The sequence below is a fragment of the Labrus bergylta genome, chromosome 6 (assembly GCF_963930695.1).
Source record: "Labrus bergylta chromosome 6, fLabBer1.1, whole genome shotgun sequence".
Classification (NCBI taxonomy): domain Eukaryota; kingdom Metazoa; phylum Chordata; class Actinopteri; order Labriformes; family Labridae; genus Labrus; species Labrus bergylta.
Genome location: NC_089200.1, coordinates 3,788,456 through 3,859,516, shown reverse-complemented (window position 1 = coordinate 3,859,516; position 71,061 = coordinate 3,788,456). Strand labels below are relative to the sequence as shown.

The 71,061-nt window shown below is 42.4% G+C and overlaps 6 protein-coding genes and 1 long non-coding RNA gene across 7 annotated transcripts; all 7 read right to left on the bottom strand.

Moving 5' to 3' along the window:
* Positions 1-1,209: 1,209 nt before the first annotated feature.
* Positions 1,210-7,315, bottom strand: prpf38a (pre-mRNA processing factor 38A). Its single transcript, XM_020656092.3, has 10 exons — positions 7,112-7,315; positions 5,497-5,656; positions 4,782-4,903; positions 4,320-4,405; positions 4,108-4,218; positions 3,035-3,141; positions 2,906-2,932; positions 2,728-2,819; positions 1,824-1,872; positions 1,210-1,596 (listed from the first exon to the last, which is right to left on the bottom strand). The coding sequence occupies exons 1-10, from the start codon at positions 7,239-7,241 to the stop codon at positions 1,551-1,553; spliced, it is 930 nt and encodes a 309-aa protein (XP_020511748.1). The 5' UTR covers positions 7,242-7,315; the 3' UTR covers positions 1,210-1,550.
* Positions 7,316-11,294: 3,979 nt separating this feature from the next.
* LOC114921507 (uncharacterized) lies at positions 11,295-12,514 on the bottom strand. The gene is made up of 2 exons (XR_003809800.2): positions 12,472-12,514; positions 11,295-11,936 (listed from the first exon to the last, which is right to left on the bottom strand). It is a non-coding gene; the product is annotated as an uncharacterized lncRNA (long non-coding RNA).
* A 3,750-nt stretch (positions 12,515-16,264) lies between these two features.
* Positions 16,265-21,531, bottom strand: LOC110000739 (interferon-induced protein with tetratricopeptide repeats 1). The gene is made up of 2 exons (XM_020656089.3): positions 21,423-21,531; positions 16,265-18,373 (listed from the first exon to the last, which is right to left on the bottom strand). The coding sequence occupies exons 1-2, from the start codon at positions 21,425-21,427 to the stop codon at positions 17,089-17,091; spliced, it is 1,290 nt and encodes a 429-aa protein (XP_020511745.1). The 5' UTR covers positions 21,428-21,531; the 3' UTR covers positions 16,265-17,088.
* A 10,429-nt stretch (positions 21,532-31,960) lies between these two features.
* LOC110006161 (interferon-induced protein with tetratricopeptide repeats 1-like) lies at positions 31,961-38,176 on the bottom strand. Its single transcript, XM_065955574.1, has 2 exons — positions 36,845-38,176; positions 31,961-35,111 (listed from the first exon to the last, which is right to left on the bottom strand). Exons 1-2 carry the CDS (start codon positions 36,847-36,849, stop codon positions 33,818-33,820), a joined length of 1,299 nt encoding a protein of 432 aa, XP_065811646.1. The 5' UTR covers positions 36,850-38,176; the 3' UTR covers positions 31,961-33,817.
* Positions 38,177-39,975: 1,799 nt separating this feature from the next.
* Positions 39,976-56,391, bottom strand: LOC110000738 (interferon-induced protein with tetratricopeptide repeats 1-like). The gene is made up of 2 exons (XM_065955573.1): positions 56,275-56,391; positions 39,976-41,903 (listed from the first exon to the last, which is right to left on the bottom strand). The coding sequence occupies exons 1-2, from the start codon at positions 56,277-56,279 to the stop codon at positions 40,607-40,609; spliced, it is 1,302 nt and encodes a 433-aa protein (XP_065811645.1). The 5' UTR covers positions 56,280-56,391; the 3' UTR covers positions 39,976-40,606.
* Positions 52,797-54,149, bottom strand: LOC136179441 (interferon-induced protein with tetratricopeptide repeats 1-like). The gene is made up of 2 exons (XM_065956260.1): positions 54,144-54,149; positions 52,797-53,927 (listed from the first exon to the last, which is right to left on the bottom strand). Exons 1-2 carry the CDS (start codon positions 54,147-54,149, stop codon positions 52,797-52,799), a joined length of 1,137 nt encoding a protein of 378 aa, XP_065812332.1.
* A 13,035-nt stretch (positions 56,392-69,426) lies between the features above and the next one.
* Positions 69,427-70,800, bottom strand: LOC136179481 (interferon-induced protein with tetratricopeptide repeats 1-like). The gene has a single exon (XM_065956318.1). The coding sequence runs from the start codon at positions 70,798-70,800 to the stop codon at positions 69,427-69,429; it is 1,374 nt and encodes a 457-aa protein (XP_065812390.1).
* Between the last annotated feature and the right edge of the window lie 261 nt (positions 70,801-71,061).

Genomic DNA, 71,061 nt, shown 5'->3' with positions numbered 1-71,061 from the left:
CACAGAGATAATGTATTTCTACAAGTTTAGGTTTTTAAATTATTTTTATGGGGCTAATTTTTTGCTTTTTTTTTTTACCCATTCTGCATTGCTCTGCTCTCATTGATGGTCTTTTCAAGCCCCGCAACAACAGCAAAGACATCAGTGGTTCACTAGCTCCCCCTACTGCCAAAACTTAGTAATTGTTTGTAAGACCTGTAACTCATAGGTAAACGTTTTCAATATTGCAGTATTAAACATAATAATAATAATAATAGGATGAAGAGGTGAGTTTTGAGGGATTTCTTGAAGGAGGTGAGTGTAGGGGAGTCTCGGATGTTATTTGGGAGTGAGTTCCAGAAGGTGGGAGCGGCAATGGAGATCAAAAACAGTGATGAACATCCTTCTTTTTTTTTTTTAAAGATTCAATATTATTATCATTTTATTGTTTCCCTCTGAGTAGGGAGGCGATCCTCCCACAGCCTGACTCAGGTTAAGATCACTCTCTTGCTGGTGCTTAGTCATGCACTCAGCTCCACCCAGTGTAAGTGTTGTACATCAGCAGTTATGGGAAGTTGACTGGATGTATAGACTTGTTTGATGTCTCGTGTTTCTTGTAGCTAATGAGATTTTGGACACGTAAATAATACATTTTGGATAACACATTCTGGAACAACCAGACAAGTCGGGCCTTTGCTGACTTTTGTCGTAAAGGGGGAATCGGCCCAATTATCTTGTAGTGTGTAAACCCGCTTATGGTGCAGGGGTGTTTCCAGAGGGGTGGCCAGGGTAGGGGCTGCCCTTCAAATCTGATTGGCCCTTCCCAGGTGCCACCCCAAAATCCCAAATCTATGATTGGCTATTTGGCTTATCAGAGGCGGGACTTTTGTAAAAATAAAAATATTGCCATTTTTTTTTGGTAGCCTTCCCCAGATCTGTACCATGACACAATCCCGTCTCTGAGCTCTGCAGGCGGTTCCTTCGATCTCATGGATCGGTTCTTCCTCTGATACGTCGGCTGTGAGACCTTATGTAGACAGGTGTGGTCCTTTCAAAATCAAATGGACTCCAGGAAAGGTGGAGAAACATCTCAAAGATGATCAAGAGAAATGGGAGGCACCCGAGCTAAACTTCAAATGTTGTGTTTAACCCGACTGACACGGCGGATCATCAGTTGAAGTCATCCTCATCTTCCTCTGGAATTCAATAACAACTCCAAAAACACAAAACTAAAGAATCAGGGTCTTTATTTCTGGGCGTGACACTTTTTTTTTTTAAACGTACAGAAACACTTTTTACATCCACACATATCAAAAAGGTGTCGATGAGGGGCAGGAGGGTGTGAAGCCGGGGGGATTTTCTGAGCTTTTTCTCTCTCAGAAGGCGTCCTGCAGCACAGGGCGCGCAGGTTACAGATGGAGGGAGGGATTTAATCTGTACAGAAACCTGAAGGCTTTAGCTCGTTCTCAAAGCTTCAATATCTAATAATGTAAATTAACCTTCAAAATAAGATTAAAAAAAAAAAAAAAAATGTCTGACAGTCTGGAGGTGAAAAGATACAAAAACCAGAATCACTCGTTTCCTCTTCGACTCTTCTTGTGACTCTTTTTTGAGCTCCTAAGATGAAAAGAAACAAAATTATCAGAGAAATACACAAACAGAAAGCGGGAAAGTGTCTCATCCAGAAAACGCCCGTTATGCTAACGAAAGCTTCCACAGCAAAGACGGGTTTATTTACTTTAACCTCTACGGTTTACAAGTCGTAAGACACAGATCAAAATAAGAAAATACAAATTTGTATGAAAACTGGACAAAGTTCTTCCTGCTGAGTTTATCAGACTCACCTCTCCGGGGACTTTGAGTGACTCCGATGTCTGCGGCTTCTGTTGTGACCTGGGAAAAAAAAAAAGAAAAAAAAAAAGAAAAAGAGAACTCCTTCAGAATAAAAGCAACAAAAACCATCAACAGATCACCACATGTACAAGAAGGACTTTTATAAACATAATCAGAGCCAGTATTAGTGTTGTAGTCAAAACCACACTAACCGAGAACACGACATACCTGAGACCAGAGTGCTCCAAGACCGAGACAAGACCAAGACATTTAGGGATCAAGACCGAGACAAGACTAAGACATTTAGGGATCAAGACCGAGACAAGACCAAGACATTTAGGGATCGAGACCAAGACAAGACTAAGACATTTAGGGATCAAGACCGAGACAAGACCAAGACCAAGGCAGGACGAGACCGAGACAAGACCAAGACATTTAGGGATCAAGACCGAGACAAGACCAAGACATTTAGGGATCAAGACCGAGACAAGACCGAGACATTTAGGGATCAAGACCGAGACAAGACCAAGACATTTAGGGATCAAGACCGAGACAAGACCGAGACATTTAGGGATCGAGACCAAGACAAGACCAAGACCAAGGCAGGACGAGACCGAGACAAGACTAAGACATTAAGGGATTGAGACAGAGACAAGACCAAGGCGGGCCAAGACAAGACTGAGACATTTGGGGGTCGATATTGAGACCGCTCTCAGCCAGGAAGTAGCACTGTGCAAAATTATGCGGAGCTCAATTTACTGGTGGAAGGGCAGAAACTCAAGTCTCCCCTTCTTCTCCAAACTAGCAGATGGATCAGGCTGCCACCTTCTGGTAGAGGTTTTAACTTCAACCCATGAATACGGCTTCGAATATTATCTGAGTCTAATAAAAGAACCTGAAATCTGGTCCCCGTACCTGGAGATTTGGAGCGGTGGCGTCTTTCTCTGGAACGACTGCGATGGCGGCGGGGGCTCTTGCTGCGATGGCGGTCTCTCCGTGGCGACGGGCTGACAACACACGGCAAAATAAATCAACGTGCATGATTTAAGAATGTTACATTTGACGGTAAAGAAGGTTTTTCAGGGGAACATACCTTCGCCTCTTTGGAGATCTGCTCCTCCTGAGGGGGAAAGAAGAACCACAAAGGACGGTTTGAGATATGAGTTCATGATGACATCAACACGCTTCCCTCAGTAAACCTGAGTATAAGAGAAACACCAACCGTCTGGGTGAGCGGCTGCGTCTGTAGCGAGGTGATGGAGAGCGACGGGGTCTGTCGTTGTCTCGATAACTGCGTCTGTGAGGTTCGGGGGTCTGGAGTCTCTCCGGCTGCAGGAGGGGAAAAAGAAACAGAACAAACATTTAAAAAAACGTCCATCAACTAGTTTACAAACATTTACAGATCATTCAGAGGAACATCTTTCAAACTTCAGGATTTGTATACCCTAACAATCATCGCTCCCTTGTTCGAACAGAACTCAACAAGTACAGATGAGGGATTATACCGTACTGAGATAATACGATGCATGTGGTATAAAACCGTATAAAACCTTATAAACACGTGTTTTATTCTGAAAATAAACTGGATGTTTTAATGATGTTTCTGTGTCTGACTTCCTGTCCTGCTCTGTGGTAAATTGATTTGATTTGATTTCATATCAAACCTTTATTTATTCTCAAAAAGACACTGAGATTTCCCTCGTTTCTAATGACGTCGAGATTACAAGCACAGTAAAACAAGCAAAAACACAACAAACACTCAGAATCAGTGACAAAAACCACTGAGATCATTTAAAACAGTTACAATTTGAAACAAAGTTGTTCGAAATCAAATTCCTAAACTCTGGAAGAGAGGGAAGAACTCTGATCCTTAGAGTTTGCTGGAGGGCGTTCAAAAAATTTGGGGCATCAAAAGAAAATGCAGATTTACCGAGTTCAGTAAAAGCTTGAGGGACTTTAAGAACGAGCCAATCAGAAGAACGGGTCATGTAGGCACCCGTATTCCACTCTAACAGGTCTGTGATGCAAGGTGGAAGTTTTCCAATAAGAGCCTTAAAGATATATAAAAACCAATGTTTGTAGCGCCTCTCTTCAAGAGAAGGCCAACCGGCCCTCTTGTGTTTAGCGGGCATGTCACAGTGATGCACCGTGCTTCAGCATCCAGCTAAAATCTAAGTTTTGTGTATCTGCTGCAGAACACTGCGGACTGACAGAGCTGAGACGCAGCACAGCGGAAGCACACAACGGGCTGAACACACGTCTGGTGGAATAAGCAAAGCAGTTTTCTGATTTCACCTTCTCCTCTTCCTCGTCTTCTTCCTCACTGGTCTCCACTTCATCCAGATCCTCCTCCAGAGCGCTGATCCGAGTGTCTAACATCTCAGCCTCCTCCAGGACGTGTCTCTTCTGCAGAACAAAAACACACACACACACACACACCTCAGTGATGAATATCTAAACTTAAAAACACGGTGTGTGTGTTTATTGTAGAAACGGTTCAGACATACCTGAAGCCTGGGCAGAATGATGTCACACATCCTCTCTGCATGAAGCAGCTCGTCGACAAACTCATCCACGTGCATCAACTCAAACTCTAAAACCACAGAGAGAGGAATGAAAGGAGATTTGAGGGATTTCATTTTCAGTTCACAACAAGATCAGCATCTTTGAACACGGACTGGACCTTAATGTGAAGAACCAAACTACAGAAACAAGACGGACAAAAACAATTAGTAAAAGGTCTTGAGCTTGTATATTTCTGTTCTCGTCTTCGGACTACTCAAAGCGCAGGTCACACGCTGATGGCATAACATGACGTATGTACAAGAGGTCACCGTGCTCAAGCTCGGTTGGGCCTGGAGATATGCGAGTGCAGGCCAGCGGGGGACTCAATTATGTGTGGGGGCAGCTGGGCCGAGTGTTAGTGCGCCCTTACTTTCGGGGAAACAGACTAAAAGTTTCAAACTCACCTCCGTTTCTGTTCTGAGTCTTGATTTTCCTGTAGTCGTTGTACAGCGGCTCCAGGTATTTGTAGCAGTCCACTGCAGTGCCCGTTAACCTCATGTACATCGCGCCAAGTAAACGAACATATCTGACAAAAAACAAACATAAAACAATGAGAGAGGGACGATTAACGAAATATCCACAGCCTGCCCAGTAGAGATGAGAGGACAGCAGAATTTTAAACTTTGACATATAAGTAAAAATCTAACGATATTGATTACTGTTTAGATACCACTAGAAGTCTAAGGCACCCAGTATTGAGTCATTTCTTGTTTTTTTATTTCTACACATCAGGGTTCTCCTGATGCGCGAAAAGACAACGGAGTCACAGAGATGGTAGAGGTGGCGTGCAGACAGTCTATGGTCGTGCAGCGATTACAGGGAGTAAAGGTCACCACCCCCACCCACTGGCCCCTCCCACTGGATCCAGGTGAATTCTCCTGATTATATCCTGCTGAGTTCTCACATCAGCTCACTCTGACTTTCTGCAGAATAAACACGAGGAGGCTGGAGGAGAAACTCCAGGTGAAGAGAGAAACATTCAGATGTTTGTGTTCACACATGCAACGAGTTTTGTGAACGCAACAGGATATAATCAGGAGTGTGAACAAGGCTTATGTCATTTTCATCCTTTGTTATGTTTGCTGTGTTGGTTTACATCCTCAGTAGGTTCAGACTCACTTGAAATCCTCATTTTTGATGAACTCGACAATGATGTCTTTTTCTGGTTGAATCTGCAGCATCTTCAGGGAGAGACAGAGGAAAGGAGCGGGCTTGATGTTTCCACCGTAAACTCCACCCACATACTTCAGCTCCATGGCTTTGTCGACCACCAGCTCAGCTGTGGACGACACAACAGGATAGACGTTTCATTCAGAAAGAAACCGGCTGTGAAAGAAAAGAGGGCAGAAAATACCTACTGCTGCTACTAAATTGGATTATATCATTACACAGTTAGGTGTTTACTTTCTAAACTTTAGTTGTTTATGCAGATTAAATGGTCTTCAACCTTCCTAAAAGAGCACATGTCACTCTGCTGTTCATCTCCTTACACTGGCTCCCAGTTACTGCTCACATCAAATTTAAAACTCTGCTGCTCGCTTACAAAACAGACACAAAAACGTCTCCTCCTTATTTTAACTCTCTGATCCAGGTCTACACTCCCTCCCCCCCCAACACTCTGCCAATACGCTGACTAGACTCTTCTCCTCTGTCGCCCCCCGGTGGTGGAATGAACTTCCAAACTCCATGTGATCTGCAGAGTCCCTCTGCACCTTTAAGAAAAAGCTAAAGACCCAGCTCTTTCATGAATACCTACTAACTTAATGATGATGGTCTCCATATTATTGATGATGATGATGGTAATGACGATGGTTTTTGTTTGATAAGGACGACTTATAAGATGGTTTCTATACTGATTAGAGCTCTCAAGAACTGCCCTCAATGTTGTGCTTTGCCTCTGGTCACTTCCTGTCAGCACCTGTGTGTCCAATCAGACTCAAAGCTGATCGTTTGCTCTTACTCACATTGTTCCCTTTTTTCTAGATCCTTGCTTGTGTTGTTCTTACTCTCTGATGTACGTCGCTTTGGATAAAAGCGTCTGTTAAGTGAATTGTAGAAACTGTAAATGGTCAAAAGGTTCTTGGAATTGCAAGTTAACAACTTTGATAATTGGACGTTGAATGTTTGTATCCTGGAGGACACTTCGCCCAGAAAGAGAGTAAAACAGAGTCACTCACATTTAAACATTTGTTTTAAAGGTTTTTAAGGCTGTAAGTCAACATGTTGGGATGGTTACAAATCAGATATTTACTTTCTAATTGTTTTTTATTCAAACAAATTAATTCTTTACTACTGTTTACAGCTTATGTGGATAACTACCTTTCAGTGTTTTCACTTCTTTTTTAATGCAAATCATGATTGAAAGTTAAAACATTGTTTGTAAAATGTTGTGAAAGTTGGTACAGTAAAAAAAAGGGGAAATGTTGAATTTATGCTCTAACTTGGAGACGTATCCTGGGAGATCCAGACTCCAAAATCAGTTTTATTTTAAACCAGCAATAAAAACATTTCCATAATATTTACAGATTTCTGCCCATTTAAAGGTTAAAATGTAGTCATTATAATAATATTATTATACAGACCTTACAGAAAGATATGAGGAAAGTGATTTTAATATGAACTGATGTAATTTAAATAGAGAAAACAGTTTTATTTCAGTAATCAGTAAAACCTTCAGGATGCTAACGTTAGCTCTGAACGCTAACATTAGCTCGTTAGCTAACGTGTTACTAACCGGTCAGACCGAAGCACTCCTCCTTCCAGTATTTAGATTCATAGATCCGAGTTCGGATGATTTTCTCCACCAGATACTGCGGGTTGGTCCCGTGTATACTGTTCGCATCTTTTACGGTTCTGTTCGCCATCGACAAGAGAAAATATTCACTGGATTAGCATCAAACGATGGCAGCAGCAGCAGGAGCCACTAGCGGAAGTACGAAGATTTACATCCGGGTCGTTTCCCCCCCCCCAACTTCTAAAAGCGTAATCTCCAACGCGTCCTACAGGGGGCGCTGCTCCTCAACTATCTTTTTCATTTTTATTTTTTATTTTTTATTTAACAAATCAAAATAGTTAAATCTGAAATTAAAAAAGAAGAATGGATAAATAAAAATGGGCCGAATCTTTTGTCAGAATAGAAGTGCCCTCAAAATATTATTGTATTTAATATATTCAATTTTGATTCATTTCAAGCTATAACATCATCTTTGTTGTTTGTTTTCAGGTCAGTTTTGTTGATATGTTTACTTATTTTTTCGTCGGTTAAACACCAACAGTTTAAATGCCTGTTTGTTAATTGAAAATGCAAAAATAAAGAGGAAAAAAATATCGAAAATTATGTAAATAACTGATGTACTGCTTTGGTACTTAGTTCTGTTTATTTCAACGTATTTATATTTTATTTTATTCCATATATTTCTACAATTCTATATTTCGCATTTTGTTCATTTTTTAATGATGTGTTTTGTTGATTAATGTCTTGTAAAAGATGCTCAGATTTTATAACAATATTTTAATTCCTGCTTTTTATTCAAGATTCAACATTTTGTTTTTGTATTTAATTGTTTTAGTTGGGTCAATGAATAAAATACACTTAGATAAATAAAAATAAAATAAATTAATCGGGTGATTAAATCTGATAAACGCGTGAATTTGAAATAACCGTTGATAGTGTAGAAAACTGTTATTTACAGTCGACGGTTATAACCAGGACGGTAGGTGGCGTTAACACCTTTCATGTCGGTTTGCAGCCCGCCATTAAAGATAACGAAATGCCTCTTAATGTGCCTTTTTATTAAAAATGTGTATTTTTTTTTAAAAACACAACCTTTATTTAATCAGAGGACCAGAGCTCTTATTTCATTCTGAATAACGTTAATGTTGTGACTTGTTTTACCTTCTCATAATCTGGCCACCCCCTTAATATAATGGTAGGGGAAACACAGTATTTCTATAGTTTGGTCACTTCCTCATAGAGCCACTGGGGGGCAGCGGAGCAGCATTACTGTAACAATAAATACATGAAAAGAGAAGTGAAACTTAACTACATTACTCTCTGACCTAATATGTAAAAAAACTTTTCAACCCTGCTGTATTGTTTGAATTATCAAATAATCAGACAGTTTTTAATCAGCTTGGAAGTTTAATAAGAACTACCAGAATCCCCCCCCCAAGGAAAAAAATGTAGGGATGGATTAGAAGTATAAAGTGGAATAAGTTAAGTACAAAAAACTCTAAATTTAGCTTCTTTATGCTTTCTGCTACTCGCAAGTAAACTATCTATACATTTTATAGGTTTTTCCCAGAATTCCACTTTCTAACAATTTGTACAGCCAGAAAGAATATTTAAGTGTACTGTGTGTCTCTCCACCCTGCATATCTCTAACTGAGACCTGCCTTCATCTGTCAAAATTTGCAGCAACACAAGGCTAGTAACGGGAACAAGACCTTGAATTGAGATGGGCTTTTATTTGAAGTTTTACAGTTCATCAAATAGGGACCGTTGCCTTGCTTTGTGCACACGCTGCTGTCTTGGTCAAAAGTTGATCTTCAGTTGAAATAATTGCATCATTTTTGAGTGATTTGAATATTGTTCTTTGTTATTACAAGTTCTGTTTTTATGGCTGAGGCTGTGTTTGGTTTAGAGGACACATTTCACAGCTGGAACAGAAATGTAAGACTGTGAAAACTCTGTGTTTTGTCTCTTTTTCTTAATTTGACACTTTCTTTATGTGAGGCAACTCCAGAGGACCTTTCTGTTTCTTTTTCTCTGCTCTTCAAAAGACTTTTTAAAAATCTATGCTTTACATTTCATGACAATTTAGAGCATCAGTAACAGATTAGTTTAGTTTCAAGCTGCTTCTAATCATCATCATGTTCTGATCGTATTTAATCTGTCAAACCGCTTTTCATGCATTGACATCTCTTTCCTTATCCATCATTTGATCTTTGAGTGCAAGCTTCACAGCGAATACGCACAATGAAAAATGATTAGAGGGATTTAGATTTCCACTCTGCTGAGAGGCAGGTTGAACTCCTCTGATCGAAGTTTGTCTCTATGCTAAAGGTGAGATAAGGTCGAGGCTTTGTGATGATCGCTGATGTCTCAGTATCTTCAGGAGACACACACACTAATGTCCATGACTAGGATGCCCCCACACTCTCTGCCAGACACACACACACACACACACACACACACACACACACACAGAGTCTGGCAGCAGCAGATGAATACACAAAGGTTGTCAAGTGGATCACATGCATATATGTCTGATGTCGGAGTATGAGAGGACACAGGAGGAGGAATTAAAAAGCACACAAACACAACGTGAACTCCTATTTCTCGAGGGGGCTGAATCAAACTTTTAAAGATTACTTTGTGGTTTTCTTGGTTTTTAAAGAGATACATTATTCACTGGATGTAATTAAAATCAGATCCCAGACTCATAATGAACAGTGACGATATGATCTGTGCCAAAGAGTTCAAAGTAAATACTTTGTGCCTGTGCATATGCTCAACAACACAAACATACTCTGCGTACATCAGACTGCACAAGAGCTGCTGATGTTATTGAAGAGATTGAGCTGCCCTCTAGTGGTTGTGTTTAGGAGACAGTCAGTAAACAGAACAGAATGATTAAATGTGCATGTGTTAATACTTTGATGAAGGAGGGGGGAAGTGGAAAATAGAAATGTAAAGAGACATAAAAACATGACTTGCCTGTTTTCTCATTGTTCAAAAATGGCCGATCAGTTTTTTGTTTCACTTGTTTCTTCTTTGAGACTTTTCAGTGATGCTAAATACAACATGTTTTCCTTACTGTATTATTGAAAGTAATTAGAGACCGCTCCAAATGTCCTTAAAATCCACGCCATGACATGTTATGATACAATATTAGCAGGCCCGGTTCATACATTTAAAATAAGGGTGCAATGCAAACGTCTGCACCCTCAATTGAATGGACGCAACAAAAAAAAAAAAAAAGATAGGTTTTATTTTAAAAGCAATAATTAATGAAAACTTACAAATGACAACAATGACTCAGATCGCGTTTACTACATCCATGGTCGGATGGTCATGACAGGTGCACATGACCTGTCTGTTCAGCTGGGACCACATGATGGACTCATAACACCTACACTACTTTTCCTTTGCTGTTGCCGATCACTGTAGCTGCACCCCCTTTAATCTCAGATACACTCTAAGTCATTTTGTTCTAAGCGGGAATGGAAATGAGGCCTGAGATATCTATAATAATAATACTTTAATTGTAGGGCACTTTTCAAGACAGATGCACAAAGTGCTTTGCAGAATATGACCTGATCTTAATAAGATTTGTCCTCTAGAAGATGCAAATTAAGGTGAATTTTTTTTTGTTAAGTCTTAGTTTGATTCAAAACTAATACATGAGCATGAAGCACAAAATTGGAACTCAAAGTGTTTATTTTTTAATGTAAAAGTAAAATAAAAAAAGATGTTGTCTCTAAAATTAATAAATAATCCGTATTAATAATTGTGATCTCAGTAGTCATAATCATTTTGGCAGTAATTGTGCAGCCCTATTTTATAACCTAATTCAAGGTGATTGCAGAAATTCGATCATTACAACAACACAGAGGCATGGAGAAAACAAAAGCAACCTTTACAAAGCAGGACATCATAAATTCACGTGCAATAAAAAAAACAGTGCATGCATATATAAGTGAGTTTGGTTGACTGACACAGGACATGAATTATAAAATCTGCTGTTTTAACAGATTACATCAAATCTAAAAGTCAGCTAGATGAGTAAAAGTGTTTCTCAGTTGGCGATGGATACAAAGATAACCCTCCTACAGCCCAAAATCAGTGTGGTGCAGTGTATCAACTGGAGCTCTACTGAATATAAGCACAACAACAAAAAAATAAATCAAAGAGGTAGGCATCAAAGGTTTATTGGAACATCTTCAACTGTGACAAGTGAATCTTCATAGTCATTGTTTAACATCTGTATTTTCATGCCTGAGAGAAAAGGTCTCCTGGGAGAGAGAGAGTTGAGAAGATCAGAGTTTATGTGCATGTGTTGCTTTGAGATAAACATTCAACCTTTTTTTCCCCAGGCACAACGTCAACCTCTCTCTTTTAAATGCCTCGTTAGGACCATCTTCTTTACCTTTACTGCCTGTGATGGCGAAAAACACTCATTCAAGCAGCGAGTGAACAAGCAGAGCAAAAAGATTGTTCTCTTCAATTTTCAATCTGAGACCAGGAGTTTCAGGCTCTCAGGCTCTCTGAGGAAGCCTGAAATCTATTCCTTATATTCCAACTCCCTTTCTTCTCTGTCTGTGCAAAGTCACAATACTTTTTTTATTTGCACACACCAAGATCAAGATTATACAAATATTAAAAGGTGTGTCAGGAGAGTGGAAGTCAACAGGCTTATACAAAGGGACCCTTTCATAATAGATACAATTTAAAAATATACAATAATAATTTTAGTGTGATATCGTCCACTCGTTAAGAGCGAAGTAGTCAGCCTCTCTCTCTCACTGATGCACCTTTAAGAAGAGTGTGGAGTCACCTGTTGCAGGTAAAACAAAAAGGCATAATTTCTACAGGTTATCGTTTTTAATCATAGAACCAACCAACTTAAGTTCTTTAACCTTTAATAGTAGATCAGATCAAACAGCACTTCCAAACATTTACAAATGTTTTTACTTTAAATACTGTGCTGGCTTGTTGGTAAAAACATTTCCACCCAAGAGTGTGCAAAAACCAGTTGTCTTTCTTTTGCTGCATTTACCATTTATCTCAGCATTTTCAGATGCAATAAACTTAAATTCAAAAACTTAAATCAAATAATTTACACATTTAATGAGGTGATCTTACTGGTAAAACACACACTTCAAAAAAAGATCTGTGAGACAATGTCCAAATATTTCTCGGCAGCTTTCAGAAAACTTCCAGCCTCAGTGTAGTGCTTACACAGCTTTACAAAGTCTTTTTCTCAGTCCATGGACCCTTGAAGGGGACTGTTCACATCAAAGTATAAATTAACTTAAAGCAAACACACAGTCTTGATTTAGTTCAGTCATTTTGATCTTATCCATAATTACCTCTGTTTGTAAAGTTTCCCATGTGGTCCCATGCAGCTAAAAGAGGTTAGTCCAGCACTTCCTGGGTATTTATCAGATTGATGATGTCATCGCTGACATCACTGGGGCAGACCATCTGAAAGGGTTTTTATTTCTGAGAAATGTTTTCTTTCTAATAGTTTCTTTCATGTTTAAGTTACTGGTAGAATGTAATTTAATAATTTAAAGTTCATTTAGTTGAGTTAATGATCTGAGGTTAGTTTAAGGGTTTATTTAGATGTATTTGCTTTAAGAGAAAAGTGTAAACCCACTGTTTGAGTTGTGCTGCACCTAGCGGCGGCCATTTTGTTAATGATGCCGTCTATAAAGCCAGGTGGCGTGTGTTCTTGCTTCAGGAGAGGTGAGTATGTGCTGCCTTTAATATGGGCCTTAGTGTTATTTAATCATGACTTAAGTTGCCTTATTTACATTGAACTTTTGTTCTTTTGTTAAGTTAACACGTGTTGGTTTAATCACTGAAAATAAATACTCACCTCTTGGAAAAACGTCATCTGTTGAGTTGCTTTTCTACCACCTTTCTAGACACTTGTGCTAACTACTTTACAAACATTAAGATTGACATTTCTTTCCATGTATCCAACTCCGTGAAATGGCGATGTGGCGCGATGTTGAGCTTCTCACGAACAAGGACACGAACACTGTCTGTTTCAAAATCTTCACTGCCACTGAGGTAATGCATATCAATATTTACATGACTTGTAGTGAGACTTTATGGGGCACAATTTCCCTCTGAGTTTCAAAAAATACTTCTGTAGTACAATACAAATGTTTTATTTACTTTTTTTTACTTCTACATACTCTATTAATCCTCCTGTGAAATTGTGAGACATGCTTCTCACACGGATAGGACAGAAGTTTTCCAGGAGAATCCTGGGAGAACAAATTTTGTTGAATATGACATTGTTGTTGGAGAAAGTGCTTCTGTGAGAAGATTAAATTACAGGATCCCTGAGGGCCTGTCGGTCTCACTGAAGAGGGAGGTTGACCTGATGCTGTCCCTGGGGAACATCGTGTGGTGTAACCCAGTGATGCTCGTACCAAAGAAGGATGGACGCATAAAGTTCCTCATTGATGTCACTTACCTGAATAATTTTTTTTTATTTGATTACTATCCAACACCAAGAATTGATGAACTGCTTGAAAGGCTAGGAAAGCCTTTCAAGCAGTTCACCATGGGGCCCTTTCCAGTTCACAGTAATGCCATTTGGGTTGCAGGGTGCTCCAGCAACTTTCCAGAGACTCATGGACCAGGTACTTGGTGATTTCTCTGGTTTTGCTGCAGAATATCTGGGTGACATTGTCATTTACCGTAACACGTGGCAGGAACACCTGGACCACCTGCAAGCTGTCTTGGATTGCCTTCATTCTTGCGGGCTGACTGTCAACCCATCGAAGTTCGTCTTTGCTGCTGCAGAGACAGAGTATCTGGGCCATGTCATCGGCAATGGGGTTGTACGCACTCAGGTCAACAAAACCCAGGCCATAGAGTCCTGTCCCCTGCCACAAACAACGAAGCAGCTCCGACCCTTTTTTGGGCTATCCGGCTTCTATCACCGCTTCATACCCCATTTCTCCAACAGGGCTGCTCTTCTCACAGATTTGACTAGATCCTGGATTCCCAATCAGATCGTTGGTTGACGGCCTGCCAGAACAACCCTCCCCCCCACTGTAACTTTTGCTGCTTTGCTAAAGTGCTCATGATGGATAGGCCAGATCTTTGTAATACAGCAATAATTAAGGTATTTTACCTGCTTTTTGTAAAGTGTCTCGCGATAACACTTATGAGTTGACGCTATACAAATAAAAATGTATTGATTGACAGAGGAGGCATTGGCAGCTTTCAGTAATATCCAGCAATCACACACACACACACACACACACACACACAGACTCCAAAATAAACAGGCAGGAGAATAATGTATAACTCAAAAGAAGAAGATACGTGTTTTGGGGAAATTCACATGCTGTCAATATCAACCTGTTACACTGACAGAGTATGAGGTTTTTGTTTTTCAACATCGGTTTTCCTTTTATTCCAAGATTCAGCCCAAAACTTCAATTCACCATCAATGATGAGCCGGAGCCCGGAGTGGGGCGGAGTCAGTACAGGAATGCAGCATATAGACAATGTGTGTTATGGAAAATCAACAGGAGAGATACAACAAATCACAATATACATGGGTAACACTTTACAATAAGGTACACACATTTTGCATACTTACTGGGAGACGAATGGGAAACTAACCACTAGATATAATCCAGAGTGCATATGTGAAAACGGCTCTAGGTAACTATTAGTTAACAGGTAGATTTGTGTGGTTTATCCAGCTTTCATTATCCGTTAAATAATAATTCACTACTCTACAACATGTGATGAAGAAGTACTCAATATCTACCCAGTACTGAGTGGTTTTCTAATGGTTACTTGAAACTTTAATCACGTTATTTTTGCATTTCAGCATGAGCATACAAAATAAAAGTTTGGGTTTGGTGCTACATTACACAAATTTCCTACCAACATAACTTGAACTGCTCTTCTGCTGTTGCTCGTTTGGAGCGACAAGTGGTTCATCCATGCCATGATTGATGGTTAGTTTTTCACTGTGCCAAGACACACATGATCAGAACATGTGCTGCTGTGAAATGTTCTTATTCTTCCTGACACAGTAAGTGTATAAAAGGCTCAGACAGTAGGTGGCCTTCCTGTTAATTGCTCACGCTCCTCCTGCATGTTGATGACGTAAGCATCTCAAGCTTTTTGCTTCTGCCTTTTCCTTTTCAGTCGCTACATAACACATGACTGTTGACTCTGTTTGAACTGTCTGTATTGTTTAAAAATGATTGTATATGTATAATGGCTGAATAAAATACTCATACATACAGGATCAGTTTGCCAGCGTGCGTGTGTTCAGAGAGGAGAGCGGCAGATTATAAATTCACCGTACTCTGCAACATGATGATGAATCAGTTTATGGACGCCGTCTTGTAGTACTCTTAGTTTACCAGCAGTTGGGGCCTGTGCTACTTGTAAACCCAGGAAGTAAAGTGTATGTGAAGTCGTTAATCTGTCTAAAGAGCTAATTTCTTCCATTTATGTTTGTTGAACTCAAATATTTCTGCCAAATAACTTACTCTAATAATTATAAGGAATATATTATGTTAGAAATGAGTTTTTGTTTTCTAATTAATCTTTGTGCTGAATGTGAACATTGTTATTCATGTCATGTTTGTGGCCCTGTATAAACCAGCTCTCTCAGAACGCGCCGTTTTAGTGTGTGTGTCACTTTAAATGAAATGAACCGAACTGAGTTTTCCCAGTAGACATCACTCCTCTGTAGTGAGAATAAAAATGGCGGATCTGCGCAAAAGTTTTGTTCTAGGCTGGGGGTGGAGTCCATGGGTGGAGCTATCAGTGGAGTTGAGAGGATTTTTAAAAACCAGAATCCCACTGTGACATCACAAGGAGAGCACATTTGAAACGGAGCATTTTTCTCTGTGTTGTAAAATTTATGCAGAACTCAAACAAAGGCCTGGATGGGTTTATTTCACATTTTGTGGGTCAGTAGAGACTCAGGTTACCCAAATATATGTTCAAAAACACTGAAGAAGTGGATTTTTCATAATATGTCCCCTTCAGGATTTTAAAAATCGTTTAGTGTGATAGGCTTTAGCAGAATTAGGACGCTTATGATCTCCTCCCGATAGTTTAGAACTGAAGAAGGTGAAATCACTGAAACAAACAACTTCAAGACGATTTCTTGGTGTGCATACTGTTCATTTATTGGTATGAAGCTTAAACACAGCTTGAGCAAACAGGAGCATCTTAATATATAATTTTCAGGTCACACAGCAAATACATTTTCACATGAACAATGAGGACTTTAAATTTCCAAAGCGAAGCACATTCTTATAAAATCCATTAATTCTAAAAACTGAAAATACAGCATTGAAAAAACACAACAGAAGCAAAATACCTGATAATCACAATTCACACATTTCTTCATTAAATATTCACCATGACGACCGTGTTTAACAGAGGACGTCACACCTACCAGGAGCTAGGGAGTAAGATTTAAAGGTCACATATCCTCCTCCTCTTCAAACAGTTTAAAAAAGTCTCAGAGCTTCCAAAAACATGTGTGAAGTTTCTTGTTCTAAATTCACTCTGGATGCAAGGGGCTACTGCCCTTTGTGATGTCATGAAGGGAACTCTGTCCTGAATTAGTAAGTCGTTCCTGACTCTCTCCCTCTCTCTCCTCTGTTTCTAACTCTATCCACTGTCCTATCTCTAAATAAACACATAAAAGCCCAAAAATAAAAATAAAGAAGAAAATAATTAAGATAAACCTTCCTTTAACTTATTTCAAATAGTTTTGAATGACAGGAAATTAGTTTTTTGTTAGTTTTCATACTTATTTTTTGGACACTCTGGCAGAATTGGCCCCCTCCTGTTATTCATTCTTCTTCAGGATTCTGTTGCTCTTTATTACCACGTGTGAAAGCAAAACGCCTTCGTAGAAATTAGGTTTTTTTTTTTGCTTGGACAAAATTGTTCCCCCTAAATTTGCCTCCCTATCTTTACTGCCTTGGCTCTTGCAGGTTTCTGAGAAACTCCTCAATTTCTCTGTCTTTATTCCTCTCCAGGGTTCCGATGCTTTTCTTACGGAAGTAGGATTTTTCTGGTATTGCTGCTGCCTTCATGTGATACTGTGTCGACCTGTGGTAGGCTTTTCGATCACAGGCTAAGTAATTTGCATATTTGTTGTAAAGCATCTGTTTGTCTGAAGGTTCTGGTGGTTCATTTTTGAGCAGTTTCTGAAATATCTGCTCAGCTTTGGCCTTGCTGTGACGTGACTTTGCATAGATAGCTGCGAGATCTGTTTCGTTTTTGAGTGAAGAGTGAGGGTAAAGAGAGAGCAGCTCCTCGTGGAGAGCGATTGCTCTGTCCATCATGCTTTGTTCTGGATCAGGGTAATTTCTGCTTTTATAAACTATCTTCGATCTGTAGCAGAACGCAACTAATCTTTTCAGATAACGCACATCTGGATGTTCTTTCAGAACTTTCTCTGCCAAATCAATAGCGTCATCAACTGATATGTATTTTATGTAAAGGTGTAGTAAGGCCCACATGCCACTGTTATTGCAGCACAGAGTGCTCACATTTCCAGCCAACTCACGGACTTCATCTCGAATGTTTTCTCCTTCATCAGCAAGTTGCTCAAGGTAGAGCACAGCGAGGTACAAGTTCTCTGGATCCCGTTCCTTGGCTTGTCTCATTTTCTCCAAGAGGTCAGGGTCCAGCCTTGTGTCACTGAAGTTTTGGGCGTTCTTTAACCATATGACATAGCTGGTGTTCCAATCCACCATGTCCGGCTGCATCCTGGCAGCTTTCTCGTAGTAATCAACAACCAGCTTCTTATCCTCTCCGAAGAACATCAGGGTCCAGGCCGTTTCAGCGTAGATCTCTGGATGGAGGTCGTCCTGGGATGGAGATGGGTATTTTTCCATCAGGGCATCAACCTTTGACAGGTAAGCCTGACTCTCCTCTAGATCTCCCAGGTGGTGGTGCAGCCAGGCCAGGTTCCCGTAGTTCACCACTAACCAAGGACCCTCATCTGCGTCTCTCAGCTTGTTGAGGGTCTCTGCAGCCTTCTGAAACAAACTCTTAGCCTCTTCATTTAACCCCAGCTTATACTGAATGAACCCCCACAGGTTGTAACTGTGGCCCAACCATCGATTTCCATCCTCGGTGCGGATGTCTTCCACCTTGTCCCTGAGAAGTAATAGTATTGACCTTTTGCGGTCCAGGTCCCAGGTGAAGTGGCACTGCAGGGACTCCAGTGTGGTTTGACTCTGAGCAGCACTGATGGAGAATAAAAAAACAAACATTTAAACACATCAGCAGCTAGTTTTTTTTGCTTTGAAGTGTGCTATGTTTGGATGTTTACTGTTCATCTCCCATGAAGAAAATAAGATGTTTTAAAGAAGCAATATGTAACTCAGACACCTAGTGTTTAAATGAGTACTGCAGTTAAAATTCTAAACATTGTATGGTCACAAATTAGATGACACTTTGGGTGGCTTTCCCTCCCTAAAGCAACGCCCATACGTAATAATCACCTTTTTATACCAGCTAGGATTGACCCACGATTTACATCTTTGGAGAGGAATGGCCTGCGCTGTCTGGGTGACTTCGAACAATTACGTTCTGCATTCAATTTAAATAGCGCCGACCTTTTTCGATATTTTCAGCTCCGTGATGTTGCTAGGACCCACTCACCGGCATTCCCTCAAGTTCCAAACCCTAGTGGCATTGATCTGGCACTCAAGGCAAGAGCCTTGCCCAAAGGTCAGGTTTCCTACCTTTATGACCTCCTGTTCACAACTAACGAGTCTGCGGTAAATAAGATCAAGGCTGATTGGGAAATCGAATTACAAACCAACCTTTCTGAGGATTTCTGGAAAAATCTCTTGGGTCTGTTAATTCATCTAACACTAACACCTCCAGTCTGGTTAAGAAGGCTCATCAATGCCTCTTTTTCCTGAGGACACTGAAGAGACACCACCTGTCTTCAGCTGTACTGGTGAACTTCTACCGCTGTGTGATCGAGAGCATCCTGAAACTGCTCTGTCACAGACCGTAAGGCGCTACAGCGGGTGGTAAAAACCGCCCAGCGTACCAAAAGGTGTCCACTTCCTGCCATTGAGGACGTCCAAAGAAAACGCTTTTCCCCGAATTTGCGGCGAGCTCACAGCATCCTTAAAGACTCCTCCCACCCTGCCCACAGACTGTTTACCCTCCTGCCCTCCGGTAGGCGCTTAAAAGCCTCCGGACCAGAACCAGCAGACTGATCATTTAGTCTATGGCGCTGCGCGAGTTGCGACTAGCAGTAGTGGTCTGTCTTTATTCGTCTGTTTTCTGATGTCGTCAGTGTATAATCGACCAGAAACAACCTGATTTATATCTCACTGCTCGTCGCACACTTCTGGGTATGGAGTTTTCATTCTTAATCATCACATGGACTTTGTTGACTGTGGCTCAGTGTTTGTTTGATCCCTGCCACTCGCATACGGGCCGGATTCAGTATTCTCGGGGATTTCTACTGGATCTAAAGTATCGACAGCAGCCACTGTCGCACCTAATTACCGAAGACTGTTTAACAGTGGATATCTCCGGTCATCGTGATGATTTTAACAAAAAGAACAACAAAGGGAAAGTACGGAAACGAGGGAGACGGGGTGGTGTCCGAGAGAGGCTCAAGCGTCTGAATCTCCACCGTATACCCCTCTCCTCGATGCTGCTCTGTAATGCCCAATCCATCAGAAACAAGATCGACGAGATCTCATTCATCTGGAGAAATTCAGAGACTCGTGCATCATGGCTTTCACCGAGACCTGGCTTACCTCTTCGGACTTGGACACGGATCTAACTCTCTGCGGTTTTGGGACATCGGTGAGGCTTGACAGAAACGTTAACGTCACAGGGAAATCCCAAGGGGGAGGTGTTTGCCTCTATGTAAATCAGCGGTGGTGCAAGAACATCACTGTCAGAGAGACTGTGTGCACTGAGGACATTGAACTGCTGCCCGTATCTGTGCGCCCCTTCTATCTCCCCCGCGAATTTCCCCAAATATTTGTTACTGTCGTGTACATACATCCAAAAGCCAACGCAAGGAATGCAGTAAATACTATTCACAAAGTTACACAAAAACTACAGTCCCTCTCTCCTGATGCACCTTGTTTCATCCTTGGCGATTTCAATCACTGTAACTTGAAATCATTGAGCAACTTTCACCAGTATATTTCTTGCCCCACTAGACTGAACAAAACTATTGACCTGTGTTATGGTTTAGTCAAAGGTGCATATAAGTCGGTTTCCCTGCCCTCTCTTGACTCTTCTGATCACAACACCATCCTTCTTACCCCCATCTACAAACCTCTCCTTAAAAGAGTAAAGTAATCACAAGGACAGTGGAGCTGTGGACTGAAAGTGCTATTGAGGAACTCAAGGGAGCGCTTGAAAGCACAGACTGGGATGTTTTTAATGATGAGTCTGCTGATCTTAATGAGAGGGTTGAGGTGATCCCCTCTTATATTCTTTATCTTAAAGACTCCATCATCCCCACAAAACATGTTAAAGTTAAAGTTTTGTTTCCAAATAGTAAACCCTGGCTAAATAAAGCAGTGAAGGATGCACTGCACAGGAAACATGACACGTTTCTGCATGGTGGGGTTGTTGAGATAGCAGAAGCGAAGAAAGAGGCCAGACATGAAATCAAGAGGGCTAAGCTCCAATATAAGAATAGGGTGGAGGACAGATTTTATAGTAATGACCTAAAGGCAGTGTGGGATGGCATGAAAACCATGACTTGCCAGGACAACAAGAAAAATGAGTGGATTAACATGGACGGTTTTAAATCACAGACAGAGCTTGCATATGCACTGAATGATTTTTATCTACGTTTTAATGATGAATATGATTTTACGTATGTGCGTGGTGACTTGTTCAACATGTTGAGTGATGGTGCTGCCACCTCTCAGGCCCCTTCTGACGCTAGTATAAGTGTTCATTCTGTCAGATCCATGTTTAAAAAATGTAACATTAGGAAAACCCCTGCAATCTGCAAAAAGGGCCTCCAGAGACTCTACTTTCTGCGCAGAATTAACACTTTTAATGTGGACAAGACACTGATGGTTTTATTCTACCGATCTTTTATAGAGTCAATTTTAACCTTTTGTTTTATCTCATGGTATGGTAACCTTTCTGTTCAGAACAAAAATCATCTTTCCAGTATTGTCAATACAGCCAGTAAAATAATCGGCGCTCAGCAGCTTTCATTGTCAGAAATCTGGAATAGACAAGTTGTTAGAAAAGCAAAGTCTAAACATTCGTATGCAAGTCAGATACTCACCTCATCTTTCTGCTGTTTCTTCCTCTCAGTCGTTTTCTGAAGATGACTTAGTCGAGCAGATGTCTTGATGTTGCTCTGTGGTTACAGTCGCTCCAGCTTCAGCTCTCTAGTGTGGATGGCGTGATGATGTGCAGCAGCAGCTTTAAATGTCTGTGATAGAGGCGTGGCACTTTCCTTACCAGCAGGATGTTATGAGTTTCATTTCTTAAGAATTGAAACTGAAAGCCTCAATATGTTGCAGGGCTCTCAAGTGTGTGTGTGTGTGTGTGTGTGTGTGTGTGTGTGTGTGTGTGTGTGTGTGTGTGTGTGTGTGTGTGTGTGTGTGTGTGTGTGTGTGTGTGTGTGTGTGTGTGTGTGTGTGTGCGTGCGTGCGTGCGTGCGTGCGTGCGTGTGTGTGTGATTACGTTTAGTGTTGTTCATTGTAAGTGTTAGTGGCAGGTTTGGAGGCCTTCAGCACAGGGGGTTGGTGGCTCCCATTTGAAACACTGTGGTTCCAGGCCAGCCATTTTGACTGTCATGATTGGCGAAAGTGTTCCATTCAGTGCCAAGCTGTTTCTTGTTTTGGTCTTGTTGAGGCCGACCATGGAGAAAACCCTCTCTGCATCCGCATTTGAGTGTGGGAGCACTAAAACTAATGCTGCTGTCTTAGATAGCCTCCCAAACTGGCTCAAACCGGTCACCTTTGAAAAAAGGAACCAACTATTACTCAAATGTTTTGCTTTTATTATGTCAATTAATTATGTGTATGTCAGGTGGTGCCAAATATTTCTTGCCTTGCTCTTGGCTGAGGACATACTCCCCCAAAACTCCTCAACATTAAAGGTGGTGGGATCTTGGGGCATGGGGATCTCCATGAGTTGATACTCCAGGAACTCCTCACTCACCTTGTCCTGTTCCTGTGGCCCATGGAAAGGAAGTAGTTCCTGAAATCTAAAAAGAGCACCTTGTGTAAAGAACTGATTAAGATACCGTGGGAGAAAAAACAGGATTTGTTTTGTGACCATCATTAAACTAAACAATTTATTCAGTAGATTGAAACTCTGGAAAATGTGGAAACCCTTGCCTGTCAACAAAATAAAGGACATCTTCCACCCCACACTCAGCACTCTGCTGCACATCCAGGAATTTAGCATGCTTCAGAAAGGCCTCCTTCAGGGGGAGTTTGTTGATGCTGTACTCCACAGCCCTGATCAGAAACGCCAGTGCTGCCTGCTGCAATAGCTGCACCTCCTGAGGTGTGATGTCTCCAGCCTCAAGGAGCCTTTTGAGGGTAGCTCTGGTGGTGAAGCCAACATTCAGCTTTTCTCCTATCAGAGAGAGAAAAGAAAGAGATAAAGCACATTAAGTACAGATAGTTTAAACAATATCTATGGGTTTTACCCATAGACTACATATACATTTTATGCCCTTTCCATCACATCAGAGATCTCACTCAACTCATAACAACAATCTTCACAAAAAAAGTGTATTTTTGGACAATGAGCATACAGGTTTATCTCCTTACGAGACTTGAAAGCATTACCTGGCAGTTGGTTTAGTGTCATTGTAGAGGATGTCATGGACTTGTCGGCCCTGTAGTGCTATCGGCTTCATGAACCTTGCACACAGTTTCAAGATGAACTTCGTCATCTGCAAAATTGTAGTTCATAAAAGATTTCCATGTATTACTCGAAAAAGGACATATCAGCCAATGAAAAAATAGGCAGACATACTGGGCAGCAGGATAGCCCAACCTTTCCATTTTACCTCTCCATGGAGCAGGAAGATGGAGGACTTTTCTCTCTGGAGTAGAAGGTTCAGTGTGGAGAACATTGGCAGCGTTGCTTGAAAGAAGAGGAGATAGACTTCTGTCAGGGGGTTGGAAAATGCATCCACCAGGCTTAACCATCGCACTGAAATGTGCAGCAGCATTTCCATGTACTCGCTCCCATGGAAGTCACAAAATTCTGTAAAATATATATGACATCAATAGCAAACAAATAGAAAATGTCTGCATTTTGTTGTATAACACTAGAGCTGGTTGAATCACAAACCTGCTAGGTAACCTTTACGGTTGGTGCTGCTCTTAAACCAGTACCCAACATCCACAGTCAGATCCTCTGGATCAAATCCGGATATCTGCAAAACATGAAATCAAAGATTTATTACAACCATTTTCCCTCAGCAGTTGAGTTTAGAGCTGTTTCTTTGGTTCGATGTCCCTTTCCTTCTACATGCCTGCTTACGTCCCTCATGCCTTGATGGGCACAGGAGTTCTCTTGCCTGCAGATAGAGCACCAGTAGTAGGAGCTGGTAGTTCCCATTGTGAAGAATGGCCATTGGGTTGACCATTCAAGGAACACCTATAGGTGGCCGCTCCACATACTCCTCTCTTTTTCCCTTTTTCCAGTGGCTTCTCCACTGTCTACTCTATGGTGTCCTCCACCATCTCTTTCACTGACTCTTCCCCTACTGACACCCTAGCTGTCTCCTCCACTGCCTCCTCCTTCATTTCTTCCACTGCCTCCTCCACAGTCTCCTCCACTGCCTCATCTACTGCCTCCACTATTGCCTTCTCCACAGTCTCCTCCTCTGACCTGGCAGCCTTTTTAGGGAGCTGACCCTTCAGAGCGAAGCATGGAAGAATGCTCATTTGCCTCTTCCCTGACATCTTTGAAACAGACAAAGTTATTATTAATACTATGCATGGCCAGGATATAAAATATAATGAAATATTATGATTAAAAGTGGCCGACTGACTAAAATTGACTTTGCATTTGACATTTCATTTTCTGTATCTGCACAAAAATGGTCCAGCCTATTTCAAAATATGACTAGGTCAGGGCCCGTATTCACAAAGAATCTTTAGGCACATGAGTGACTTACAAAAACATCCAAATTGCAAGGGAATAATTGTGCTTCTGTTTCAATAGCCCACGTCAGCAACAACAATTAGATAGCCTTAAATGAAATTACTTTTATGCAAAGTGTCAGCGTACGAATGCATGTAGAAGTAGCTTACTGCAAAGATGGACATACTGGATCAATCCGACGGTCTAGTGCAGGGGTAGACAACACGTGACCCTTTAACTCTATTCTAGTGGCTCCCTGGCTTTGTTGAAAAATGGAAATCAATAAAACATTTTTATATATAATTTATTCAGTCATCAAGCTTCAAGCTATACTTGAAGCATAGCATATGGGCTATATGTGTCTGTATAGCCTAGTCTGCATTTTCATGATGACAATTGAAAATACAGTACAGCCAACATGAGTAGGCCTATATGCCGAGAATGACATACAATGGCCGGTTAATAAAGACAGAAATGTGTCAACTATTTGTGTTTAAATGTTTCCAACATCGTTGCGGCCCCAAACTTGATTTTTTTATTTATTATTTCTGGTCAAAAAATGTCATTTTAGACCCCTGGTCTAGTGTATTCTGTTCATTTCATTGAAGCCACTCGTCTGTAGGCCTAACAGCTGCTGCTTCACACCACTGATGTGCACCGACACTGACCTGTCACTCATCGACCTGTCACTCATCGACCTGTCACTCATCGACCCGTCACTCATCGACCTGTCACTCATCAGCCCATCACGGAGCGAAGTGAATGAGAGCAAGCTTGTGCACGAGCCCATCTTAAGTTGGTATTAATTATCCTTGCTAGAAGTTGGTCTCAGCGGCTTTGTGAATTACTTACTTAAGAAAAAACTCCTACATAAAAATTTTTAGTGTAGTTTAGAAGTACTCTTAGAGGTGTAACAGATTACTGTGTTTGTTATATGTACTGTATATCTCATTCGCTTTTACAGTGAGGTGTCCCTAGAGAGTTACCGTAGCTGCTGTAAAGCAGTTGTTGTTGTTGTTGTTATCCTGTTTGCGGTACACAGGTTTGTGTGTAATAAAGTGGAAGCCGTAGATAAAGAAGCTCTCCGCCTATGTGCCGTTTATTGTTTTCTCATTAAGTGTATCCGGTCCGACGAACCCAGAAAGCTCCGTTACATTGGTGGCAGCGGTGGTTCTTTCTGTCGGTTACCGGTTAATCTTTGTTTTGCCGTGCCATCTACGTTCACGCTGCCGTTCATTAGCTTAGCTTCCTCAGTATAGCTAGCCCGCTAACCTGTTGAGCAGCGTAACGTTACTAAGTAGCGGACATGTGGTGCGGTTATGACGACCCTTTGAAACCCGGCACAGGGAGAATTACCGGCAGTTCGCCCGGCAGAGATGTTTGTGTTGACCTGCCTACTCCTTTCGCCGGCGACGGAAACCAGAGTTTTCTTGGCTGGGTGAGACAGTTGGAGGTGGCGGTCAGAGCGGCCCTGGGCTGCGGCAGCGACTATAATGATGAGCTGGTGGCCATCCTCCCCACCCGACTGTGCAAATCGGCGTTTCTGCTGTGGGACAGCCTTCCTGAAGCAGTTAAGTCGGACTATGCTGCTGTTGAAGAGAGACTGGGGATAGCTTTTGGGCAGAGACAGTATATGGACCGCTTCAGAGCTAACTTATCTGCTCGAGCATGAGCTCCCGGGGAGACCTTGGAGTTGTATGCAGCTGATGTGAGCCGGCTCGTCGCGGAGGCGTTCCCGGATTATGGGGCCGTTGCACGGATAGAGGAGAAGTTTCGTCGCTTCCTTGCTGGCCTGGATCCGGTGCTGAAAGCCAAGTGTCTTGAGCAGGGTGCTATGGATTTGGAGGAAGCTTTGACCATTGCGAAGCGTTGGGAAAATGCCAGAGAGGCTCTGCAGAGAGAATGTGTGAGTACCTATCTGGTCACCCAGCTACCTGTAGGAACTTCAACTGTGCAGTCTGTGTCAGTGACGGATAATCTGCAGAGAGCTGTAAATAAATTGACAGATGAGATGTGTTTCATGAGGATGGAAATGAGATTTGTGATGAAAATCAAAGACTGAGAGCTGGGAAATAAGATAGACGAGAGCAATTGTTCCGCTCACCTTCAAGGGGACGCTGCAGCTGCACCTGTGGTGAGTGGGGATGCCAGTCAAACTTTAGACCGCCCCACTTCTTATGTAAGGGGGGTGGTTGAAGGAACTGAGGTGGCTGTGCTGGTGGACTCTGGGGCCACTGTGTCGTTGATCAGTGAGAGCATTCGCATGTCTGTCCCTGCCCTGCGGAGCACGCCCCTGAGGAAGAATTACATTGACTCTCGTGCAGTGAATGAACAAATCCTGGATACGCTTGTACCTGGCTGCTGTAATGTGTCCCGAGCTGATGTGGTGACCATTCCCCGCTTGAGCGAAGCCTTGGTGCCAGGCAACGTCCGTTACCCCACGGGGGCCAGCGTTCCCACTGCAGACCTTGGCGGCTATTTGGAGCCCAACATTCCTGAGATGACTGGACTGGTGGTAGCTCACACAGTGACCAGGGTGAAAGATGGTGTGACTGTGGCTCGTGTCCTCAAGCCCACTGGTAGAGCTTTTGAGCTTAAACAGGGTCTTCACTTGGATGAATTCTACCCCAGTTCAGGAGACTGATGTGACACCACTTGTTCCCCCCTGTAACTGAGTGATGTTGATGACAGCCTCGACGCCCTCTCCGGCTCTGGCCGTGGCTTGTACCAATGGAGGGCCATGCCGATGGGTCCGACTAATTCACCGGCCACCTTCCAGCGCATGATGGAGCTGATCCTCAGAGGTCTGCCATGGCACATCTGCATAGTGTATCTGGATGATATATTAATATACAGTCGCACATTCATTGACCACCTCGCCAACCTGGAGGAGGTCTTGACCAGGATAAAGTCTGCGGGCCTGAAGCTAAATCCTGGCAAGTGCCACTTTGCCAGGGATCACATGGTGTTCCTGGGCCATGTGGTGTCCAGACAGGGCCTCCAACCTGATCCCTGGAACACCGAAAAGGTGAGCTCCTGGTCAACTCCCCGCTCTCCTTCTGAGGTTAGAGCTTTTGTGGGTCTCTGTTCATATTACAGGCAATTTGTGAAGAATTTGTCACAATTTGCAGCCCCACTTAACCGCTTTGCTGGGAAAATTTTGCCTTTTGAATGGACTGCTGAGTGTGAGACGGCTTTCACATATCTTAAATGGGTGCTCACATCTTCTCCAGTGGTCACATTGCCCAGCTTTGCACTCCCGTTCAAAGTCTAAACGGATGCATCTAAGGACTCTGTTGGGGCGGTGTTGGCACAGGATGTGGACGGCTTGGAAAGGGTCATTGTCTATGCCAGCCAGGCTCTCACGCATGCACAGAAGCGCTGGTCCACCTTTGAAGCTGTGGGAGCTGTGGGCCGTGGTGTGGGCTGTGCATGAGTTTAGCCATTATGTGGGACTGTCTGCCTTTACAATTGTGACTGATCATCGCCCATTGCTGAGGCTCAGGCACATGGCCATTGATAATAACCCCACAGGACGGAGGGGTCGCTGGGTGCTGGAGTTGGACCCTTTCAACTGGACCATTATGCACAAGGACGGCCCTAGCAATAAAAATGCGGACGCTCTTTCCCGCAGGCCCGTTTCCCCTGGCTCTGTTGGGGCGACAACAGACCGTGGTATGCATGGTTGGGAGGCGCGTGTCCCTGCTGATGTGCTTGTGCCTGGTGTTGTTTCAGACTCTCGGGGGGCTGGATCTCTGCCATGGTATGTGTCATCCATGGTGGATGGACTGAAGGCTGCTTTCTCAGTCGCCAGGCTCAATGCTGCAGAGGCTCATGAGAGGAAAAAACTGTATTATGACGCTGATGTTTGCCACCGTGCCTATGAGGCGGGAGAGATGGTGTGGTTGAATAATCCCACTGAGAGCCGCACGAAGCTGGCACCACATTGGAAGGGCCCATACCGGGTCATGGAGGCGTTGGCGTCTGGAGGTGAGGCTGCACTGACTTACCGCATCAGCAACCCTCTGGACTCTCTGGAGAGGACTCAGGTGGTTCACCATGACAGGCTGAAACGTTATACTTTACCAGTGCCTACAGGGACTGTTCCCCTTCTACCCTTAAAGTAACTCCTCTTTTGGGGGTTTCGCCACTCCCGTTGTCGCCGCAAATGGTTGAGCAACAATTGGCTGGGGGTGTGGACATCAGTCTGTATGGGGAGTTTTCAGGGCCTGAACTAGTGCAGTCACGCAGGGGGCGTGTCCTGCGACCACCTTCACGTCTTCAGGATTTTGTGAGGTTCTGAGTTTGATGCTTGGTGTTTGTTTCCCTCTTTCTGGGATGTTTTTTCTTTCATGTATTTTTGCTGTTCATGTTAAGTACATTTGGGTGACAACTGTGATACAGAGGGGTTTTTTTCATGCTCAGGTTAAATTCTGCTAGGGGACTGTTTTGAGAGGTTTCCTGTTGTCTCATGGGTGCCTGTGCCAATGTTTTATGTGAAACGGGGACGTTTCAAGTTGAGGGGGGGACGTATGTAACAGATTGTTGTGTTTGTTATATGTACTGTATATCTCACTCGCTTTTAGAGTGAGGTGTCCCGAGAGAGTTACCGTAGCTGCCATAAAGCAGTTGTTATTGTTGTTATCCTGTTACACTGGTACACAGGTGTGTGTGTGTAATAAAGTGGAAGCCGTGGATAAAGAAGCTCCCCGCCTATGTGCCGTTTATTGTTTTCTTATTAAGTGTATCCGGTCCAACGAACCCAGAAAGCTCGGTTACAGAGGTAAGAGAAAAGCTTTGTGAATACGGGTCCTGATCTAGGACTAAAAAACAGTTGTCAGAATAGCTGCTGAAATTAACAAGAATTCAACTGGCTGTCTAGTTCACACACTCTGGTCAAACTGTTAGCTAATATTACTGATTACCAGCTGACTGGACACAATATTCCCCAACATACAGAAATCAAATGATGAGATGACTTACTGTATTAATACCATATGGTCCTCTTCTCCATAGACTGTAAATATAACGGTCCTCTCCCACGTCGATCAGTCTGTACTTCAGCGAGCGTCTGAATCAAAGTGCGAGCGTCTTCTTTGTAACCAGAATGTAGCGTTGTTGTAGCGGGAATATCTAAATCTTACCCGGATACAGCAATGCTATTTATTGATTGGTTGATGGGGTAGCCATATATATATATATTTTTTTTTGATTAACTGGTGCGTGGCAAGCTCCTTCTGATCTCTATGGGAAACCCGCTTGATTCATATCTGTTCCACTGTTAAAAAAAATAGCGGCGCAATTTGGTGGGCGTTATCCTGGTAATTTATGCGTGAGAAATACAAGGTGTGGCGTGTGAGCGTGTGAACAGTTTGAAATGTGTGTCTCTCACTCCCAATGCGTGAGATTTAGAGCATTGAAGGTTGTCAGTTTTGATGCGCTTTGGCGCCATCAGGAGGTCTCTGAGTGCAACTGCAGTGTCATAAAAACGGTCACGCCTCCCCCTCTGACACCACGTGCATTTGTTGACAAACAAAGGGTGAGGAAGCCGGCAGAGACGCTGTGAGAAGATGAGGAACCGCGCAGACTCAAAAGGTACAGTAATATTACCAGATTTTGATGGAGCCTGAGTGTCTGCAGCCCGTTGTCTAGTTTGTTTATTCAACTGTTACCATGACAACTATAGGTCGTGGATAAATGGCTACATAGATCGGTTTGTAAGGTTACAAACAATTTGGAGACAAAAGTAAAGCTGCTAAACGTGAGACAATGATGACGTCACTGGTAATGATGCAGCTCGGAGTGACTATGGGGTTTCCTATTGCGCGAGACGCTAGCTTAACATTCAGTACATTAGCCGTTAACATTCACGACTAATGAATAACTTTATGAATATTATTCAAAACTCCGCAGAACTGATGCGGGATGAATCGAATATGATCAGTAACTGAAAACCACAGTTTGATTTCATCTAAACAACTAAAAAAATACTTTAAAATGTGTTTATCGACGGAGTGTGAATCATCATTAACCTTCCTCCGACCAAGCTGTCAACGGCTCTGACCACATTCCTGATGTCATCACACACACTGTGGTAATTCTAGAGTCTCTTGGGGATTATTCCTCTTCATTTTACTTTGTTGACTTTCAGAAACAGATTTTGGTTTTCAAAGCAAAAATGTATGTGACACTTAGCAGGGCAACAACAGTGAGTGCTGTCAGATGGGGCCCCCTTAGGGAGGTTTCCTACTGTCATTTTGGGGCACTGCTTTGGTTTACATTTGTGAGCCCTGAGGGGCCCCTACTGGTCTGGGGCACACACACACAGACTCCAAAATAAACAGGCAGGAGAATAATGTATAACTCAAAAGAAGATATAAAATGAAAAACAAGTGTTTTGGGGAAAGTCTTATGCTGTCAATATCAACCTGTTGCACTGACAGAGTATGAGGTTTTTGTTTTTCAACATCGGTTTTCCTTTTATTCCAGGATTCAGCCCAAAACTTCAATTCACCATCAATGATGAGCCGGAGCCCGGAGTGGGGCGGAGTCAGTACAGGAATGCAGCATATAGACAATGTGTGTTATGGAAAATCAACAGGAGAGATACAACAAGTCACAATATACATGGGTAACACTTTACAATAAGGTACACACATTTTGCATACTTACTCGGAGACGAATGGGAAACTAACCACTAGATATAATCCAGAGTGTATATGTGAAAACGGCTCAAGGTAACCATTAGTTAACAAGTAGATTTGTGTGGTTTATCCAGCTTTCATTATCCGTTAAATAATAATTCACTACTCTACAACATGTGATGAAGAAGTACTCAATATCTACCCAGTACTGAGTGGTTTTCTAATGGTTACTTGAAACTTTAATCACATTATTTTTGCATTTCAGCATGAGCATACAAAATAAAAGTTTGGGTTTGGTGCTACATTACACAAATTTCCTACCAACATAACTTGAACTGCTCTTCTGCTGTTGCTCGTTTGGAGCGACAAGTGGTTCATCCATGCCATGATTGATGGTTAGTCTTTCACTGTGCCAAGACACACATGATCAGAACATGTGCTGCTGTGAAATGTTCTTATTCTTCCTGACACAATAAGTGTATAAAAGGCTCAGACCGTAGGTGGCCTTCCTGTTAATTGCTCACGCTCCTCCTGCGTGTTGATGACGTAAGCATCTCAAGCTTTTTGCTTCTGCCTTTTCCTTTTCAGTCGCTACATAACACATGACTGTTGACTCTGTTTGAACTGTCTGTATTGTTTAAAAATGATTGTATATGTATAATGGCTGAATAAAATACTCATACATACAGGATCAGTTTACCAGCATGCGTGTGTTCGGAGAGGAGAGCGGCAGATTAGATCATAAATTCACCGTACTCTGCAACATGATGATGAATCAGTTTATGGACGCCATCTTGTAATACTCTTAGTTCACCAGCAGTTGGGGCCTGTGCTACTTGTAAACCCAGGCAGTAAAGTGTATGTGAAGTTGTTAATCTGTGTAAAGAGTTAATTTCTTCCATTTATGTTCATTGAACTCAAATATTTCTGCCAAATAACTTACTCTAATAATTGTCAGACGCTTATGATCTGACGAGGCTTAAATTTCTAGCTCCGTCCTCCTGATAGTTTAGAACTGAAGAAGGTGAAACCACTGAAACGAAAAACTTCAAGACGATTTCTTGGTGTGCACACTGTTCATTTATTGGTATGAAGCTTAAACACAGCTTGAGCAAACAGGAGCATCTTAATATATAATTTTCATGTCACAGAAAATACATTTTCACATGAACAATGAGGACTTTAAATTTCTGAAGCGAAGCACATTCATATAAAATCCATTAATTCTAAAATCTGAAAATACAGCATTGAAAAAACACAACAGAAGCAAAATACATGATAATCACAATTCACACATTTCTTCATTAAGTATTCACCATGACGACCGTGTTTTACAGAGGACGTCACACCTACCAGGAGCTAGGGTGTAAGATTTAAAGGTCACATAGTCTCCTCCTCTTCAACCAGTTAAAAAAATTCTCAGAACTTCCAAAAACATGTGTGAAGTTTCTTGTTCTGAATCCACTCTGATCCTGTATTTGATCATGCCTATAAACCCCTCTATTTCAGCCCTGCTCAGAACAGACTGTTTCTGTGTCTGTACCTTTAAATATGTAAATGAGCTGTGTCCGACCACGCCCTGTCTCTGGAAGGGCTTGGGTGTACTTGGTCTTTCTCGCTCCATGTCCTATTGTTTACGGTGAGAAGGCAGACTCAGAGGGCAGAACAAACACCTAGCTGTGGGAGTGTCACCCACCTGGGGGAGGGGCTACTGCCCTTTATGATGTCATGAAGGGAACTCCGTCCTGAATTAGTAAGTCATTCCCAACTCTCTCGCTCTCTCTCTCTCCCCTGTTTCTAACTCTATTTACTGTCCTATCTCTAAATAAACGCATAAAAGCCCAAAAATAAAAAATAATTAAGAAAATATATATATATATTTTTTTTAACCAGGAAAAAGTCTCATTGAGATTAAAAATCTCTTTTACAAGAGCATCCTGGCCAAGACAGGCAGCAGCACAATTACAGGATTTCAGACATAAAACACTTAACAACAATGAACATAAATACAGGAATCACAAAAAGAACCAGTTCACCAGAATCTGTCATAAGTCATGAGCAACAAAGCGATCAAAAAGGACAATACGAGTTCGTTAAAACATCTACAGTCAGATATTTCTGCCTCCAGATCATTAAGACCACCTTTAAAAACATTCAAGGAAACCAGCTCCCGAAGATTTAAAGTATCTTGCAACCGATTCCAAGAAGAGGGAGCAGCATACTTGAACGCCCTTTTTCCTAATTCCGTACGGGCTTTAGGGATGGTAAGAAGGTGAAGATGGTAACTTCCATTACTTTATATGTAGCTCTGTAGGTAGGATGGAAGCAGACCGAGAATAACCTTATAAATAAAAATATGCCAGTGATTTAGTCTACGTGCAGACAAGGCAGTCCAACCAACCCGAGCATACAAGGAGCAGTGGTGAGTAAGGGCTTTTAGATTGGTGATAAACCTCAGTGCCCCATGGTAGACAGTATCCAACGCATGTAGGCTTTGCCAGGATGCGTGCATGTAAAGAGCATCGCCATAGTTTAGCACTGACATAAAAATGGCAGCAACAAGTGTTTTTTTGGCCTTAAATGAAAAGCAAGACTTAATTCTAAAATAAAATCCTAATTTTAACTTGAGTTTTTTTTAACCTATTGTTGAATGTGAGACTTAAAAGAGAAAATAATAAAAGTAAACCTTCCTTTAATTTATTTCAAATAGTTTTGTATGGCAAGAAATTAGTTTTTAGTTAGTTTTTATCCTTATTTTTTGGACGCCCTGGCAGAATTGGCCCCCTCCTGTTTTTCATTCTTCTCCAGGATTCTGTTGCTCTTTATTACCACGTGTGAAAGCAAAACGCCTTTGTAGAAATTATTATTATTATTTTTTTGCTTGGACAAAATTGTACCCCCTAAATTTGCCTCCCTATCTTTACTGCCTTGGCTCTTGCAGATTTCTGAGAAACTCCTCTATTTCTCTGCACATTATGCCTCGGTATTTAGTCTTCTCCAGGATTCTGATGCTGTTCTCACGGTTGAAGGATTTTTCTGGTATTGCTGCTGCCTTCATGTGATACTGTGTCGACCTGTGGGAGTCATTTAGATTAAAGTATAAATGATTTGCATATTTGTTGTATAGCATCTGTTTGTCTTCAGGTTCTGCAGGTTCATTTTTGAGCAGTTTCTGAAATATCTGCTCAGCTTTGGCCTTGCTGTGATGTGACTTTGCATAGATAGTTGCGAGGTCTGTTTCCTTTTTGAGTGAAGAGTGAGGGTAAAGAGAGAGCAGCTCCTCGTGGAGAGCGATTGCTCTGTCCATCATGCTTTGTTCTGGGGAACTACTGCTTTTATAAACGATCCTCCATCTGTAGCAGAACGCAACACATCTCTTCAGATAACACACATCTGGATGTTCTTTCAGAACTTTCTCTGCCAAATCAATGGCCTCATCAACTGATATGTATTTTATGTAAAGGTTTAGTAAGGCCCACATGCCACTGCTACTGCAGCACAGAGTGCTCACATTTCCAGCCAACTCACGGACTTCATCTCGAATGTTTTCTCCTTCATCAGCACGTTGTTCAAGGTAGAGCGCAGCGAGGTACAAGTTCTCTGGATCCCGTTCCTTGGCTTGTCTCATTTTCTCCAAGAGGTCAGGGTCCAGCCTTGTGTCACTGAAGTTTTGGGCGTTCTTTAACCATATGACATAGCTGGTGTTCCAATCCACCATGTCCGGCTGCATCCTGGCAGCTTTCTCGTAGTAATCAACAATCAGCTTCTTATCCTCTCCCAAAAACATCAGGGTCCAGGCCTTTTCAGCGTATATCTCTGGATGGAGGTCGTCCTGGGATGGAGATGGGTATTTTTCCATCAGGGCATCAACCTTTGACAGGTAAGCCTGACTCTCCTCTAGATCTCCCAGGTGGTGGTGCAGCCAGGCCAGGTTCCCGTAATTCACCACTAACCAAGGACCCTCATCTGCATCTCTCAGCTTGTTGAGGGTCTCTGCAGCCTTCTGGAACAAACTGTTAGCCTCTTCATTTAACCCCAGCTTATACTGAATGAACCCCCACAGGTTGTAAATGTGGCCCAGCTTTCTATTTCCCTTCTCTGTGCTGAAGTCCTCCATCTTCTGCGTGAGGCGTAACAGTTTTGGCCTGCTGCGGTCCAGGTCCCAGGTGAAGTGGCACTGCAGGGACTCCAGTGTGGTTTGACTCTGAGCACCACTGATGGAGAATCAAAAAACAAACATTTAAACACATCAGCAGCTAATTTGGATATGCTTTGAAGTGTGCTATGTAAGCAGGTCTATATCTTACAACTTATCAATAATGACACACACCATCCCAGCCACTGCCTGTTCATCCTGCTGACATCTAGCAGCGCACATGTATGTTCTGCTACTTGATGACTGTATTTATGTTTGTAGTTTCTCCTCTACTCTTCAAATCCGATGTACACAGCAACGGAGGAGCCTCGTTTGTCAACCTGAGCTGTCAATCATGCCTTTATTCCCCTTTTTGTATCGTCAGCTAACTAAGTAAACTTCTCAGATAAATGAAAAACACACTAAATTATTTGACATCACTGCATGGGCTCAGGAACAGTTTCCAGGAGACATCACATCTCTGGATTCACAAAAGTTAGATTAAACTTTTGTTTTTGTCTTTTATTACCGCTGTCGCACGGGAAGTGATGGTTCTTTTAACCAATCAGTGGACGGCGGTGTGTCTAGATCCTATCTTATCGGTACGTATGGTACCCCAACAGAAGGGTACCAAAAAAGTAGGATGTTACAGATCCGTTATTTGGTACCGTTCCCAACTTTTGATGGTGGAAAAGACAACAATTGATGATGGTGGAAATAGAGCAATAAACTGCCCTACCTGTAATCGTGACTCGTCACCTTGCAGTGAAAATATTTGGAGTGTAAAATAAGACCAAGGAGAGCCTGGCTAAATCCTTTGGGGGGACAGGCCTACTGCAGAGTGGTATTAATGACCCTGTCCCAACTTTTTTTGAAATGTGTTACTGGCATAAAATATTAAATGGTCATAGTTTTCCAAAAAACATTAAATGTCTCAGCTTTAACAGTTGGCATGTTGTCTTTGTGCTATTTTTAATGAATTAGTCTTTATCTTTACATTTTACACAACGTCCCAACTTCTATTGAACGTGTGGGGTTCTTTGTTGTTAACATGTACTTCTTCTTAAAATGTATTCTTCCTTTATAAAGTAATTTACGTATATATACTTGATGTTTTTATTGCCTGAAGGACCAGCAATTGAAAAGTTAATGTGCAACCCGATTGTGTGCAATTAAATTTATGAACCTTGAACCTTCCTACTGCTGCAGCTGATACCTTACTTCCTTGTACCTTTAGTATGTTTTTATTAAACAGCAGAGTATTTAAATTCCATGGTAATCCTTATTTTACTGAAGGTAAATATATAATTATAATTCCACCTCTTAAAAAATAAACAAAAAAACAATTAGTCATAATATTGATTCCTTAAAAGGAAACACAAATAAAAATCAAATTTTTTAAAATCATCATTTTTTTAAGTTTATTTTTGGGCTTTTTGTGCCTTTTAATGGAGAGATAGGAGAGTGGATAGAATTAGAAATCAGAGAGAGAGAGAGAGAGAGAGAGAGAGAGAGTGGGGAACGACATGCGGGAAAGGGTCCACAGTGCGGGATCGAACCTGGGACTCCCGCTTAGAGGACTATAGCCTCCATACATGGGGGGCGCGCACTAACCACTGCGCCACCAGCACCCCTAAAATCTAAATTTTGACCCCAGACAAACAAAATGTCACAAAAGCCTCAAATTGAGAAAAGTAAACATATGAAACACTAAAATAATGAAGCTAAAGGGAAGAAAAAGACTAAAAGGAAAGGGTTTGGAATTAATAAATTAGAAACATGTAAACATTTGTATGCAAGTCAGATACTCACCTCATCTTTCTACTGTTTCTTCCTCTCAGTCGTTTTCTGAAGATGACTTAGTCGAGCAGATGTTTCCTCTTGATGTTGCTCTCTGGTTACAGTCGCTCCAGCTTCAGCTCTCTGGTGTGGATGACGTGATGATGTGCAGTAGCAGCTTTAAATGTCCGTGACAGAGGCGTGACACTTTGGAAGTCGTAAATCCACCTTTCTTTATCAGCAGGATGTTATCTGACTCTCCTTTCTTGAGAATAGAAACTTAAGTCCTCAGTTTCCCTGCAATTTATTCAAGGAGGAAAAAGTTCCTCCTCAAAGAATTGATGTATTGCTGTAATCACTTTTTTGCTAGATTCCCTAGTAGTGCTGTAGTCAAGACCACACAAACCGAGACCAGAGTGCTCCGAGTTCAAGACAAGACTGAGACATTTAGGGGTCTAGACCAATGAAGACCAAGACCAAGGCAGGGCGAGACTGAGACAAGACCTAGACCTAGGCAGGTCAAAACCGAGCCAAGACCTAGACCAAGGTGGGGCTAGACCGAGACAAGACCAAGACCATAGACATCACTACGAAATCATCATCTTATGTTGAGGGGGCGTGTGACTCACTTAGACCGTAACACCGGGAAAGTTGTGGACGTAACCGAGGGATAAAAATCAACCTTCAAATGAATTGAAGTTATTTAATCTTTTAGAAAGAGGCACTGTCCTTCTAATCACAGTAATGATGTGGAAAAACTCAGTGGTGGTCTTGACAGGTCTTGATTGAAAATCTGGAGTCCACCCAGTGTCATGATTTGGGGTCTTGTTTGGTTTTGTGTTTTGGCGTTTGGGTTTCCATGTTTTGATTTCTCCTGTTCTTCCCTAGTGTTGCTGGTTTTCCCCTTGTGTGTTTCCTAGTTTGGTCTTCAGTGTTTCCTGTGTTATTTTGTAATTTCAAATCCTTGTGTCCCTCTCTGTTCTGGTGTGTCTTGATGTTTAACAGTTACTTCAGTGTTTCATGTATTTGTCATAGTTGTCCTCAGTGTTTCTTGTCCTGCCTCTGTGTGTTTCCCTCCAGTGTTGATTGCCCTCATTGTCTTTTCCTGTGTCGTTAGTCTCACCTTTGTCTGATTACCCTTTGTCTATTTAGTCTCTGTGTTTCTTGCCCTCTGTGTCAGGTTGTTGTTGTATGTCGTTTGTCGGTGGTGTTTGTAGTTATGTCAGATGTTACTTTTCCTTGTGCTCCCAGTGATTCCTCGTGGCTACCTTTATTACATTTCGTCTTTTCAAGAAAGTAAGTTTTTGTTTAAATAAATATTTTTCATTTTTCATTTTCCACTTGGGTCCAATTCCTGATTTTCCACACCCGTTCATGACACCCAGTCTGATACCTGAGACAAGACCAAATAGAAATGCTTTAAATACTCTTAGTTTACCAGCAGATGGCGCCTGTGCTGCTTGTAAACCCAGGCAGGAAAGAGTATGTGAAGTTGTTAATCTGTCTAAAGAGCTAATTTCTTCCAGTTATGTTTGTTGAACTCGAACATTTCTGCCAAATTACTTGCTCTAATAATTAAAAGGAATACAATATGTTAGAAAAGAGTGTTTGTTTTCTATTTAATCTTTGTGCTGGATGTGAACATTGTTATTCATGTCATGTTTGTGACCCTGTACAAGCCAGCTCTCTCAGAACGCTCCGTTTTGGTGTGTGTGTCTCTTTAAATGCAATAACCCCCCCCCCCCCCCATTGGCTTTTTAATAATATGTCCCCTTCAGGATTTTAAAAATCGTTTAGTGTGATAGGCTTTAGCAGAATTAGGACACTTATGATCCGACAAGGCTTAAATTTCTAGCTCCGTCCTCCCGATAGTTTAGAACTGAAGAAGGTGAAATCACTGAAACAAACAACTTCAAGACGATTTCTTGGTGTGCACATTGTTCATTTAGTGGTATAAAACTTAAACACAGCTTGAGCAAACAGGAGCATCTTAATATATAATTTTCAGGTCACACAGCAAATACATTTTCACATGAACAATGAGGACTTTAAATATCCAAAGTGAAGCACATTCTTATAAAATCCATTAATTCTAAAAACTGAAAATACAGCATTGAAAAAACACAACAGAAGCAAAATACATAATAATCAAAATTCATATATTTCTTCATTAAGTATTCACCATGACAACTTTGTATTTACAAAGGACGTCACACCTACCAGGAGCTATGGTGTAAGAATTAAAGGTCACATATCCTCCTCCTCTTCAACCAGTTTAAATAAGTCTCAGAGCTTCTCAAAACATCTGTGTGAAGTTTCTTGTTCTAAATCCACTCTGATCCTGTATTTGATCATGCCTATAAACCCCTCTATTTCAGCCCTGCTTAGAACAGGCTGTTTCTGTGTCTGTAGCTTTAAATATGTAAATGAGCTGTGTCTGACCACGCCCCCTCTCTGGAAGGGCTTGGGTGTACTCCAGTCTTTCTCGCTCCATGTCCTATTGTTTACGGTGAGAAGGCAGACTGAGAGGGCAGAACAAACACCCAGCTGTGGGAGTGTCACCCACCTGGGGGAGGGGCTACTGCCCTTTGTGATGTCATGAAGGGACCTCCGTCCTGAATTAGTAAGTCGTTCCAAACTCTCTCTCTGTCTTTCTCTCTCCCCTGTTTCTAACTCTATCCACTGTCCTATCTCTAAATAAATGAATAAAAGCCCAAAAATAAAAATAACTAATAAAATAATAAAATTAAACCTTCCTTTATTTTATTTTAAGTAGTTTTGAATGGCAAGAAATTCGTTTTTAGTTAGTTTTTATCCTTATTTTTTGGATGCCCTGGCAGAATTGGCCCCCTCCTGTTTCTCATTCTTCTTCAGGATTCTGTTGCTCTTTATTACCACGTGAAAGCAATACGCCTTCATAGAAATTAGATGTTTTCTTTTGCTTGGACTAAATTGTTCCCCATAAATTTGCCTCCCTATCTTTACTGCCTCGGCTCTTGCAGGTTTCTGAGAAACTCCTCAATTTCTCTGTCTTAAATAAAATGTATTATTATTATTTTACCCCAGACAAACAAAAAGTCACAAAAGCCTCAAAGTGAGAAAAGTAAACTTATGAAACACTAAAATAATGAAGCTAAAGGGGAAGAAAAAGACGAATAGGAAATGGTTTGGAATTCATAAATTAGAAACATGTAAACATTCGTATGCAAGTCAGATACTCACCTCATCTTTCTACTGTTTCTTCCTCTCAGTCGTTTTCTTAAGATGACTTAGTCGAGCAGATGTTTCCTCTTGATGTTGCTCTCTGGTTACAGTCGCTCCAGGTTTAGCTCTCTAGTGTGGATGACGTGATGTGCAGCAGCAGCTTTAAATGTCCGAGATAGAGGCGTGACACTTTCCTTATCAGCATGATGTTATGTGACTTTCCTTTCCTGAATTAGTAAGTCGTTCCCAACTCTCTCCCTCTCTCTCCCCTGTTTCTAACTCTATCCACTGTCCTATCTCTAAATAAATGAATGAAAGCCCAAAAATAAAAATAGCTAATAAAATAATAAAAATAAACCTTCCTTTAACTTTTTTTCAAATAGTTTTGAATGACAAGAAATTCGTTTTTAGTTAGTTTTTATCCTTATTTTTTGGACACCCTGGCAGAATTGCCCCCCTCCTGTTTTTCATTCTTCTTCAGGATTCTGTTGCTCTTTATTACCACGTGAAAGCAATACGCCTTCATAGAAATTAGTTGTTGTTTTTTTTTGCTTGGACTAAATTGTTCCCCCTAAATTTGCCTCCCTATCTTTATTGCCTTGGCTCTTGCAGGTTTCTGAGAAACTCCTCAATTTCTCTGTCTTTATTCTTCTCCAGGGTTCTGATGCTTTTCTTACGGAAGGAAGATTTTTCAGGTATTGCTGCTGCCTTCATGTGATACTGTGTCGACCTGTGGTAGGCTTTTCGATCACAGGCTAAGTAATTTGCATATATGTTGTAAAGCATCTGTTTGTCTTCAGGTTCTGCAGGTTCATTTTTGAGCAGTCTATGAAATATCTGCTCAGCTTTGGCCTTGCTGTGATGTGACTTTGCATAGATAGTTGCGAGGTCTATTTCCCTTTTGAGTGAAGAGTGAGGGTAAAGAGAGAGCAGCTCCTCGTGGAGAGCGATTGCTGTGTCCATCATGCTTTGTTCTGGATCAGGGTAATCTCTCCTTTTATAAACGATCCTCCATCTGTAGCAGAGCGCAACAAATTTCTTCAGATAACGCACATCTGGATGTTCTTTCAGAATTTTCTCTGCCAAAGCAACGGCCTCATCAACAGCCTCATCAACAGATATGTGTTCTATGTAAAGGTTTAGTAAGGCCCACATGCCACTGTTACTGCAGCACAGAGTGCTCACCTTTTCAGCCAACTCACGGACTTCATCTTCAATGTTTTCTCCTTCATCAGCACGTTGTTCAAGGTAGAGTGCAGCGAGGCACAAGTTCTCTGGATCCCGTTCCTTGGCTTGTCTCATTTTCTCCAAGAGGTCAGGGTCCAGCATTGGGTCACTGAAGTTTTGGGCGTTCTTTAACCATATGACATAGCTGGTGTTCCAATCCACCATGTCCGGCTGCATCCTGGCAGCTTTCTCGTAGTAATCAACAACCAGCTTCTTATCCTCTCCCAAGAACATCAGGGTCCAGGCCTTTTCAGCGTATATCTCTGGATTGAGGTCATCCTGGGATGGAGATGGGTATTTTTCCATCAGGGCATCAACCTTTGACAGGTAAGCCTGACTCTCCTCTAGATCTCCCAGGTGGTGGTGCAGCCAGGCCAGGTTCCCGTAGTTCACCACTAACCAAGGACCCTCATCTGCATTTCTAATCTTGTTGAGGGTCTCTGCAGCCTTCTGAAACAAGTTCCTCGCCTCTTCATTTAACCCCAGCTTATACTGAATGAACCCCCACAGGTTGTAAATGTGGCCCAGCCATCTATTTCCCTCCTCTGTGCTGAAGTCCTCCATCTTGTGCGTGAGACGTAAAAGTTTCGGCCTGCTGCGGTCCAGGTCCCAGGTGAAGTGGCACTGCAGGGACTCCAGTGTGGTTTGACTCTGAGCAGCACTGATGGAGAATACAAAAACAAACATTTGAACACATCAGCAGCTAGTTTTGACTCTTGTGTTCTTATTTGTTATGTCTCGTCTCGCAGTGTCTCCTTTAGTCTTCTAAACTGTCAATCACTTTTATTACCCTATTATATAGTCAGACAATCAAGTAAACTTCTCAGATAAATAAAAAACAGACTAAATTATTTGGTGGACATCACTGCATGGGCTCAGGAACACCTCCAGGAGACATAGTCTGTGAACACGTTAGCTGAAACTCTACCATGTGTAGGGTTGCCACCTTCCAAGCAGAAAAACAAGGGACACCCCGCAGCGTGCCCCACCCCAACGGTGGGGTGGGGCACCAGTTATGGTGAATCATGATTTAAAACGTGGTTTTAATGAAGTAATAAGAGTCATACTTTAAGTTTTAAGTGCTTTATGAACACATTTTTTTCTGAAATAATTTACAAAAACGCAAAACTTCAGTGTAAAGGCAGATACAGTAATGTATGCACAATGAAATGCACCTAACACGACTTCAGCAGATGATTACTATTAGCTATCTAATTTACAACTTAACTTAAACTTCAAATAAAGTTATTAACTTAACATTAATTCATTAACAGAGTATTATTGAAGTGCTTTTGACACTGCTGTAACACATGATTTTTTTATGAAATAAACAGTACGAATTTAATAGTATTTTCATTCATTTATTCTGTCCTCCTGTCTTTCGTTTTTGTTGTTTTCTTATGAAATCATGAATGATACTATTAATATGGTTTTGAACTATTTTCTTATTGTATTAATTAAGTGTCTACTGTCGATATATCGATGTTGTATTGATGATATCTTACCCAGGACAAACTGTGAATACAGATTTGGCTAAAATAAATGTCATCTTTTTGTTTTACGTACCGAAAAATATTCACACTATCCAAACTATACTGGAATAACCTATTTATAAACATGGGAGAAAATATATTAAGTAGGCCTACAATAGTTTCCTTTACATTATATTCATTTTCACTGACACTGTCAAGCCAGGCATTACTTTCTACTCACGTCTGTATTTCTGCATCCGTTTACGTTTCAATGGTGCACGGTGCGGGAATCAGAGACACCTGCAGACATGTTTCCTTCTGACTCCTATGACTTTCTCTCACCCAATCACTGACAAGCTCTCATTGCTCATGCCAAAAAAGAACCAAACAAACCAACGGACACTCCGAGGAGGCGGGAACTAGCCGGCTGAATGATGCTGAGTTCAAAGCATCTTGGAAATATGGGACAAACCGCGTCCCGTATTGATTCAAAACGGGACGCAATATCAAAGTGTAAAATACGGGACGATTCCGTATTTTACGGGACGGGTGGCAAACCTAACCATGTGTCATGATTTGGTTTTGTATTTGAGTTTCCCTGTTTCATCCCAGTGTTACTTGTTTCCCTTGTCTGTTAATGTTCCCTAGTGTTGTTGGTTTTTCCCTTGTGCGTTTCCTAGTTTTGTCTTCAGTTTTTTCTGTTTTATTTTGTCATTTATTATCCTCGTGTATCTCTGTGTTCTAGTGTGTTTTGTTAGATTCTTGAGTTCTGTGTGTCTTTAGTGTTTCATGATTTAGTTTGTAGTTGTCCTCAGTGTTTCTTGTATTCCTGCCTCTGTGTGTTTCCCAGTGTATTTGCCCTGATTGTCTTCACCTGTGTCGTTAGTCTCACCTGTGTCTGATTACCCCATGTCTATTTAGTCACTGTGTTTCTTCCCTTCTGTGGCAGTTCATTGTATGTGTTTGTCGGTGCGTATGTTATGTCAGTGTCCCGGTGGCTCCCTGTTTTTGAGCCCTGTGTTGAACTTGTTGAAGTAAGTATTTGTTTGGCTTTTTGTTAAAATAAATAGTTTAGTTAATTCTGCACTTGGGTCCTCACCTCCTTGTTTTCCAATTGTGACACCATGCAAAGAGCAAGCTGTATATAAACCAGATCCAGAAACATTGCTGGCTTTCCTTGGGCCTGAGGTCAATTAGAATGGACTAAGTCGAAGTGGAACACTGTCCTGAGGTCTGACAATTCACAATTTGAAATCTTTTTAGAAAAAATGGACGCTGCATCCTCCGGAGCTAAATAGGAGAGGGACCATCTGGCTTGTTATCAGCGCTCTGATTAAAAAAACAGCACCTGTGATGGTATGGGGGTGCATGGGTAAACTGCACATCTGTCAAGGCTCCATTAATGCTGAACCATACATAAAGGTTTTGGAGCAACATATGCTGCTAAATAGAAAACCTCTTTTCTGGGAAGGCCTTGTTTATTGCAGCAGCATAATGTCAAACCGCATTCTGCACACTGACAACAGAATGGCTCACAAGTCAAAAGCCTCATTTCCACCTAGCGGTCCGGTCAGTGGTCTGCACCTCCAAAGTCTCCAAAATCCAAAACAGCATTGAAATAACTCTCGAAACCTACGGGATATTTAAACTTGGCGTGTTTTCTGTTTGTCCTTTATTACTGCTGTCAGACGGAAAAGAGGCGGTTCTTTTAACCAGTCAACGGACTGCGGTTTGTCTCGCTCCAACCTTTAGGGTTGGATTGGTACACTTGACACATAATGTGGATCTAATGTGTTTGGATTAAATCTTTTATTGGATTTAAACCGTTGGGACTCAGTTTGATGAATTATTATGATCAGGAGAGTTCAGTAAACCTTTAAACGGTTAAAAGACGTTTGTTTGTCGGTGGTCTGACAGGTGGGTAGATTGTGACTGCTGTGGTGGTCTGACCTGCACACACTGGGCCGTCTGAGTAACAGGGTCAAATATGCTGGTGCAACGTTTATGCTTTCATAATTATATCAGATCAGCATATTGATTTACTTTGTTTGACTGAAACCTGGCTGTGTCGAGATGAATATGTTAGTTTAAATGAATCCACTCCTCCCAGTCATTTTAATACTCATATACCTCGAGACACCGGACGAGGTGGTGGAGGAGCAGCTATTTTTAATTCTAATCTTCTAGTTAACCCTCAACCAAAGCTGAATTTTTCTTCTTTTGAAAGCCTTGTTCTTAGTCTTTCACATCCAGTCTCAAGAACCTTTCAGCCAGTTCTAGTTGTTGTAGTTTACCGCCCTCCTGGCCCATATTCTGAGTTTCTATCTGAATTTGCAGAATTTTTATCAAATTTACTCCTTAGCAGTGATGAAATAATTGTTGTAGGTGACTTCAATATCCATGTGGGTGTTGAAAATGATAGCCTTAACACAGCTTTCATGTCATTATTAGACTCTATTGGTTTCACCCAGGGTGTAAACGAACCTACTCATCGTTTTAACCACACCCTCGATCTTGTTTGAGCTTATGGCATTGAAATCCAAAACCTTACAGTTTTCCTAGAAAATCCTCTTCTATCAGACCATTTCCTTATTACTTTCGACTTTGTCCTACCAGAATTAGCTCTGCTTAATAAAAATGTGCTCTCTAGAAGTTTATCTGATAGAGCTGTAGCTAGATTTAAGGAAGCTATTTCAGCTGCTTTTGATTCAGTACCGTGTTTCAACCCAGTTGGAAACTCTTATGATAGCTTTAGTCCCTCTCAGCTAGATCAGTTTGTTGATAGTGCAGTGGATTCGCTGAGAGTTGCTCTTGATTCGATTGCTCTTGATTCGATTGCTCCCCTAAAACAGAAGGTTATCAAACGGCAGAGACTAGCTCCATGGTTCAACTCAGAAACCCGTACTCTGAAACAATCGTCGCAAAAAGAATATGGCGCTCGACCAAAACGGTAGAATCTCGTTTATTCTGGCAGGATAGTCATAGAAAATATATGAAGGCTCTACGTCATGCTCGAGCTGCCTACTACTCCTCTCTAATCGAGGAAAACAAAAGCAATCCTAGATACCTTTTCAGCACTGTAGCCAGGCTGACAGAGAGTCATAGCTCCATTGAGCCTTTAGCCTTTAGCCCTCAGCAGTAATGATTTCATGATCTTTTTCAACAACAAAATTTGAGACATCAGAGACAAAATTGGTAACCTCCTGCCCTTACCAGGTGCAGATACGTCTGATACGGCAGAGACAGTTCCAGGACCAGATATTAGTCTAGACTGTTTTTTTCCAATCAACCTTTCAGAGCTAAATTCATTTATTTCTGCGTCGAAACCATCAACCTGTTTTTTAGACCCCATCCCAACCAAGCTGTTTAAGGAAGTCTTTCCCTTCGTTAGCAACTCTATATTAGATATGATCAATATGTCTTTACTGGCAGGCTATCTACCACAGTCATTTAAAGTAACGGTAATCAAACCTCTACTCAAAAAACCTACTCTATTGACCATCAGATCCTATTATACAGACTTGAACATTTACTTGGAATTACAGGGACTGCTTTAAGTTGGTTTGAATTCTACTTATCAGACCAATCTCAGTTTGTACATGTTAATGATGAGTCTTCTATGCACACCAAAGTTAGCCATGGAGTGCCACAAGGTTCAGTGCTTGGACCAATTCTCTTTACATTATATATGCTTCCTCTGGGAAATATTATGAGGAAACACTCCATACAGTTTCATTGTTATGCAGATGATACTCAGCTTTATGTATCAATGAAGCCCGATGGCACCAGTCAGTTATGTAAGCTAGAAACGTGCCTTAAGGATTGGATGACCTGGATGTTTTGCTACTTAACTCAGACAAGACTGAAGTTATTGTGCTAGGCCCTAAAAACCTCAGAGAGACTTTTTCTAGTGATGTGACTGTCCTTAATGACATCAGCCTGGCATCTAGCACCACTGTTAGGAATCTAGGAGTTCTATTTGATCAAGATATGTCCTTTAGCTCTCACATCAGGCAAATTTCAAGAACAGCCTATTTTCACCTTCGTAATATATCCAAGATCAGGAATATCCTGTCGCAAAATGATGCAGAAAAACTAGTTCATGCATTTGTTACCTCCAGATTGGATTATTATAATTCTCTTTTGTCAGGGTGCGATGGTGGATCTCTAAAGACTCTTCAACTAGTCCAGAACGCTGCAGCTCGTGTACTGACTAGAACTAGGAAAAGGGACCACATTACTCCTGTGTTGGCTTCTCTGCACTGGCTCCCTATACAGTCTAGAATAGAATTCAAGATCCTTCTTCTCACTTACAAAGCGCTAAATGGCCAGGCACCATCTTATCTTAAGGAGCTACTAGTGCCGTACTGCCCCTCGAGAACATTACGGTCCCAGAATGCAGGCCTGCTAGTGGTACCTACAGTCTCTAAGTGTACTATGGGAGGTAAAGCCTTCAGTTATCAGGGTCCGGGAGGCAGACACAGTCTGTATATTTAAGAATAGACTTAAAACTTTCCTTTTTGATAAATCTTATAATTAGGGCTGGTGCTGGTGTAGACCAGCTCCTACTTATGCTGCTATAGGCTTAGACTACCGGGGGAACTGGCACCTTGAGCTCTTCTCTCTCTCTCTCTCTCTCTCTGCATATACAGTACATCATATTACTGCATGTAGCTATCTGTAAAGCTCAGTCACTAACCACCTACTTTCCTGGGAGCTCTTGAGCTGTCTTAGGCTCCTCGAGATTGTTGGTTGACGGCCTGCCAGAACTTATCTCGAGATAACACTTGTTATGAGTTGACGCTATACAAATAAAAATTGATAGATTGAGTCTTTGGTTAGTATTATGTATCCGTTTTGCCCCCTCCCCTCTGCCCTTTTGTACAATTCCCAGTGGGAGAGGTGGGTGTCCATTGTTTTGCCTAAGTGAGAGAAACAATTAAATAAGTCATCATAGAATAAATTGTTATTCCAAGTCTACAAGACAAACAGTTTAATGACGTGGTTAATCTCTTATGTTGCAAAAACAACTACAAAACATTTGACGATCAGTCGACAGTGTAAATCCGTTGGGGGGGCAGGCCTACTGCAGAGTGGTAAACATGACCCTGTCACAACTTTTTTTTAAATGTGTTACTGGCATAAAATATAAAATGGGCACATCATACTTTCCCAGAAAACATTGAAATGTCTCAGTTTCAACAGTTGTCTATGTGTTATTTTCAATTAATCAATTTGTATCTTATCATTTTACACAACGTCCAACTTCTATTGAACCAGTGGGGTTGTTTGTTCTTAACATGTACTTCCTGTGCAGAGGTTTACGCAGAGGCCTCTGGTAAACAGGATATGGGCTTGGTCTGATATGAACAGCAATATTTCAGCAACTGTCGCAGTTTTATTTTAACACACAAGCACAATACATTTTCCATTACACATTCCACCTCTTCAATAAACCCCCCAGAAAAATCAGTCGTAATGATGATTACTTAAAAGGAAACACAAATTAAAATTGTCCCTCACCCTGCACACTCAAAAAGACCACATCATAACCTCAATCTGGCCTTTGAATACTCGCTCTCTCAACAATAAAAGCCTCATTCTCCATGACTTCATAACCGACACCAATAATGGACTCCCTTTTTCTCACCGAAACCTGGCAAAAAGCCATGGAATATTTCTCACTAAACTAAACCACAAACACAGGATACACATACATCGACAAACCCCGTCCCAATGGACAGGGTGGTGGTGTTGCTGCTGTTTACAGGAAGAACATTCAAACTAGCACCATTCCTAACCCTGCAGTTGACTCCTTTGAACACATTGTTTTCAAACTCTCTGGTCCTGCTCCTCTGGTCACTGCTGTCATCTGTCGTCCCCCCCAAACCAAACCCTTCTTTTTTCAGTTATTTATGACTCTCTTACCCAACTCTGCTCAATTTCAACTTCTCTTTTGCTCCTTGGGGATTTTGACTTCCACATCAATGACACACAATGTTAAACTGCGAAAGAATTCCTGGACCTACTTCACTGCCTCAACTTCACACAGCAAATCAACTTACCTACTCACAGCCAGGGCCACATTCTGAACTGGACACAATCCATCAACTGTCAAGTCTCAACCTCAACATCTCCAACCATCTGGCTATGAACATGGACATTGACATCCCTCTTCCCACTCCAAAGCTAAAACAAAAAATCTCCTTCAGAAATGTAAATTCAGTCGACCCCTCAGCTTTATCAGCCTCTATAACCAGCAAAATCCCCCCCAATTTGATAATCCCTCTGAATTCATCACTTACCATAACAACACACTCTCCTTCTGTCTAGATCAACTGGCTAAACTTAAAACTAAAACTCTCTCATTCACACACTCTGCACCCTGATACACTCTCAAACTCCATAAAATGAAATCCCACAAACGCCAGCTGACTACCTCAGACAATACAAGGAAGCTCTCAGCACAGCCCAGTCCACCTATTACTCACACCTAATCCACTCAGGCTCATCCAACCCCAAGGCTCTCTTCTCTACAATAAACAAACTCTTCAAACCCAGTGACAACACCTCTTCCTCCTTCACAGTTGACAAATGCAATGCTTTTCTTTCATTATTCCAATCCAAAACTGACACCATTTACAGCAGCTTCAACACTGTCCCCTCTTCATCCCTACCCGCATCCCCCCGCCTCATCACCCAACCTCAGTTCTCCCCTGTGTCCCCAAATGAGCTATCCATCATCACCACTTGCATTTACCACCCCTAAGTCCTCCACCAGTATTCTCGACCCGATCCCATCAAGTCTTAGTCCGGGAGATAGTCAAAAACTATCTCCCGGCCATCTCGCCATTCATAACCTCAATCATCAACTCCTCCCTCTGCTCTGGTTCAATACCCAAAACACTCAAACTGGCAGCCGTCACCACCATCCTCAAGAAACCTGGACTCAAAACCGACGGCATGTGAAACTTCCACCCCATCTCCAACCTCTACTTTCTGTCAAAAATACTGGAACGTGTTGTCTCCTACCCAGATCAAATCCCACCTCTCCTCCAATAACCTGTTTGAACCATTTCAGTCTGGCTTCATAGCACAGAAACAGCTCTCCTCAAAGTCACCAACGACCTCCTCAACATCCTCAACATCCTCAACATCCTCGGCCTCACTGCAGCCCCTGACACCATCAGCCACAGTATTCTTCTATCCAGCTTAGAACACTCACTCAACTTCACTGGCACTGCTCTTTCCTGGTTAAAATCCTACCTCACTGACAGACAACAGTTTATCAAAATCCATCTTTAACTTGTTTTTATTAATATTAGCTTAATGTGATACACTTGATACCCTTCTGTTTCTAAAAATGATCATCCAAAGTCCTTAATAAACTCCAAAACATCCAGAACTCTGCTGCACCCCGTCTCACCCACACCCAATCCAGTGAACCCCTCACCCCTGTCCTACATATCTCCACTGGGTCCCTGTCCCGTATCATATCCAATTCAAAATCCTGCTCCTTACACATAAAGCCCTTAACCACCAGGTCCCCTCCTATCTCACAGTTCACCCTCACACTCCTGCACGCAGCCTCCATTCTTTAAAAGCCAACCTCCTGTCTCCCCCACTTAGAACCAAGCAACGAACCTGGGGGGACAGAACCTTCTCCATAGCTGCCCCCTCCCTCTGGAAACTCACTCCCTACACACATTCAACACTGCACTGACCCTTCTACATTCAAATCACTAATCAAAACTCACCTCTCCAAATAAGCTTTTATGATTGTGATGTGTGTTCTGTATATCTGTCGCTGCACCTTCATGTTGTTTTAGTTATGATTTGTGTGTAATGTTGTAATGTCTGTTAGTCTGTCCTTACTGTTCTGATCCTTCTGTCTTTTTAACAAATGTACAGTGTCTTGAAATTGAAACTTACAAATAAGATGTATTATTATTATTTTACCCCAGACAAACAAAAAGTCACAAAAGCCTCAAAGTGAGAAAAGTAAACGTATGAAACACTAAAATAATGAAGCTAAAGGGGAAGAAAAAGACTAAAAGGAAAGGGTTTGGAATTAATAAATTAGAAACATGTAAACATTCGTATGCAAGTCAGATACTCACCTCATCTTTCTACTGTTTCTTCCTCTCAGTCGTTTTCTGAAGATGATTTAGTCGAGCAGACGTTTCCTCTTGATGGTGCTCTCTGGTTACAGTCGCTCCAGCTTCAGCTCTCTAGTCTGGATGACGTGATGTGCAGCAGCAGCTTTAATTGTCCGTGATAGAGGCGTGGCACTTTCCTTATCAGCAGGATGTTATGTGACTTTCCTTTCCTTTCTTAAGAATTAAAACTCAAAGCCTCAATATGTTGTCAGTTTTGGTGCGCTTTGGCGCCATCAGGAGGTCACTGAGTGCAACTGCAGTGTCATAAAAACGGTCACGCCTCCCCCTCTGACACCATGTGCATTTGTTGACAAACAAAGGGTGAGGAAGCCGGCAGAGACGCTGTGAGAAGATGAGGAACCACGCAGACTCAAAAGGTACAGTAATATTACCAGATTTTGATGGAGCCTGAGTGTCTGCAGCCCGTTGTCTAGTTTGTTTATTCAACTGTTACCATGACAACTATAGGTCGTGGATAAATGGCTACATAGATCGGTTTGTAAGGTTACAAACTTTTTGGAGACAAAAGTAAAGCTGCTAAACATGAGACAATGATGACATCACCGGTAATGACACAGCTCAATCTGTAATAAATGATGTCTGCAGGGATGTTCATTCTGCCGTATTACAGACTTGTTAGGCAGTAGTATAACCAGTTTGCAACCCTATGTAGAAAGTTACGTTATATAACGGTCTGTTTGTGCATTGCTGATGTAACCCCGTGTGTTCTGGGTTGTGGAAAGGACTCAGGAGACAGCTCGTGTGTTCTGGCTCTGTATTTACAGACAAATTAACAGAAACCGATGAATTGTGTTGTGAGCCGGGATCAAACATCTCCCCTGATAAATAAAAAAAACGTGTTATTTAGGAGAGCCAGAGTCAGAACATTAGCCGTTAACTTTCATGACTAATGAATAACTTTATGAATATTATTCAAAACTCCTCAGAACTGATACGGGATGAATCGAATATGATCAGTAACTGAAAACCACAGTTTGATTTCATCCAAACTAAAAAAATACTTTAAAATGTGTTTATCGACGGAGCATGAATCATCATTAACCTTCCTCCGACCAAGCTGTCAACGGCTCTGACCACATTCCTGACGTCATCACACACACTGTGGTAATTCTAGAGTCTGTTGACTGTGTTTGAACTGTCTGTATTGTTTAAAAATGATTGTAGATGTATAATGGCTGAATAAAATACTCATACATACATGATCAGTTTGCCAGCGTGCGTGTGTTCGGAGAGGAGAGCGGCAGATTATAAATTCATCGTACTCTGCAACATGATGAATCATTTTTTGGACGCCATCTTGTAATACTTAGTTCACCAGCAGATGGCGCATGTGCTAGTTGTAAACCCAGACAGTAAAGCGTATGTGAAGTTGTTAATCTGTCTAAAGAGCTCATTTCTTCCATTTATGTTCGTTGAACTCGAATATTTCTGCCAAATTACTTACTCTAATAATTAAAAGGAATATATTATGTTAGAAATGAGTGTTTGTTTTCTATTTAATCTTTGTGCTGGATGTGAACATTGTTATTCATGTCATGTTTGTGACCCTGTATAAACCAGCTCTCTCAGAACACTCCGTTTTAGTGTGTGTGTCTCTTTAAATGTAATGATGAAATCGTTTAGTGTGATAGCACTAAACGATAGCAGCTTTAGCAGAAATAGGACGCTTATGATCCGACGAGGCTTAAATTTCTAGCGCCATCCTTCTTCAGTTTAGAACTGAAGTTAGTTAGTTTTTATCCTTATTTTTTGGACGCCCTGGCAGAATTGGCCCCCTCCTGTTTTTCATTCTTCTCCAGGATTCTGTTGCTCTTTATTACCACGTGTGAAAGCAAAACGCCTTTGTAGAATTTTTTTTTTTTTTTTTGCTTGGACAAAATTGTACCCCCTAAATTTGCCTCCCTATCTGTACTGCCTTGGCTCTTGCAGATTTCTGAGAAACTCCTCTATTTCTCTGCACATTATGCCTCTGTCTTTACTCTCCTCCAGGATTCTGATGCTGTTCTCACGGCAGAAGGATTTTTCTGGTATTGCTGCTGCCTTCATGTGATACTGTATCGAGCTGTGGGAGTCATTTCGATTAAAGTATAAATGAGTTGCATATTTGTTGTATAGCATCTGTTTGTCTTCAGGTTCTGCAGGTTCATTTTTGAGCAGTTTCTGAAACATCTGCTCAGCTTTGGCCTTGCTGTGATGTGACTTTGCATAGATAGTTGCGAGGTCTATTTCCCTTTTGAGTGAAGAGTGAGGGTAAAGAGAGAGCAGCTCCTCGTGGAGAGCGATTGCTCTGTCCATCATGCTTTGTTCTGGGGAACTACAGCTTTTATAAACGATCCTCCTTCTGTAGCAGAGCGCAACTAATTTCTTCAGATAACGCACATCTGGATGTTCTTTCAGAACTTTCTCTGCCAAATCAACGGCCTCATCAACTGATATGTATTTTATGTAAAGGTTTAGTAAGGCCCACATGCCACTGCCACTGCAGCACAGAGTGCTCACATTTCCAGCCAACTCACGGACTTCATCTTGAATGTTTTCTCCTTCATCAGCACGTTGGTCAAGGTAGAGCGCAGCGAGGTACAAGTTCTCTGGATCCCGTTCCTTGGCTTGTCTCATTTTCTCCAAGAGGTCAGGGTCCAGCATTGGGTCACTGAAGTTTTGGGCGTTCTTTAACCATATGACATAGCTGGTGTTCCAGTCCACCATGTCCGGCTGCATCCTGGCAGCTTTCTCGTAGTAATCAACAACCAGCTTCTTATCCTCTCCGAAGAACATCAGGGTCCAGGCCTTTTCAGCGCAGATCTCTGGATGGAGGTCGTCCTGTGATGGAGATGGGTATTTTTCCATCAGGGCATCAACCTTTGACAGGTAAGCCTGACTCTCTGCTTGATCTCCCAGGTGGTGGTGCAGCCAGGCCAGGTTCCCGTAGTTCACCACTAACCAAGCACCCTCATCTGCCTTTCTCAGCTTGTTGAGTGCCTCCGTAGCCTTCTGAAACAAACTGTTAGCCTCTTCATTTAACCCCAGTTTATACTGAATGAACCCCCATACGTAATAATCACCTTTTTATACCAGCTAGGATTGACCCACGATTTACATCTTTGGAGAGGAATGGCCTGCGCTGTCTGGGTGACTTATACATTAATGATGTTTTTGCCAGTTTCGAACAATTACGTTCTGCATTCAATTTAAATAGCTCCGACCTTTTTCGATACTTTCAGCTCCGTGATGTTGCTAGGACCTACTCACCGGCATTCCAAGTTCCAAACTCCAGTGGCATTGATCTGGCACTCAAGGCAAGAGTCTTGCCCAAAGGTCAGGTTTCCTACCTTTATGACCTCCTGTTCACAACTAACGAGTCTGCGGTAAATAAGATCAAGGCTGATTGGGAAATCGAATTACAAACCAACCTTTCTGAGGATTTCTGGAAAAAGGCTCTTGGGGCTGTTAATTCATCTAACACTAACACCTCCAGTCTGGTTAAGAAGGCTCATCAATGCATCTTTTTCCTGAGGACACTGAAGAGACACCACCAGTCTTCAGCTGTGCTGGTGAACTTCTACCGCTGTGTGATCGAGAGCATCCTGACCAGCAGTGTCTCAGTCTGGTACGGAAACTGCTCTGTCACAGACCGTAAGGCGCCACAGTGGGTGGTAAAAACCGCCCAGCGTATCACAAGGTGTCCACTTCCTGCCATTGAGGACGTCCAAAGAAAACGCTGTCTGCGGCAAGCTCACAGCATCCTTAAAGACTCCTCCCACCCTGCCCACAGACTGTTTACCCTCCTGCCCTCCGGTAGGCGCTTCAAAAGCCTCCGGACCAGAACCAGCAGACTGATCATTTAGTCTATGGCGAGTTGCGACTAGCAGTAGTGGTCTGTCTTTATTCGTCTGTTTTCTAATGTCGTCAGTGTATAATCGACCAGAAACAACCTGATTTATAGCTCACTGCTCGTCGCACACTTCTGGGTATGGAGTTTTTATTCTTAATCATCACATGGACTTTGTTGATTGTGGCTCAGTGTTTGTTTGATCCCTGCCACTCGCATACGGGCCGGATTCAGTATTCTCGGGGATTTTTACTGGATCTAAAGTATCGACAGCAGCCACTGTTGCACCTAATTACCGAAGACTGTTTAACAGTGGATATCTCCGGTCATCGTGATGATTTTAACAAAAAGAACAACAAAGGGAAAGTACGGAAACGAGGGAGACGGGGTGGTGTCCGAGAGAGGCTCAAGCGTCTGAATCTCCACCGTATACCCCTCTCCTCGATGCTGCTCTGTAATGCCCAATCCATCAGAAACAAGATCGACGAGATCCAGGCCAACGTCATTCATCTGGAGAAATTCAGAGACTCGTGCATCATGGCTTTCACCGAGACCTGGCTTACTTCTTCGGACTTGGACACGGATCTAACGCTCTGCGGTTTTGGGACATCGGTGAGGCTTGACAGAAACGTTAACGTCACAGGTTATTTCAATCACTGTAACTTGAAATCATTGAGCAACTTTCACCAGTATATTTCTTGCCCCACCAGACTGAACAAAACTATTGACCTGTGTTATGGTTTAGTCAAAGGTGCATATAAGTCGGTTTCCCTGCCCTCTCTTGGCTCTTCTGATCACAACACCATCCTTCTTACCCCCATCTACAAACCTCTCCTTAAAAGAGTAAAGTAGTCACAAGGACAGTGGAGCTGTGGACTGAAAGTGCTATTCATCATTAAAACGTAGATAAAAATCATTCAGTGCATATGCAAGCTCTGTCTGTGATTTAAAACCGTCCATGTTAATCCACCCATTTTTCTTGTTGTCCTGGCCAGTCATGGTTTTCATGCCATCCCACACTGCCTTTAGGTCATTACTATAAAATCTATCCTCCACCCTATTCTTATATTGGAGCTTAGCCCTCTTGATTTCATGTCTGGCCTCTTTCTTCGCTTCTGCTATCTCAACAACCCCACCATGCAGAAACGTGTCATGTTTCCTGTGCAGTGCATCCTTCACTGCCCCTTCTAACGCTAGTATAAGTGTTCATTCTGTCAGATCCATGTTTAAAAAATGTAACATTAGGAAAAGCCCTGCAATCTGCAAAAAGGGCCTCCAGAGACTCTACTTTCTGCGCAGAATGAACACTTTTAATGTGGACAAGACACTGATGGTTTTATTCTACCGATCTTTTATAGAGTCAATTTTAACCTTTTGTTTTATCTCATGGTATGGTAACCTTTCTGTTCAGAACAAAAATTGTCTTTCCAGTATTGTCAATACAGCCAGTAAAATAATCGGCGCTCAGCAGCTTTCATTGTCAGAAATCTGGAATAGACAAGTTGTTAGAAAAGCAAAGTCTAAACATTCGTATGCAAGTCAGATACTCACCTCATCTTTCTGCTGTTTCTTCCTCTCAGTCGTTTTCTGAAGATGACTTAGTCGAGCAGATGTCTTGATGTTGCTCTGTGGTTACAGTCGCTCCAGCTTCAGCTCTCTAGTGTGGATGGCGTGATGATGTGCAGCAGCAGCTTTAAATGTCCGTGACAGAGGGGTGGCACTTTCCTTACCAGCAGGATGTTATGAGTTTCATTTCTTAAGAATTGAAACTCAAAGCCTCAGGGCTCTCAAGTGTGTGTGTGTGTGTGTGTGTGTGCGTGCGTGCGTGCGTGCGTGCGTGTGTGATTACGGTTAGTGTTGTTCATTGTAAGTGTTAGTGGCAGGTTTGGAGGCCTTCAGCACAGGGGGTTGGTGGCTCCCATTTGAAACACTGTGGTTTCAGGCCAGCCATTTTGACTGTCATGATTGGCGAAAGTGTTCCATTCAGTGCCAAGCTGTTTCTTGTTTTGGTCTTGTTGAGGCCGACCATGGAGAAAACCCTCTCTGCATCCGCATTTGAGTGTGGGAGCACTAAAACTAATGCTGCTATCTTAGATAGCCTCCCAAACTGGCTCAAACCGGTCACCTTTGAAAAAAGGAACCAACTATTACTCAAATGTTTTGCTTTTATTATGTCAATTAATTATGTGTATGTCAGCTGCTGCCAAATATTTCTTGCCTTGCTCTTGGCTGAGGACATACTCCCCCAAAACTCCTCAACATTAAAGGTGGTGGGATCTTGGGGCATGGGGATCTCCATGAGTTGATACTCCAGGAACTCCTCACTCACCTTGTCCTGTTCCTGTGGCCCATGGAAAGGAAGTAGTTCCTGAAATCTAAAAAGAGCACCTTGTGTAAAGAACTGATTAAGATACCGTGGGAGAAAAAACAAGATTCTAAACTAAACAATTTATTCACTAGGTTGAAACTCTGGAAAATGTGGAAACCCTTGCCTGTCAACAAAATAAAGGACATCTTCCACCCCACACTCAGCACTCTGCTGCACATCCAGGAATTTAGCATGCTTCAGAAGGGCCTTCTTCAGGGGGAGTTTGTTGATGCTGTACTCCACAGCCCTGATCAGAAACGCCAGTGCTGCCTGCTGCAATAGCTGCACCTCCTGAGGTGTGATGTCTCCAGCCTCAAGGAGCCTGTTGAGGGTAGCTCTGGTGGTGAAGCCAACATTCAGCTTTTCTCCTATCAGAGAGAGAAAAGAAAGAGATAAAGCACATTAAGTACAGATAGTTTAAACAATATCTATGGGTTTTACCCATAGACTACATGTACATTTTATGCCCTTTCCATCACATCAGAGATCTCACTCAACTCATAACAACAATCTTCACAAAAAAAGTGTATTTTTGGACAATGAGCATACAGGTTTATCTCCTTATGAGACTTGAAAGCATTACCTGGCAGTTAGTTTAGTGGGTCATTGTAGAGGATGTCATGGACTTGTCGGCCCTGTAGCGCTATCGGCTTCATGAACCTTGCACACAGTTTCAAGATGAACTTCGTCATCTGCAAAATTGTAGTTCATAAAAGATTTCCATGTATTACTCGAAAAAGGACATATCAGCCAATGAAAAAATAGGCAGACATACTGGGCAGTAGGATAGCCCAACCTTTCCATTTTACCTCTCCATGGAGCAGGAAGATGGAGGACTTTTCTCTCTGGAGTAGAAAGTTCAGTGTGGAGAACATTGGCAGCGTTGCTTGAAAGAAGAGGAGATAGACTTCTGTCAGGGGGTTGGAAAATGCATCCACCAGGCTTAACCATCGCACTGAAATGTGCAGCAGCATTTCCATGTACTCGCTCCCATGCAAGTCACAAAATTCTGTAAAATATATATAACATCAATAGCAAACAAATAGAAAATGTCTGCATTTTGTTGTATAACACTAGAGCTGGTTGAGTCACAAACCTGCCAGGTAACCTTTACGGTTGGTGCTGCCCTTAAACCAGTACCCAACATCCACAGTCAGATCCTCTGGATCAAATCCGGATATCTGCAAAACATGAAATCAAAGATTTATTACAACCATTTTCCCTCAGCAGTTGAGTTTAGAGCCGTTTCTTTGGTTCGATGTCCCTTTCCTTCTACATGCCTTACGTCCCTCATGCCTTGATGGGCACAGGAGTTCTCTTGCCTGCAGATAGAGCACCAGTAGTAGGAGCTGGTAGTTCCCATTGTGAAGACTGGCCATTGGGTTGACCATTCAAGGAACACCTATAGGTGGCCGCTCCACATACTCCTCTCTTTTTCCCTTTTTCCAGTGGCTTCTCCACTGTCTACTCTATGGTGTCCTCCACCATCTCTTTCACTGACTCTTCCCCTACTGACACCCTAGCTGTCTCCTCCACTGCCTCCTCCTTCATTTCTTCCACTGCCTCCTCCACAGTCTCCTCCACTGCCTCATCTACTGCCTCCACTATTGCCTTCTCCACAGTCTCCTCCTCTGACCTGGCAGCCTTTTTAGGGAGCTGACCCTTCAGAGCAAAGCATGAAATAATGCTCATTTGCCTCTTCCCTGACATCTTTGAAACAGACAAAGTTATTATTAATACTATGCATGGCCAGGATATAAAATATAATGAAATATTATGATTAAAAGTGGCCGACTGACTAAAATTGACTTTGCATTTGACATTTCATTTTCTGTATCTGCACAAAAATGGTCCAGCCTATTTCAAAACATGACTAGGTCAGAGCCCGTATTCACAAAGAATCTTTAGGCACATGAGTGACTTACAAAAACATTCAAATTGCAAGGGAATAATTGTGCTTCTGTTTCAATAGCCCACGTCAGCAACAACAATTAGATAGCCTATATGTGAAAAGGCATAGCCTATTCGATAATTACATGAAATTACTTTTATGCAAAGTGTCATCGTATGAATGCATGTAGAAGTAGCTTACTGCAAAGATGGACATACTGGATCAATCCGAGGGTCTAGTGCAGGGGTAGACAACACGTGACCCTTTAACTCTATTCTAGTGGCTCCCTGGCTTTGTTGAAAAATGGAAATCAATAAAACATTTTTATATATAATTTATTCAGTCATCAAGCTTCAAGCTATACTTGAAGCATAGCATATATGTGTCTGTATAGCCTAGTCTGCATTTTCATGATGACAATTGAAAATACAGTACAGCCAACATGAGTAGGCCTATATGCCGAGAATGACATACAATGGCCGGTTAATAAAGACAGATATGTGTCAACTATTTGTGTTTAAATGTTTCCAACATCGTTGCGGCCCCAAACTTGATTTTTTTATTTATTATTTCTGGTCAAAAAATGTCATTTTAGACCCCTGGTCTAGTGTATTCTGCTCATTTCATTGAAGCCACTCGTCTGTAGGCCTAACAGCTGCTGCTTCACACCACTGATGTGCACCGACACCGACCTGTCACTCATCGACCTGTCACTCATCGACCTGTCACTCATCGACCTGTCACTCATCAGCCCATCACGGAGCGAAGTGAATGAGAGCAAGCTTGTGCATGAGCCCATCTTAAGTTGGTATTAATTATCCTTGCTAGAAGTTGGTCTCAGCGGCTTTGTGAATTACTTTTAAGAAAAAACTCCGACATAAAAACTTTTAGTGTAGTTTAGAAGTACTCTTAGAGGTGTAACAGATTACTGTGTTTGTTATATGTACTGTATATCTCATTCGCTTTTACAGTGAGGTGTCCCTAGAGAGTTATCGTAGCTGCTGTTGTATGTGCCGTTTATTGTTTTGTCATTAAGTGTATCCGGTCCGACGAACCCAGAAAGCTCCGTTACATTGGTGGCAGCGGTGGTTCTTTCTGTCGGTTACCGGTTAATCTTTGTTTTGCCGTGCCGTCTACGTTCACGCTGCCGTTCATTAGGTTAGCTTCCTCAGCATAGCTAGCCCGCTAACCTGTTGAGCAGCGTAACGTTACTAAGTAGCGGACATGTGGTGCGGTTATGACGACCCTTTGAAACCCGGCACGGGGAGAATTACCGGCAGTTCGCCCGGCAGAGATGTTTGTGTTGACCTGCCTACTCCTTTCGCCGGCGACGGAAACCAGAGTTTTCTTGGCTGGGTGAGACAGTTGGAGGTGGCGGTCAGAGTGGCCCTGGGCTGCGGCAGCGACTATAATGATGAGCTGGTGGCCATCCTCCCCACCCGACTGTGCAAATCGGCGTTTCTGCTGTGGGACAGCCTTCCTGAAGCAGTTAAGTCGGACTATGCTGCTGTTAAAGAGAGATTGGGGATAGCTTTTGGGCAGAGACAGTATATGGACCGCTTCAGAGCTAACTTATCTGCTCGAGCATGAGCTCCCGGGGAGACCTTGGAGTTGTATGCAGCTGATGTGAGCCGGCTCGTCGCGGAGGCGTTCCCAGATTATGGGGCCGTTGCACGGAGAGAGGAGAAGTTTCGTCGCTTCCTTGCTGGCCTGGATCCGGTGCTGAAAGCCAAGTGTCTTGAGCAGGGTGCTACGGATTTGGAGGAAGCTTTGACCATTGCGAAGCGTTGGGAAAATGCCAGAGAGGCTCTGCAGAGAGAATGTGTGAGTACCTATCTGGTCACCCAGCTACATGTAGGTACTTCAACTGTGCAGTCTGTGTCAGTGACGGATAATCTGCAGCGAGCTGTAAATAAATTGACAGATGAGATGTGCTTCATGAGGATGGAAATGAAAGAGATTTGTGATGAAAATCAAAGACTGAGAGCTGGGAAAAATGATAGACGAGAGCAATTGTTCCGCTCACCTTCAAGGGGACGCTGCAGCTGCACCTGTGGTGAGTGGGGATGCCAGTCAAACTTTAGACCGCCCCACTTCTTATGTAAGGGGGGTGGTTGAAGGAACTGAAGTGGCTGTGCTGGTGGACTCTGGGGCCACTGTGTCGTTGATCAGTGAGAGCATTCGCATGTCTGTCCCTGCCCTGCGGAGCACGCCCCTGAGAAAGAATTACATTGACTCTCGTGCAGTGAATGAACAAATGCTGGATACGCTTGTACCTGGCTGCTGTAATGTGTCCTGAGCTGATGTGGTGACCATTCCCCGCTTGAGCGAAGCCTTGGTGCCAGGCAACGTCCGTTACCCCACGGGGGCCAGCGTTCCCACTGCAGGCCTTGACGGCTATTTGGAGCCCAACATTCCTGAGATGACTGGACTGGTGGTAGCTCACACAGTGACCAGGGTGAAAGATGGTGTGACTGTGGCTTGTGTCCTCAAGCCCACTGGTAGAGCTTTTGAGCTTAAACAGGGTCTTCACTTGGGTGAATTCTACCCAGTTCAGGAGACTGATGTGACACCACTTGTTCCCCCCTGTAATTGAGTGATGTTGATGACAGCCTCGACGCCCTCTCCGCCTCTGGCCGTGGCTTGTACCAATGGAGGGCCATGCCGATGGGTCCGACTAATTCACCAGCCACCTTCCAGCGCATGATGGAGCTGATCCTCAGAGGTCTGCCATGGCACATCTGCATAGTGTATCTGGATGATATATTGATATACAGTCGCACATTCAGGGACCACCTCGCCAACCTGGAGGAGGTCTTGACCAGGATGAAGTCTGCGGGCCTGAAGCTAAATCCTGGCAAGTGCCACTTTGCCAGGGATCACGTGGTGTTCCTGGGCCATGTGGTCTCCAGACAGGGCCTCCAACCTGATCCCTGGAACACCGAAAAGGTGAACTCCTGACCAACTCCCCGCTCTCCTTCTGAGGTTAGAGCTTTTGTGGGTCTCTGTTCATATTACAGGCGATTTGTGAAGAATTTGTCACAATTTGCAGCCCCACTTAACCGCTTTGCTGGGAAAAATTTGCCTTTTGAATGGACTGCTGAGTGTGAGACGGCTTTCACATATCTTAAACGGGTGCTCACATCTTCTCCAGTGGTCACATTGCCCAGCTTTGCACTCCCGTTCAAAGTCTATACGGATGCATCTAAGGACTCTGTTGGGGCGGTGTTGGCACAGGATGTGGACGGCTTGGAAAGGGTGATTGTCTATGCCAGCCAGGCTCTCACGCATGCACAGAAGCGCTGGTCCACCTTTGAAGCTGTGGGAGCTGTGGGCCGTGGTGTGGGCTGTGCATGAGTGTAGACATTATGTGGGACTGTCTGCCTTTACAATTGTGACTGATCATCGCCCATTGCTGAGGCTCAGGCACATGGCCATTGATAATAACCCCACAGGACGGAGGGGTCGCTGGGTGCTGGAGTTGGACCCTTTCAACTGGACCATTATGCACAAGGACGGCCCTAGCAATAAAAATGCTGGACGCTCTTTCCCGCAGGCCCGTTTCCTTGGCTCTGTTGGGGCGACAACAGACCGTGGTATGCATGGTTGGGAGGCGCGTGTCCCTGCTGATGTGCTTGTGCCTGGTGTTGTTTCAGACTCTCGGGGGGCTGGATCTCTGCCATGGTATGTGTCATCCATGGTGGATGGACTGAAGGCTGCTTTCTCAGTCGCCAGGCTCAATGCTGCAGAGGCTCATGAGAGAAAAAAACTGTATTATGACGCTGATGTTTGCCACCGTGCCTATGAGGCGGGAGAGATGGTGTGGTGGAATAATCCCACTGAGAGCTTCACGAAGCTGGCACCACATTGGAAGGGCCCATACCGGGTCATGGAGGCGTTGGCGTCTGGAGGTGAGGCTGCACTGACTTACCGCATCAGCAACCCTCTGGACTCTCTGGAGAGGACTCAGGTGGTTCACCATGACAGGCTGAAACGTTATACTTTACCAGTGCCTACAGGGACTGTTCCCCTTCTACCCTTAAAGTATCTCCTCTTTTGGGGGTTTCGCCACTCCCGTTGTCGCCGCAAATGGTTGAGCAACAATTGGCTGGGGGTGTGGACATCAGTCTGTATGGGGAGTTTTCAGGGCCTGAACTAGTGCAGTCACGCAGGGGGCGTGTCCTGCGACCACCTTCACGTCTTCAGGATTTTGTGAGGTTCTGAGTTTGATGCTTGGTGTTTGTTTCCCTCTTTCTGGGATGTTTTTTCTTTCATGTATTTTTGCTGTTCATGTTAAGTACATTTGGGTGACAACTGTGATACAGAGGGGGTTTTTTCATGCTCAGGTTAAATTCTGCTAGGGGACTGTTTTGAGAGGTTTCCTGTTGTCTCATGGGTGCCTGTGCCAATGTTTTATGTGAAACGGGGACGTTTCAAGTTGAGGGGGGGACGTATGTCACAGATTGTGACAGATTGTTGTGTTTGTTATATGTACTATATATCTCACTCGCTTTTAGAGTGAGGTGTCCCGCGAGAGTTACTGTAGCTGCCATAAAGCAGTTGTTATTGTTTTTATCCTGTTACACTGGTACACAGGTGTGTGTGTGTAATAAAGTGGAAGCCGTGGATAAAGAAGCTCCCCGCCTATGTGCCGTTTATTGTTTTCTTATTAAGTGTATCCGGTCCAACGAACCCAGAAAGCTCGGTTACAGAGGTAAGAGAAAAGCTTTGTGAATACGGCTCCTGATCTAGGACTAAAAAACAGGTGTCAGAATAGCTGCTGAAATTAGCAAGAATTCAACTGGCTGTCTAGTTCACACACTCTGGTCAAACTGTTAGCTAATATTACTGATTACCAGCTGACTGGACACAATATTCCCCAACATACAGAAATCAAATGATGAGATGACTTACTGTATTAATACCATATGGTTCTCTTCTCCATAGACTGTAAATATAACGGTCCTCTCCCACGTCGATCAGTCTGTACTTCAGCGAGCGTCTGAATCAAAGTGCGAGCGTCTTCTTTGTAACCAGAATGTAGCGTTGTTGTAACGGGAATATCTAAATCTTACCCGGATACAGCAATGCTATTTATTGATTGGTTGTTGGGGTAGCTATATATATTTTTTTTTTTTTATTAACTGGTGCGTGGCAAGCTCCTTCTGATCTCTATGGGAAACCCACTTGATTCATATCTGTTTCACTGTTAAAAAAATAGCGGCGCAATTTTGTGGGCGTTATCCTGGTAATTTATGCATGAGAAATACAAGGTGTGGCGTGTGAGCGTGTGAACAGGTTGAAATGTGTGTCTCTCACTCCCAATGCGTGAGATTTAGAGCATTGAATGTTGTCAGTTTTGATGCGCTTTGGCGCCATCAGGAGGTCTCTGAGTGCAACTGCAGTGTCATAAAAACGGTCACGCCTCCCCCTCTGACACCACGTGCATTTGTTGACAAACAAAGGGTGAGGAAGCCGGCAGAGACGCTGAGAAGATGAGGAACCACGCAGACTCAAAAGGTACAGTAATATTACCAGATTTTGATGGAGCCTGAGTGTCTGCAGCCCGTTGTCTAGTTTGTTTATTCAACTGTTACCATGACAACTATAGGTCGTGGATAAATGGCTACATAGATCGGTTTGTAAAGTTACAAACAATTTGGAGACAAAAGTGAAGCTGCTAAACGTGAGACAATGATGACGTCACCGGTAATGATGCAGCTCGGAGTGACTATGGGGTTTCCTATTGCGCGAGACGCTAGCTTAACATTCAGTACATTAGCCGTTAACATTCACGACTAATGAATAACTTTATGAATATTATTCAAAACTCAGCAGAACTGATACGGGATGAATCGAATATGATCAGTAACTGAAAACCACAGTTTGATTACATCTAAACAACTAAAAAAATACTTTAAAATGTGTTTATCGACGGAGTGTGAATCATCATTAACCTACCTCCGACCAAGCTGTCAATGGCTCTGACCACATTCCTCCATCATCACACACACTGTGGTAATTCTAGAGTCTCTTGGGGATTATTCCTCTTCATTTTACTTTGTTGACTTTCAGAAACAAATTTTGGTTTTCAAAGCAATAATGTATGTGACACTTAGCAGGGCAACAACAGTGAGTGCTGTCAGATGGGGCCCCCTTAGGGAGGTTTCCTACTGTCATTTTGGGGCACTGCTTTGGTTTACATTAGTGAGCCCTGAGGGGCCCCTACTGGTCTGGGGCCCCAAGCACTTGGGGCACACACACACAGACTCCAAAACAAACAGGCAGGAGAATAATGTATAACTCAAAAGAAGAACAAGTGTTTTGGGGAAAGTCTTATGCTGTCAAAATCAACCTGTTGCACTGACAGAGTATGAGGTTTTTGTTTTTCAACATCGGTTTTCCTTTTATTCCAGGATTCAGCCCAAAACTTCAATTCACCATCAATGATGAGCCGGAGCCCGGAGTGGGACGGAGTCAGTACAGGAATGCAGCATATAGACAATGTGTGTTATGGAAAATCAACAGGAGAGATACAACAAGTCACAATATACATGGGTAACACTTTACAATAAGGTACATACATTTTGCATACTTACTGGGAGACGAATGGGAAACTAACCACGAGATATAATCCAGAGTGCATATGTGAAATGTTCTTATTCTTCCTGACACAGTAAGTGTATAAAAGGCTCAGACAGTAGGTGGCCTTCCTGTTAATTGCTCACGCTCCTCCTGCATGTTGATGATGTAGGCATCTCAAGCTTTTTGCTTCTGCCTTTTCCTTTTCAGTCGCTACATAACACATGACTGTTGACTATGTTTGAACTGTCTGTATTGTTTAAAAATGATTGTAGATGTATAATGGCTGAATAAAATACTCATACATACAGGATCAGTTTGCCAGCGTGCGTGTGTTCGGAGAGGAGAGCGGCAGATTATAAATTCACCGTACTCTGCAACATGATGAATCAGTTTATGGACGCCATCTTATAATACTCTTAGTTCATCAGCAGATGGCGCCTGTGCTAGTTGTAAACCCAGGCAGTAAAGTGTATGTGAAGTTGTTAATCTGTCTAAAGAGCTAATTTCTTTCAATTATGTTCATTGAACTCGAATATTTCTGCTAAATAACTTACTCTAATAATTGTCAGATGCTTATGATCTGACAAGGCTTAAATTTCTAGCTCCGTCCTCCCGATAGTTTAGAACCGAAGAAGATGAAACCACTGAAACAAACAACTTCAAGACGATTTCTTGGTGTGCACACTGTTCATTTATTGGTATGAAGCTTAAACACAGCTTGAGCAAACAGGAGCATCTTAATAAATAATTTTCAGGTCACACAGCAAATACATTTTCACATGAACAATGAGGACTTTAAATATCCAAAGCGAAGCACATTCTTATAAAATCCATTAATTCTAAAAACTGAAAATACAGCATTGAAAAAACACAACAGAAGCAAAATACATAATAATCAAAATTCACACATTTCTTCATTAAGTATTCACCATGACAACTTTGTATTTACAAAGGATGTCACACCTACCAGGAGCTATGGTGTAAGAATTAAAGGTCACATATCCTCCTCCTCTTCAAACAGTTTAAATAAGTCTCAGAGCTTCTCAAAACATCTGTGTGAAGTTTCTTGTTCTAAATCCACTCTGATCCTGTATTTGATCATGCCTATAAACCCCTCTATTTCAGCCCTGCTTAGAACAGGCTGTTTCTGTGTCTGTACCTTTAAATATGTAAATGAGCTGTGTCTGACCACGCCCCCTCTCTGGAAGGGCTTGGGTGTACTCCAGTCTTTCTCGCTCCATGTCCTATTGTTTACGGTGAGAAGGCAGACTGAGAGGGCAGAACAAACACCCAGCTGTGGGAGTGTCACCCACCTGGGGGAGGGGCTACTGCCCTTTGTGATGTCATGAAGGGACCTCCGTCCTGAATTAGTAAGTCGTTCCCAACTCTCTCTCTGTCTCTAACTCTATCCACTGTCCTATCTCTAAATAAATGAATAAAAGCCCAAAAATAAAAATAACTAATAAAATAATAAAATTAAACTTTCCTTTATTTTATTTTAAGTAGTTTTGAATGGCAAGAAATTCGTTTTTAGTTAGTTTTTATCCTTATTTTTTGGACGCCCTGGCAGAATTGGCCCCCTCCTGTTTTTCATTCTTCTTCAGGATTCTGTTGCTCTTTATTACCACGTGAAAGCAAAACGCCTTCATAGAAATTAGATGTTTTCTTTTGCTTGGACTAAATTGTTCCCCCTAAATTTGCCTCCCTATCTGTACTGCCTCGGCTCTTGCAGGTTTCTGAGAAACTCCTCAATTTCTCTGTCTTAAATAAAATGTATTATTATTATTTTACCCCAGACAAACAAAAAGTCACAAAAGCCTCAAAGTGAAAAAAATAAACTTATGAAACACTAAAATAATGAAGCTAAAGGGGAAGAAAAAGACGAAAAGGAAATGGTTTAGAATTAATAAATTAGAAACATGTAAACATCCGTATGCAAGTCAGATACTCACCTCATCTTTCTCCTGTTTCTTCCTCTCTGTCGTTTTCTTAAGATGACTTAGTCGAGCAGATGTTTCCTCTCGATGTTGCTCTCTGGTTACAGTCTCTCCAGCTTCAGCTCTCTAGTCTGGATGACGTGATGTGCAGCAGCAGCTTTAAATGTCCGTGACAGAGGCGTGACACTTTCCTTATCAGCAGGATGTTATGTGACTTTCCTTTCCTTTCTTAAGAATTAAAACTCAAAGCCTCAATATGTTGTCAGTTTTGGTGCACTTTGGCGCCATCAGGAGGTCTCTGGGTGCAACTGCAGTGTCATAAAAACGGTCACGCCTCCCCCTCTGACACCACGTGCATTTGTTGACAAACAAAGGGTGAGGAAGCCGGCAGAGACGCTGTAAGAAGATGAGGAACCGCGCAGACTCAAAAGGTACAGTAATATTACCAGATTTTGATGGAGCCTGAGTGCCTGCAGCCCGTTGTCTAGTTTGTTTATTCAACTGTTACCATGACAACTATAGGTCGTGGATAAATGGCTACATAGATCGGTTTGTTAGGTTACAAACTTTTTGGAGACAAAAGTAAAGCTGCTAAACGTGAGACAATGATGACATCACCGGTAATGACACAGCTCAATCTGTAATAAATGATGTCTGCATGGATGTTCATTCTGCCGTATTACAGACTTGTTAGGCAGTAGTATAACCAGTTTGCAACCCTATGTAGAAAGTTACGTTATATAACGGTCTGTTTGTGCATTGCTGATGTAACCCCGTGTGTTCTGGGTTGTGGAAAGGACTCAGGAGACAGCTCGTGTGTTCTGGCTCTGTATTTACAGACAAATTAACAGAAACCGATGAATTGTGTTGTGAGCCGGGATCAAACATCTCCCCTGATAAATAAAAAAAACGTGTTATTTAGGAGAGCCAGAGTCAGAACATTAGCCGTTAACTTTCATGACTAATGAATAACTTTATGAATATTATTCAAAACTCCTCAGACCTGATACGGGATGAGTCGAATATGATCAGTAACTGAAAACCACAGTTTGATTTCATCTAAACAACTAAAAAAATACTTTAAAATGTGTTTATCGACGGAGCATGAATCATCATTAACCTTCCTCCGACCAAGCTGTCAACGGCTCTGACCACATTCCTGACATCATCACACACACTGTGGTAATTCTAGAGTCTGTTGACTGTGTTTGAACTGTCTGTATTGTTTAAAAATGATTGTAGATGTATAATGGCTGAATAAAATACTCATACATACATGATCAGTTTGCCAGCGTGCGTGTGTTCGGAGAGGAGAGCGGCAGATTATAAATTCATCGTACTCTGCAACATGATGAATCAGTTTATAGGCGCCATCTTGTAATACTCTTAGTTCACCAGCAGATGGCGCATGTGCTAGTTGTAAACCCAGACAGTAAAGCGTATGTGAAGTTGTTAATCTGTCTAAAGAGCTCATTTCTTCCATTTATGTTCGTTGAACTCGAATATTTCTGCCAAATTACTTACTCTAATAATTAAAAGGAATATATTATGTTAGAAATGAGTGTTTGTTTTCTATTTAATCTTTGTGCTGGATGTGAACATTGTTATTCATGTCATGTTTGTGACCCTGTATAAACCAGCTCTCTCAGAACACTCTGTTTTAGTGTGTGTGTCTCTTTAAATGTAATGATGAAATCGTTTAGTGTGATAGGCTTTAGCAGAATTAGGACGCTTATGATCCGACGAGGCTTAAATTTCTAGCGCCATCCTTCTTCAGTTTAGAACTGAAGTTAGTTAGTTTTTATCCTTATTTTTTGGACGCCCTGGCAGAATTGGCCCCCTCCTGTTTTTCATTCTTCTCCAGGATTCTGTTGCTCTTTATTACCACGTGTGAAAGCAAAACACCTTTGTAGAAATTATTATTATTTTTTTTTTGCTTGGACAAAATTGTACCCCCTAAATTTGCCTCCCCATCTGTACTGCCTTGGCTCTTGCAGATTTCTGAGAAACTCCTCTATTTCTCTGCACATTATGCCTCTGTCTTTACTCTCCTCCAGGATTCTGATGCTGTTCTCACGGCAGAAGGATTTTTCTGGTATTGCTGCTGCCTTCATGTGATACTGTATCGACCTGTGGGAGTCATTTCGATTAAAGTATAAATGAGTTGCATATTTGTTGTATAGCATCTGTTTGTCTTCAGGTTCTGCAGGTTCATTTTTGAGCAGTTTCTGAAACATCTGCTCAGCTTTGGCCTTGCTGTGATGTGACTTTGCATAGATAGTTGCGAGGTCTATTTCCCTTTTGAGTGAAGAGTGAGGGTAAAGAGAGAGCAGCTCCTCGTGGAGAGCGATTGCTCTGTCCATCATGCTTTGTTCTGGGGAACTACAGCTTTTATAAACGATCCTCCTTCTGTAGCAGAGCGCAACTAATTTCTTCAGATAACGCACATCTGGATGTTCTTTCAGAACTTTCTCTGCCAAATCAACGGCCTCATCAGCAGATATGTATTTTATGTAAAGGTTTAGTAAGGCCCACATGCCACTGTCACTGCAGCACAGAGTGCTCACATTTCCAGCCAACTCACGGACTTCATCTCGAATGTTTTCTCCTTCATCAGCACGTTGTTCAAGGTAGAGTGCAGCGAGGTACAAGTTCTCTGGATCCCGTTCCTTGGCTTGTCTCATTTTCTCCAAGAGGTCAGGGTCCAGCATTGTGTCACTGAAGTTTTGTACGTTCTTTAACCATATGACATAGCTGGTGTTCCAATCCACCATGTCCGGCTGCATCCTGGCAGCTTTCTCAAAGTAATCAACAACCAGCTTCTTATCCTCTCCTAAGAACATCAGGGTCCAGGCCTTTTCAGCGCAGATCTCTGGATGGAGGTCGTCCTGTGATGGAGATGGGTATTTTTCCATCAGGGCATCAACCTTTGACAGATAAGCCTGACTCTCCTCTAGATCTCCCAGGTGGTGGTGCAGCCAGGCCAGGTTCCCGTAGTTCACCACTAACCAAGGACCCTCATCTGCGCTTCTCAGCTTGCTGAGGGTCTCTGCAGCCTTCTGGAACAAACTGTTAGCCTCTTCATTTAACCCCAGTTTATACTGAATGAACCCCCACAGGTTGTAAATGTGGCCCAGCCATCTATTTCCCTCCTCTGTGCTGAAATCCTCCATCTTGTGCGTGAGACGTAAAAGTTTCGGCCTGCTGCGGTCCAGGTCCCAGGTGAAGTGGCACTGCAGGGACTCCAGTGTGGTTTGACTCTGAGCAGCACTGATGGAGAATACAAAAACAAACATTTAAACACATCAGCAGCTAGTTTTGACTCTTGTGTTCTTATTTGTTATGTCTCGTCTCGCAGTGTCTCCTCTACTCTTCTAAACTGTCAATCACTTTTATTACCCTATTATATAGTCAGACAATCAAGTAAACTTCTCAGATAAATAAAAAACAGACTAAATTATTTGGTGGACATCACTGCATGGGCTCAGGAACACTTCCAGGAGACATAGTCTGTGAACACAGCTCATCTCTGGATTCACAACGTTAGCTGAAACTCT

What these genes read in the sequence shown, in the direction of transcription:
- prpf38a (XM_020656092.3), bottom strand. Translation starts at nt 7,241, where the DNA reads ATGGCGAACAGAACCGTAAAAGATGCGAACAGTATACACGGGACCAAC. An exon ending in GGAGTGCTTCGGTCTGACCG is followed by an intron (nt 5,657 to 7,111) that starts GTTAGTAACACG and finishes TGTCGTCCACAG; the next exon opens with CTGAGCTGGTGGTCGACAAA. An exon ending in CACTCAAAGTCCCCGGAGAG is followed by an intron (nt 1,597 to 1,823) that starts GTGAGTCTGATA and finishes TTTTCATCTTAG; the next exon opens with GAGCTCAAAAAAGAGTCACA.
- LOC136179481 (XM_065956318.1), bottom strand. Translation starts at nt 70,800, where the DNA reads ATGTTTGTTTTTGTATTCTCCATCAGTGCTGCTCAGAGTCAAACCACA.